At 53.1% G+C, this 68683-nt stretch overlaps 3 protein-coding genes and 1 pseudogene across 3 annotated transcripts; 2 read left to right on the top strand and 2 right to left on the bottom strand.

Annotated features, from left to right (window-relative positions):
- LOC134143744 (DNA polymerase epsilon catalytic subunit A-like) overlaps nucleotides 1-7125 on the top strand; it is an 85697-nt pseudogene extending 78572 nt beyond the window's left edge.
- A 1194-nt stretch (nucleotides 7126-8319) lies between these two features.
- Nucleotides 8320-12921, top strand: LOC134143742 (maestro heat-like repeat-containing protein family member 7). Its single transcript, XM_062582033.1, has 12 exons — nucleotides 8320-8670; nucleotides 8785-8939; nucleotides 9094-9241; nucleotides 9333-9511; nucleotides 9592-9729; nucleotides 9831-9945; nucleotides 10369-10509; nucleotides 10596-10772; nucleotides 10859-11014; nucleotides 11129-11230; nucleotides 11714-11816; nucleotides 12758-12921. Exons 1-12 carry the CDS (start codon nucleotides 8320-8322, stop codon nucleotides 12919-12921), a joined length of 1929 nt encoding a protein of 642 aa, XP_062438017.1.
- A 20987-nt stretch (nucleotides 12922-33908) lies between these two features.
- LOC134143741 (maestro heat-like repeat-containing protein family member 7) lies at nucleotides 33909-37768 on the bottom strand. The gene is made up of 12 exons (XM_062582032.1): nucleotides 37418-37768; nucleotides 37149-37303; nucleotides 36847-36994; nucleotides 36577-36755; nucleotides 36359-36496; nucleotides 36143-36257; nucleotides 35579-35719; nucleotides 35316-35492; nucleotides 35074-35229; nucleotides 34858-34959; nucleotides 34271-34373; nucleotides 33909-34033 (listed from the first exon to the last, which is right to left on the bottom strand). Exons 1-12 carry the CDS (start codon nucleotides 37766-37768, stop codon nucleotides 33909-33911), a joined length of 1890 nt encoding a protein of 629 aa, XP_062438016.1.
- A 9382-nt stretch (nucleotides 37769-47150) lies between these two features.
- LOC134143740 (DNA polymerase epsilon catalytic subunit A-like) lies at nucleotides 47151-63506 on the bottom strand. Its single transcript, XM_062582031.1, has 8 exons — nucleotides 63444-63506; nucleotides 63123-63303; nucleotides 62587-62722; nucleotides 62252-62444; nucleotides 61886-62085; nucleotides 61444-61570; nucleotides 61031-61120; nucleotides 47151-47519 (listed from the first exon to the last, which is right to left on the bottom strand). Exons 1-8 carry the CDS (start codon nucleotides 63504-63506, stop codon nucleotides 47151-47153), a joined length of 1359 nt encoding a protein of 452 aa, XP_062438015.1.
- Between the last annotated feature and the right edge of the window lie 5177 nt (nucleotides 63507-68683).

Below are 68683 nucleotides of genomic sequence, written 5' to 3'. Positions count from 1 at the left end.
AGTGGAGACTGAAGCAAAGAAGGCATTCAGTAATTCTGCCTTCTCTGCAGCCTTCGTCACCAGGGCCTTTGCCCCATTCAGCAGCAGGCCCACATTTTCCCCAGCCTTCCTCTTGCTGCTGAGGTATAGGAGGAAGCCCTTCTTGTTGTCCTTAACATCCCTCGCTGGACTTAATTCCAGCTGGGCCTTAGGCTTCCTCGTCGCATCTCTACATACTCTGACAGCATTCCTATAATCCTCCCAAGTAGCCTCTCTCCTCTTCCACATTCTGTGTACTTTCTTCTTCTGTCTGAATTTGGCCAAGAGCTCTTTGCTTATCCATGCCGGTGTCCTGCCCCATCTGCTGGACTTCTTTCTCCTTGGGATGCCCCACTCGAGCTTGGAGGAAGTGATGCTTGAATACTAGCCAGCTCTCTTGGACCCCGCTTCCTTCTAGGGCCTTAACCCATGAGACTCCACCAATTAGGTCTCTGAAGAGCCTGAAGTCCACTTTCCTGAAGTCCAGGGTTGCAGTCCTGCTTGTTGCCCTAGTTCTTTTCTGCAGGATCCCAACTCCACCTCCTCATGGTCACTGAAACCAAGGCTACCCCCAACCTTCATATCTACAACCAGTCCTTCTTTGTTGCTTAAGACAAGGTCCAGCAAGAAAACCTTCCTCGTAGGCTCCTCCACCACCTGTGTCAAGAAGTTACCATCGATGTACTGCAGGAGCCTCCTGGACTGTTTGTGCCTAGCTGTGCTGTCCTTCCCGCACATGTCAGGGTGGTTGAAGTCTCCCATGGGAACCAGGGCCTGTGATTGGGAGGCTACTTCCAGCTGTCTGTGGAAGGCCTCATTGACTTCCTCTTCTTGGTCAGGTGGCTTGTGTTAGACACCCACAATGGGGTCCCCATGTTAGCCTGCCCTTTGATCTTCACCCATAAGCTCTCCACTCCTAGGCAGAACTCGAGGCATTCCAATTGCTCTCTTACATAAAGAGGAACTCACCACCTCGCCTTCCTGGCCTATCTTTCCTAAAACGCACGTAGCCATCCACGACTCCATTCCAGTCATGTGAGCTATCCCACCATGACTCTGTATTACCAGCTCCATTACATTTCGAGCTTTACAAACCTTTCTAGTTTTCCTATACCTCTGGCATGTTCAGTGTTGTCCAGCATCTGTCGTAGGTGTAGAACCGCTAAGCTCCAAGAAATTCTTCTCCTTAACAAATGATGAGTTCTCGAGTTCAGCGCAACCAGCCGGCACAGCCCAACACTCTTCAAAGCCTCAGGCTGGGAGCAGAGAGGCTGGGGAGCATCTGTGCTGAAAAAGACAAGAGGATTTTGGACCCAGCACATCCCCTCAGGTGCAGGACAGAGGCTCCCAGAGGTGACTAGCCTCAAAAATGGGCAGAACCTCTCCTCAGTTGTGCCCAGCCTTGGTCCTGGCTCTGCTCTACCTCTGCACCCCATGGTGGGGGGCACCACTCAACCACTGTCCCAGCCCATGCCATGGGAGATGCTGTCCTGGGCTGTTCCCTGCACAGGGATGGGGAGCTGCTACAGGTTTCACATGGGTTTGTGCTTCCCAAGGAACACCCTTTTGCTTAAAAAATGCAGTTAGCCAAATTGTAATTAGAGAATACCTTCACCTGCTTTCTTGTTTGGATGCCAGAGGATTAATAGCTGCATTAAAAAACAACAACAACAAAAAAAATCCACCCCAAATTTTGTCTCTCTTGCCTCTACTACCTAACTGGGCATTGAAAACTTCTCCATGATTGATAATCATCAAGGAACAAATCTAGTACCTAAGCTCCGAGGAAATTAAAAGGGAAAAAAAAAAAAAAAAAAAAAAAAAAAAAAAAAAGCCCCGAAAGGGGATATTCTACTTCAAAATGAAGTAACCTTTTTAAAGGTCGGTCAGGAGCTGTGAGCACAGAAGCGGTGCCTGCAGTTACCTTGTGATACGCTCCAACAAGCAATCCTTTCTGCTCCTACAACTAAAAAAAATGGGTTCGTGCCCGCGGAGCCCTTGGCTGAGCAGCTCTGCTCATGTGGACACACCAGCACTGCACAGCACTTGTATAAATCCACAGATCCGCATTTACCCCTCTGGCCTTTGCACTTCCTTGCCCACAGCCCTCTGCAGCCCATTACCCACAACAGGCACGCATGAGTGCTGCCTGGTCCACATTTACTGCACAACCAGGCAGGTTGTGGCACCACGCAGAGGGCCATTGACAGGCTGGAGAAAGGGGCAGAGAGGAACCTCATGAAGTTTGGCAATGGGAAATGCCAAGTCCTGCACATGAGAAGAAAAATCCCCAGGCATCAGGACACATTGGGGACTGACCAGCTGAGGAGCAGCTTTCCAGAGAAGGACCCAGGGATTCGGGTGGGCAAGTTGGCCATGAGCAAGCAACACATCTGTGTGACAAAGGCGGTCGACAGTGTGGCTGTTGTGAGGAAAAGGAAGTGCAAGGGGTCTTGTATCTGGATGCACATCAACAGAAATGCCAGGAATAAGGAAAGTGCAGAACAGACTCATGGACACCCATTCTGCCCACTCCTGGTATAGCACTAGTCTTTACTTCTTCACATCAGGAAACTGTTTCCCCAAAGAAACTAAACAATCCCCCAATACCTACAGTACTTGCACCAGACCAAGCAAGCACCCCCAGCACTTGGTGCTCAGACCTCAGCTGAGCAGCTGCTTTTCCCAGGCTCTCTGACTCAGGAGAGAGAGTGAAATCCTCCCACAAGGGCAGCCCAAGCAACAAGCACATGGGCAAATTCAGCTGCACAAGGTAGATGAGGCGGTAGCTGCACCCAGGCCCCTCTGCTGTAGTCCTTCAACCTCCCGTCAGCGGCATCACAGATGCCTCCATCCTGATATCCTGACTAGCGATTTCTTCTTCTTAATGCACATGGCATGAAAAGAACAGATCTGGAATTAAAACCCCTCTTTCTTTCTTTCCCTTCCACATCCACAAACACTGAAAACAAATATGTATCAAAGGAATTTAATTGCAGCTTGCCTATCCCGTTCTCAGGAAGTGGTGACTTCACAGTCTTCATCAAAGCCACCTGCTGGCATATCTGACAGCACAGCAATAGCGACCTCACAAGCAAAAGCAGCAGCTACGTGCCTACCCCTGGCCTCTCACATACTTAAACAAAAGTGTCCTCACACTCTGCATTGAAGCCATGCTTGTGCTGCTGGCCTCAATGGACAGAGGCACAAAAATCTCGGAAGCACAAACAGCACTGTCTGCACTGCGGCTCTGCCAGGTACTCATGCAGAACCAGAACTCAGAACCAGAAACAGCAGCAATGGGTCTGCTGATGGCCTGTCAGATTCTTCAGCAACAATGATGCTCTAGTTAGATTCCCGGGGGCCAAATGTCCTGTTTGGCAAGCCAGCACAAACTCTCTCTCACACACAAACACTCTTCAGCAGCAAGCAGTTTATTAGTAGATACTTACAAACAGACCGACTTGATGGTAGTCTCGAGAAGGACCACTCCAATGCTTGTCCCGATCATCTGCATGATGAGAGGGAGAGTCGGCAGGCACAATCTTTTCAGGCATCCCCGAGGAGGCAACGTGGCCCTCTGTTGTGTAGCAGCCTCCCTCTCCTCTGGAAAAATTCCGATATTTATGATTATTGGCGGTAGGTGGGTATCCTGGAACATGGGGCCAACGAGTGCAGGGAGTCTAGCCCAACTCCGCCCTGGCTGCGTAACCGGGCTAGGATACTGCACACAAGTGCAGACTTATTTCGGGGGCCACTTTGACTGTGGGGTTCGCTATTTCACTACTCTTAAACTTGAGACCTTCATGTTGACTGCTTCTCATGGTTATTCTGTGGCTGGGAGCCACCGAATCTATGTGTAACCAAACGCTGTTCTTTCTCACAGATTTCCAAAACCTTGTTAGTTACTTATTTGTATCCTGCTTAACACAGTGGTACTGTTCTAGGCACTACAAAGTTACAATACTAGACCATTCTCACCAAGTATCAGGTAGTATAGACACAAAAGTTACAACACGGACCATTCCCACCAACTATCACCTAGTACAGATACAAAGGACAACAGAATCTGCATCGAAGGAATGTGCTTCCATGTTGCTGGACTACCAGGCCCTAAGCACAAGGGCAAGGGGAACCATGTGCTTGATGCTGTCTAATCAGGTACTGAAGCAAAGTTCACCTCACAAATACAAAAAGGAGCACTGTGTCCACTAGTGGCCTGGCAGACACTGAGGCCAAATTTCTTTACCAACACAAACATCAGCAATATGCATCAAGCGGGACTGCCAGCTCCTGAGGCTGAAGTGATGTCACAGGCATCCATGGAGACATAGATCTGCCTGGCCTGTTAGGGACTCAGGCACAATTGCCCTAAACAAGTACAAGCAGCAGCAAGGGGCCTGCTCCCCATTCATGAAGCACTGAGACACAAGGGACCTCACCATCTGCACCAATGCTAGCGGCATACTGTTGGCCTACCAGGTTCAGAGGCACAACTCACCTCGCAAGCGCAAAGGGCATCAAGGTGCCTGCTGCTGGTCTTTCTGGGACTGAGTCACAAGTGACCTGAAAAGTGCAAACCTTCACGGAGGAGAAGCTCACCTGCGCCACTCTCGTGGCCCTTCATTATGCTGTTACCACTACAAACATAACAGTCCCCTGCAAACGGCTTTCATCTCCTGGCAAGGCTACATGGGACATCTCCACTCTGTCACCCTGGGCACAATCCATAACAGGGAACAATTGGTTGTGCCTTTCCTTTATTACCATCAAGACTGAGCTGTGCGCCTTTGCCCTGGAGCACTTACGCATTGCTCACTGCCTTCCCTTGCCTCCACCTCCCAAATACACAGAGAATCTATTGCGCTAACACCAAAGGTGGCCAAGGAACTCCGGGTTCACAAGGCGTGTGCAAATGATCAGCACAAGATCAGGCACAAAGCTGGCTCCTTGCATGATGCGGCTCTTTTCACTGGGCAGCATCCTGCTGTCTTTAGGCAGAGGAGATTGCTGCTTTCCACCTCCCTCCCCTCAAGAACCTCCACCTAGGGTGGGGGGAAGGAGTTTAGTTTACCAATACAAAGTTAGAGATACATCAGGGAGCCCTGAAGGCCTCCTGAGCCCGAAGTAACTTTATTGTGCATATCCTTTATCAAACCTATCCTGTTTAACGCCTTACGAGCATAGTTTGGCTTGCAAAGCTGAAGTTGTTTTATGCAAATAACTCTGTGAGCCTCTTCAGTATTATGGCCCTCATCTTTTCAGATACTCGTCTCTTACCTAAGGGAGTCATTTCTGACCTGGCAGTTCAGATGTCCATCTCTGCTGAGCATATTTTGCAATGTGTCACTAGGTTTTTGGAGGCCTGCAGTTTCTGCAGTTCTTGCCAGGGTCCCCAGACAGAATGCTTACTAAACTCCCACTTTCAGCTGATCAGATACAAGTAACCTTCCCATCAACAGCCAAGCCATTTGGCTACTGCTGGTCTGTCAGCTGCTAAGGCAGGAGTGACCTCACACACACATGCCTCAGCCATGATCTTGCTGCTAGCCTGTCCGAGGCTGAGGCAGACACAACTTCCCAAGTAAGAACATAAACCCTGTCTGTCACAGAAACTGCGAGGCCATAAGCAACCACATGTGGGTCTGGTAGGTGATTGTTAGGACATCTCTAGCTGAGCAGCTGACAGCTGCTCTGATGAGCCTTTGGCTCATGCCTGAGGTAATTGTTTGCAAGATCACTTCTGCCTAAGGACCTGGTAGGCCACCATGAGGCACAGGGCCAGGATGCTGATAGTGAGGTATTTAGAACTGAGTATCGGGCATACCAGAAACAGTTGCATGGCTCGGATGGTGACTGAGAGATCACTTCTACCTCAGCCTCTAAGAGGCCAGCTGCAAGCACGTGGCTGAGGGGATAGTTATGGTGTAATTTCTGCCTGAGCACCTGACTGGATGGAAGCCAAGACCATGCTAAGGTCGTTTCCATAAGGGAAGGGGAAAGATCATCAGCAGGCCCATTGGCTTGGTAGGCGATTAGGAGGTCACTTGCATCTGGTCAGCTGATGCAGCTCCTGGTCACCAGGAGACTGGTGGCTGGAGACATTTTTATGAGATTTATTGATTCTCAGAAGCCCATAGGGCAGTGAGAGGCACACAGCCATGAAGGTGCCGGTGAGGTCACTTCTGTGTCTGCAGGTGCCGGACCATGAGCAGGCACATAGGTGGGAAAGTGACTGTGACGTCACTTCTGTGGGTGAAGCTGATAGGCCAGCACTTCCCTCCTGTCTGGGATGAGTGGTTGTGAGGTCACGTCTGCCTGAGTACCTGATAGGCTGCCGTCAGGCACAGGGCCGGGATGTTGGGTTCTGTGGTCATTCGTTTCCGCGGTGTGCACGCCTTACTCCGTACAGAGTGAGGAGTGGCATGGACAGCCCTGGGCAGGGAGTGTTCGGGGGCCACTGAGCTCTGCGCAAGACACACAAATATCTTTTTAATGGTGCAGGCATGAGTGTAAAAGAACGGCTACTGGATCTTTTGAGGGCAATTTTTTTTTTCTTTAAAGGAAAGTGATTCCAGAATTGGGGTGGACTGCAGTCACAGGAATACAGACAGCTGGTGCCATTGTAGGTGCCCTGTTCTCCTCTGCCCAGCCTCCATCTGCAGCTCCAAGGGGCTCCCACAGGTCCTCCATGAGAGCTGCCAGGCCCAAGCAGCTACCTCCGACACACTGGGGCCTCCCCAAGTGCCCCTGGGTGCCTGTGCTTAGACACCTGAGCTGTGCCTGGAAAGGTGAAGAATTGTTTTCAACATTTAAAGAAAAGATAGGAGCACCTTCTCCTCAGCTGAAATGGCTGAATAGTTTTAATAAAATGTCAACATTTTCCCATGAAAGCACACTGGAAATTTTCAGGAAAGATATTAATCTCAGGAGAAGAAGTACTGCTCTGCCCCTTGTCTTGCATTACCTTGGGCTCTCTTTGGCTATTATGCTGTCGATGTAATCTCACTGATCTTTCACATATTTGCAGCTGTCCTCATCAAAGTGGTCATGTGTAAAGTTCCCTTCATATCAGACTATCTGGACTATCTGGAAAACTTCCTGTAACTTTCCAGTTTTCCTCCTCCCCTTGCTCATTATCCATCAGATACCTCTCAGCTCTCCAGTTGTTGCTCTGAGCCTCAGGGAGCCTCAAACTTGCCTTGTCTTTTGAGGAGTCTGATTGTCTCCTTAGTCTACTCCGTAGCAGTGCTTCTGTCTGTCCATTTCTACCTACCAGTCAAAAACAGTCCAAGGAAGGTAATTTCTTGTGGAAAGTGGCCCTCACTGGAGGCAGCTTGGACTTAACATACAGTAGAGGAGTGCATTTGACTGTGTATTAAACTGTATCTTATTTTATTTTTGTTTGCAATTAAGAAAAACCCTCCTATGTCTGCAGCCAATTCTCTAAGGAGAACAGGCAGGAATTGGTGCGTAGGAGCCGCAACATTCAGCTACAGATTCGAATGGAAACAGGCTAGGTTTTAACAGGAGTGATGTAAGTCTCCAGTGGCTGATGAGAGAACTGGCAGGGTTGGGAGGTGAGGAGGAAGGTTGTCTGTAACAGGTCGCATATTGAAAATACTGCTTTTTCCTCATGTTCAGGTTTTATTGTGGTAGAGACAGTCTGCCCATTGCCTCTTGTCCTGTCGCATGGCAGTGCTGATCCGAGTCCGGCCCCATCCCCTTGACACTTCCCCCCACACCAAGGTATTTGTAGACATTAATAAGATCCCCTCTCAGCCTTCTCTTGTCCTGGCTAACCCCCCCCAAAACTGCCTGCCCCCTGCCCACAGCCCCTACCAGCCGGATTTGCCCCATGGCTGCAGCTGCCTCAGCTGCCTCAGGAGCCCCAGCCCCTGGCTGCCCCTGGGCATGGAGACTGCCCACCAGCTTCCCTATTTCAGACCTACACGGGGAATCCCTGGCTCAGAGGTGGCCCTTCACAGGTCGCCCTTGTGTAATTAGCTAATGAGCAGCTCCCCACACCTCCTAGCCAGCCCCACAGAGGCCTCACTGCAGTGAGCTGCAGCAGAGACCGACCAGGGTGATGTCAGGGCCCTTTGTGATCTCCACTGTCCCCCCCACTGTGACTCCAATGGTCCCTCGTGGTGTCACGTAATGCCCCACAGCATCGTCTCAGTGTGAGGGGAGGGGGACGGCTAGGATCTCCCAGGGAGCTCCCTCAGCCATCCCACGGTCCTGTGAAGGCCCCCCTTTCACCACTGCTCCTTCCTGTCCTGCCTGAGCCCCAGAGCCGGCATGGCAGGGAGACACCCCAGCCGCCCTGCGGCAGTGTGGGGTGAGGATGAGGACCATCCCCCCAGCCACCCCATGGAGGCCTGGGTCAAGGAGGAGGCCAGACCCCCCAGACGCCCAAAAGAGGCTTGGGTTGACGATATGGAGAGACACCCTGGCATCTCCATGAGAACTGGGGTCAAGGAGGAGGATGGACCCCCAAGCTGCCCCATGGAGGCCTGTGAGGAGGCTGAGCAGGCAGATGTGATCCTTATGGCCATCGAGGGCTTGAAGGACAGCAGTGCCTACAACACCTCAGCGGCAACACACGTGCTCGAGGATATGATGGGATACTGCGCTGCCAGGCCAGAACACGTAAGCCTCCAGCCCACTGGTGATGACCCCCAAGCACGGGGCTCTAGAGCACAATTTGTCAGGCAAAGGGGTTTCCTGTGGCAGCAGGCTGGTGCCAACCCGTGTTTCTTCCAGTTGCAGCTGACTGTGGCACATATCTATGAGCACCTGCCAGGCATCAGTGAGGCCGCAGCCTGGGACATGCTCAAGACCTTCCTTCTCCGCCTGACATGCCACTACCCCAGTGAGGTGGTCACTGGCCTGCTGAGCTGCTCCCCGACCTGTGACAGGTACACTTCCCCTGTTGCCAGCCTGAGTGCAGCAGCCGCAGGGCCGCAGCTCTGCTCCCTCCAGGCCTCACAGATCCGCCGGGTAGGCCAGCGCTGGCAAGGGTCAGCAGGATGCCACAATGCTGACCTGACCCTTTCTGGCTTGGACTCACAGTGTTGCCGTGGCCATGTGGGAGGTGATGGTCTCCCAGTCTTTGACAGCGGAGAAGGTGCTGCAGGAGCTGCTCTGTGTGCTGCAGGAGCGGCCCTTCTGCAAACCGGGCACCACCATCAAGGACCTCAGCTGCATCCTCCCTCTGACCGTGAGTTGCCCCACAGGCTTGCTGGCTGAGGGAAGCCTCCCCGTGCATGCAGCTGTGGCACTAGTGAGGGCTGCCATTGGTGTCTTTGCAGGCAACCCGGGCACTGAACATCATCCTCCTGCAGCACATGTGCAAGCAGCAGGTGAAGGCACTCTTCCCCCGCCTCTACCTGGCGCTCTTCTTCCAGCTGTCCTTTACCATCGTCTGTGCGCAAGAGGACATCCCTGCCTTCAGCCGTGAGGGCAAACTCATGCCTCACAGGCCTGCCAGGTACCCTGTCTACCCGGTCTGTCCCCCAGTGCCCATGCTGGAGAAGGGGATGACAGATCAGTGCTCTTCTCCCTGCGCAGGGTGGTGGTGCAAGCCATGCAGGCATTGTTGTGCTGCAGCGGCTATAGGGAGCAGGTCACTGCCATGCAGCAGCGAGGTGGCTGGGACATGATCAGCCAGCCTGAGACTCACCTCACGGGGGTTACCTTGCTGGCCAGGTAAGCCCCTTCCGGTCCTTACTCCCCGTCCCACCACGGGGTCCCACTGCACTTTGCCCATCGGTCTTGGCCACCACGGTGACTCTCCTGCCCATTGCCAGGCAGATGCAGGGCAACCCCCTGGAGGAGCGTGCTGAGGTCTTCCTGAACCTGAGCGTGGCCCTGAGGGGCAAGGACAGGTGCCAGGAGACCCCTTCTATGGCCTTCTTCATCGAGGTAGGCTGTGAGGTGCTGGCATGAGTGGGAAGGGGTGGCTGGTGACAGCAGAACGAGGACTCTGCTGGTGCCTCTGTTAGTCCCCAGCTGTCCCCTGTGTCTCACGCACCCTCTGTGCTGGCGCTCAGCGCTCCATGTGCTCTGAAGAAAGGCCAGAGGGCTGCAGATGGAGCCAGGCTGAGGGGATGGGGACATGGGGATGGCGCTGAGGGCACAGGGATGGGGTGGAGGGGTTGCGCACAAGGGGCCAATGATGAGGGGATCCAGCTGGAGCTGGGGCTGCCCCTGGGGCTGGGGCTGGGGCTGGGGCTAGGGCTGGGGCCAAGTGGGAGGTGGCAGTGGGAATGCCGTGCTACTTGCCAGGGTCCTGGTCCTAGCTGTGGCCACTGGTCCCTGTGCCACCCTGGCCCTGTGCCGTTGCAGCTGCTGCAGTGCCCTGATCTGTGCGCGGCAGATGACGAGGTGGCACTGAGCCTCTGCCAGGAGCAGCTGGGCAACGAGCGCCGAGTCATGCGCTGGCTGGCGCTCCGCGGCCTCCTCTTCCTCTCTGAGAGACCCGCCACAGTGAGTGAGCGCTTGCCGCCCGTGCCTCTGTACAGAGCATTTCCACCATCAGTGGTCTGAGGAAAATGCTGCATGTCTCGCTGCAGGCAAGGAAGATGCAGAAGCTGATCCCGGACGTGGTGAAGCAGCTGCAGGATGCTGACGGGGAGACAGATGCCAAAGCGCTGGTGGTGCTGAGTAACGTGCTGCACCACATCACCCCATCGCAAAGCAGCCACTTCGCTGTGCACCTGGCCCATGACCTTCTGTCCCTCTTCTCCAGTGTGAGGATGGCGGCAGGGAGCTGGTAGGGAGCCCTTTCCGGTTACTCCCCATCGCCACTGCTGACGTTGCATGTTTGCCCCAACAGGAGGTCAGAGCGGTGCGGGAGCTGGCCATGCAGCTCTTTGGGGAGCTGCTGAGCCGGGCAGCAGGCAGCGAGAGGCAGCAGATGAAGCAGGTGGCACGCCAGGGACTGCTGCCCCTCTTCCTGCATCTGAGTGACCCACACCCCGGGGTGGCACAGGTACAGGGCACTGTGGCAGGCCGTACGGCCACCCGGGGGACACTCTGGGCGGCGGCTGTGGGGTGTCCCTGGCCTGGCCGTGGTGCCATCACCCGTCTCCCCACTCCTCTGAAGGTGGCCCAGGCAGCCCTCGTGGACGCTGCAAAGCTCCTGCACTGGAAGCAGCTCCGGAAGCTGGCCGAGAGAGCACAGATCTGGGGTATTGGCGAGTACCTGGTAAGGAAGCCCCAGCAGCGCCAGGCCTGTCCTGGAGGTGCTGGCCCCTGTCCCGCTGTTGCCAGCACCTCTCCTGGGAGCCAGCCCATGTCCCAGCAGTGCCAGCATCTGTCCTGCAGGTGCCAGCCCTTGTCCTGGAGGTTGCTTCTCCTGGGACAATTTGCAATCTGACTGCTTGCAAAGCCAGTGCCAATCCCTGTCCCAGCTATGCCAGCATCTTCCCTGGAGGTGCCGGCCCCTACTGAAGCAGGGCTAGCTCTTTTCCCAGAGGTGCCCACCACTGCCCCAAAGGTGCCAGCATCTCTCCCGGCAGTCCTAGCCCCTGTCCTGGCGGTGCCAGCCCCTGTCTTGGTTGTGCCCTCACCTGTCCTGGGAGGGGGGGTGGACCCAGTGTTGGCAACGCCTGTCCTAGAGAGGGGATAGGTGTCCCACAGAGGGGAGCAGGCTCAGCGGTGCCAGCACCTTTACTGGGGGTCCCTGCAGGTGCGGAATGCCGGGCCGGTAGCCAGCGAGTATGTGAGCTGCAGCTGCCGGTACCTGGAGGATCCCCGGACTCCCCTGCGTGAGCAGGCGGCATACTTCCTCGGTGAGAACCCCCTCCCCCCCAGGCACCCGCGACCCTCTCCCCAGCCCCAAGATCCTTCTCCTCAGCCCTCTTCCAAGAGACTGTGTTCCCCTCCTCAATGCCCGTGACCCTCTCCCCAGCACTGGGTTCCTCTCCCCAGGCCTCACCCTTGAATGCCGAGGTCCCTCTCCCCAGCACGTGGGACCCACTTCCCAGTCCCTAGGTCCTTCTCCATAACACCTGGGTGCTTCTCCCCAGCCCTCCTGGCCCTCTCCCAAGAGCCCATGTCCCTCTCCTCAGCGTCTGCGACCCTCTCCCCACCACCAGGTCCCTCTCCCAAGCCCCTGGATCCCCCTCCCCAGCCCCCACAACCCCCTCCTTAATGCCTGGATCCCTCTCCCCAGCACCTGAGACCCTCTGACCAGTCCTTTTGTCTTTCTCCATAATGCCTGGGCCCATCTGCCCAGACCCCAAGTCCCTCTCCACAGCCCCTAGGTCCCTCTCCCCAGCACTAGATCTCTGCCCCAAAGTCCACGTCCCTCTACCCAGCCCCAGATCCCTCCCTCCTGGCCTGGCTCTCACCTTGTGATGGGTTGTGTGTGCTTAGGGCTTGCTGGGCGGCTCCTGGACTGGCACGGGGAGAACCTGGAGGAGATGTGCAGCCGTACGTAGGACACGCAGGGCTGGCAGGGGTTGGTGAGAGGAGCCTGGGCCTGGAGATGCAGGGAATTTCTGGGGCATTTGAGGGCCAATGCTTTTGGCCAGGCAGAGAGCACCCGTGCCCTGCACAAGGCTCGAGGGCTCTTGCCTACCTTCCTGAAGGGAATTTGGGGAACATTTGGAGTATCACTGAGCACAGGCAGGTTTCCTGGTGCCTGGCTTCCCCTTGGCCCTCCCTCAAGGAAGGGCCTGGGGGCTCTGCTGGTACAGGGCATGATCACCACTCTTTCCTCCCATCACAGTACTTCAGCGCTTGGAGAATGACAGCAGCCCCACAGTCCGCTTCCTGGCAACATACACAACCTTTGCCCTCCAAGAGCCCAGGAAAGCATCCCCGTCAGGCTTCACCATCCGAGCCCTGCTCGCTCGCCTGCGGAGAGTCTGGCAGTGGTGGCACCAAGGCTGAAGAACCAGTGTGGGATAAGCTTCCCATAATTCAGCATCCCCGAATCGCCGGTCCGCCTCCAGTGCAGAGCACATTCAGCTAAGCAGGTAGCTCCAGGCCACGTCTCATCGGACTTGCACAAGCAAGAAGATGCCACAGCTTGCCTGGGAAGCCCTGTTTCTGCATTTGCCCATGCCCATATTAAAACAAGGCTTTTTCTTGTGTACATTTGGAAAGCTGGGGCAGGTAGGCTGTTGGGGGCTGCAGGTGAGTGTGGGAGGAGGAGTGCGGATGCCATGGAGAGGAGGTGGATGCAGCTGGAGAGCAGGAGGTGATGGAGGGCATGGGAGCGAGTGTGCCTTGTCGGGCCCTGTGGCAAATTGAAGGGTAAAGGAAGCAAGCTGGTGCACTCACAGCCACCTCTGGGGCATCTGAAGGTGTACGTGACCTGCCCTGCAGCCCCATTAGGACACATCCATGTACCTTTCAGTGCACCTCAGGGCCTTCTGTGGGCCCTTGAGTGCACCCCAGGGCTCTCTGTGCACCTTTTGGCATGCCCTATGCCCCTCCATGCAGCTTTTGGAAAACCCCAGTAGCCTCCATGTGCCTTTCTGTACAACCCTGGCCCTTCTGTGCACACTTCTGTGCAGCTCAGGCCCCTCTGAGTAGCCCTTTGGTGCTCCTCCGTATCCTGAGGACGGATGTACGAACCCTCACAGAGCCTCCACAAGCCCTGCTCCCCCTGTACAGCTGCCCCTGAGCCACAGGCTCTGCAATCCTGCACGAGTCCCACGTCACCTCCAGCATCTCCCCAGACACCCATGTGCTGCACACGGCTCTGGATGTCTCCCGTAGCACGACATCAGCCTGATTTTGCCACTCCTCTGGGCTGTGGGTGTCCCCCACAGCTCTTCTGGGATGAGGGTCTTGACGAGGTCAATGCTTCCACAATGCCTCTTCTGGTGTCCCCCACAAGTTGCTCTGTGCCTCCTCCTCTTCCGTTCCCCCAGGGCTCTTCCTTGCATGCCCAGAACCATGTGCAGCATCAGCATCCAGATGTATGCAGCACCCCTTGGGTATGGACCTCCTCCTCCTCCTCAGCAGGGCCTGCTGAGGGCTTGAACATGCCATCTAGCCCCTAAATGCCTCCAAACTTTGCTCCAGCACCCTCACCAACTCCAGAGCCTCCCTGAAGCCTATCCCAGGGCCTTAAACACCCCCAAAGCTGCCCCAAACCCTGCCCCAACAGCAGCAAGCTAGCCCTTCACTATGCTTTATTCTCAATAGACAGATATCACTGGAATGAAATAGGGCAAAGAGCAGGGACCAGCCCCGCAGCTCCATCCCCTGCTTGTCTCTGACAACGGCATGACTGGATGCCAACACACCTCCGGTTGACCTCACACTGCTCTAGGATCCTCCTTGCTGCTCAAGCAGGGACGGGAGGTGAGAAGAGGGAAGAGAGGCCTGGGAGCGCTGCAGGATGAGCAAGCAGACTGGACTGATCAGGAAGGGCCTTTACAGGTGGAGGAGCTGGAGGAAAACCCTCCTTGTGCATGACCTGGGTCAGACGTAGCCTCAGGAGACTTTTCACAGACAGAGATGTGCCACCAGAAGGTGCCCCGTTCGCCTGACATCAAGGCCAGAGATGTTGCCAGGGAGGCAGCCAGCGACACGGAGAGCACGCCTCTCGACCCAGCAATGCCCGGAGGAGCCGAGCCAGTGGCATCTCCTTTGGCCAATGGCTTTCAGGATGCAGGGGACAGCATGTCCCTTGCCTCATCAGCAAGCACAGGAACAAAGCCAGAGGCCTCCCCTGCAGCCCGAGGTCCTCAGGATACAGGGGGAAATGTGACTCCCTCTCCAACAGTTCCTGCAGAAGCTCTGCCAGAGGCCTCTCCCTTGACCAGAGGCTCTTGGGATAAGAGCTACAGCCTGCCTTGAAGCATCATTGCTCATGGAAGTAAAACCATCAGCTTGTCCCTTGGCTGGAGGCCATCATGATCAGGTCAGCAAGGAGCACATCACCAGCACCCACCATCAAAGGGAGCTGCTGTGCGAGCTGTGCCTGCGGTGTGCAGCGTGAGTGCAGAGAGCTGCCCCATTGTGTGGGACCCTCCTGCCCATGGTGCCTCTCAGCCGTTTACCCTCTCCCATATCTCCCGTGGGGGAGATGCCTGGTCCTCTCTGTTTCCAAGTGCCAAAGGCTCAGGGCTTACGTCTCCTCTGCCAGCTGTACCGCCTTCAGCCCTGGGGCATGGAGGCCGAGCAAGGAGGGAAGGGGTGGCCCCCTCCCACACCCAGTGGGCAACCCATGTACCCTTTCTGCCATGTACCCGGCTGCCTCCATTCCTCCCTGCCTCTTGTGGCCCCCAGCCCAGCCCTGCTGCTACAGCCCCACAGCAAGCCTTGTCCCATTGCTCTGCCAGCTGCAGGTCCCATCCCTTGGGGCTCGCAGCCATTGGCAGCATCCCCCCACCCCAAACCCTTTCCCCTCATACATCCCGGGGCACCAAGATCCTGAGCATCACCAGCTGATGGCACACGGCTGTACATTCTTGCTCTCCCCAGGCAGGTTGCCTCTGAGCCCAAAGATGAGGAGAAGTCATCCTCTTCCTTCAGGCACACACCAGAGGCTGAACCAGGAACGTATGCAAAGTGAGAGCTCTTCTGGGACTGACGGCCTTGTCCCGGCACAGCAAGCAGCACTGAAACGCGCAGCAGTAAGCGCTCTGGAGTTGGCTCTGCCGAGGCCACAACCCCTTGGGAAAGCCCTTGGTGGCAGGGCACAGGCAGCTGCTTGCCCTGTGCAGCCTCCTGCCCACTACTCTCCTTCCCCCACAGGCATCACCTCCCTCAGGGACACCTCAGTCCCCAGGCAATGGCCCTCGGTGCTCAGGACTCTGAGCTTTGGGCTCTGCACAGAGCTTTCTGCTGCTGTTGTGTCACAGGGCAGCGAGAAGAACAGCGTGGATGCAAGTGCCACACAGGTCCCCTGAGACTGGGGCTGGTGCACAGCAAAGAGGCAGAGCGATGGAGGCTGTGTCCTGGGTGCGAAAGAAATGCATCGTGTCCCACAGTACCCATGTGCCCACACAAACTCTAGACAGCAACAGCCATTTTCTGCTTCAGATAAAACCCTCGGAAGCTTTTTCTCCTCATGCTACTTGGTGTCAGGCAGATCTCCAGACAGGCTAGTGCAGGCAGTGGCAACGAAGCCAGTGGGGCCTGGCAAGAAAGCCACTCAACCAGTCACAGAGCAGCTGGGGTGGGAAGGGGCTTCTGGAGGTCTCTGCTCCAGCCTCCTGCTGCAAGCGGAGGCCATCAGAGGGAGTTTCCCAGGGCCTGGCAGGGTCGAGCTCTGACTGTCTCTGTCAGACCAGGCTGACAGAGGCTTCAAAGGCTTTTCGCACTCTCTGTAGGGAATTTTCCCTGCTGCTACTTGTGTCATTGGCCTCACCTCACACATCCTGTGCTCCAGCTCTCAAACAGCTCAGGGGCTTCCCCTGGGCTCACACCGGTGTGCCCCATCAGTCTGAAGCTTGGGACTCTAAACTGGAATTATTCTAACCTTATTCGAGTCTCCAAATCCCACAGGACACTCAAATGCCCAATTACCCCATATATACCAGTAGTTCATATGCTGAGATTTCCGATCCTCCAAAAAATGAGGAAGAAATGTTCTTAACAGTGGAGTACCCAGGTTCTGCTAACATTTTGAAAGAACCAAACAAGAAAGGCATTTCTGCCCATTGCCAAGTGGCTACAGCCGGATGTACCTGGGCTCGCTCCAGGGCGAGAGCTCCACAAAACTTCTTTTTTATTCTATCTCAGATAGCGTGGCCAGGATTATGATTTTTTAGTGATAGAACATGTGTTTGCAAGTTTAACTTGTTCATTAAAGCATTAGAACAAATGCTCAAGCACACCAAAGGAGGGAAAAAAAAACCCTACGAAAATGACTCTTTCCATTGGCTTCAGTGGCTCTGGGGTGAAGCCTGAGTTTGGTTTGAAAGAGGAAAGAGTAAGGCTGGATGACCTGCGAGTGACTATAATCTGCTTGATGGCTTCTGTGCTTTTCAGGGATATTTCTTCTGATTGCTCCTCAGCCTACAATGCACTCTATTTTTCCCTTTGCTGGGCACTCCAACCAAGACTTCAATCTGCGACCTTAAAAGTCCTGGCTGGCTGAAGACTACAAGATGCCGCTAATGTTTGGCTCTCCCTTTTTTAGCCAGAGAGTCTCCTTGCTCTCTCAGAGCACCAAAACTGAGATGCCTTTCCACTGGGAATCGATACCTGCTCAGCCCAAGGTTTCAGTCCTATGGGACTCAGCCCCAGGCTGAAAAGCTGCACACGGGGCTCTGTAACTCCCCTGAGCACAAGGGACTGGAGTCACATCACGGCAACCATAGAAATGGCCCCAGAAGCCAATCCTGCGACATCTGACCTGAATGAGACCTCCTGTATTTCCCTGTCCATCTTAAATGTTCTTTCTAGCTCCTTAGCCCTGGGGAGAAGTCTCAGCTCCTGGACCAGTGCGGAAGGCACCAGTACCTGCCGGTCCTATTGCTACACTCAGATTTTCATTCTGTTGAACTAAACCAGGTCCCCAAGTGACCGGCCAAGGTGTCCACACTTCTCTCCAGTGCAGAAAAATGGACTGCAGTCCTGCACCTTTTCAGTTCCAGTCTCTGGACACATGGAGTGGCAGAGCTATGGGAACAGTGGCCACATACCCCCGGAAGCCAGCTGGATGGGCACAGATGGGACCTGGCCCTTCCTGGCACGTGGAAAGCCCAGAGGACAGCACCAGCTATCATTTATGTTCCATACATCCAAGGATGGTGGAAGGAGGCTGTTGGAGACTCCCTGGAAGCTCCGTTTACAACTTTCTTACAGACAGCTCCTTTCCATCGTTTCAGAGGAGGCTTTTGGCCAGAACACAGAAAAAACGTGAAAGACAGAACTAGCCTGCAGTGCCATCTTGAGCGTGAGTGATTTCTTCATTTTCTTCATCAGTTCTTTAAGTTTCTGTCTTGTTCTTTCCTCCTGGGGAGTTCCTATGCAGCTCATGATAAGAAACAGGAAGGAGCAGTCATAAAAACACCAAGAATCTGACACACACACGCTTGGTGCATACACAGTAACTTCATGAAGGCTCTCCATATGCACAGAAGATTAGCATACAGTTGTCGTATTAGGCAGAAAGCAAGTAAGGATCACTGGAATGCTGCTACATAGTTGTCCTTGTTTTCAAAAGAGATACATTCTCATTTTGGCCTGGATGCATGGATATAATGTACACAAGCAGAAGGCCTGTCCTTTGAAACTTAGTTCACGGCCTACCTTGTCTCTCTCTGTTAACATGTTGATCCATGGCCCAGGACACGTCCAAAAAAAGGACGCAAGACATCCAGAGAGAACACTGACGTGTACGAATCTATCTTTGCTCTTTATCCTAAAGCTCACCAAATCACATAATGGTTGAGCATGGAAGGGACCTCTGGAGATCATCTAGTCCCACCTCCTTGCTCAAGCAGCGTCACCTAGAGCACGTGTTGCCCAGGAACCTGTCCGCATGGCTTTGAATATCTCCAAGGGGACTCCACAACATCTCTGGGAAACCTATTCCAGTGCTCACTCACCCACATCGGAAAGAAGTTTCTCCTCATGTTCAGATGGAATTTCTGTGCTGCCGTTTGTGCCCATTGCCTCTTATCATACCCCTGGGCACCACTAAAGAGAGCCTGGCCCCATCCGCTCTACCACCTCCCTTCAGCTACTTGCACACATTGATAAGATCCCCCACCAGCCTTCTCTTCTCTTCTCCAGGATGAAGAGTCCCAGCTTGCTCAGCCTTGCCTCACATCAGACATGCTCCAGTCCCTTCAGCATCTCAGAAGGACCTCTGCTGCACTTGCTGAGGCACGCAGTTGCAACAACATGGTGCATGGTGTGCGTTTGACCAGGTGCCAACAGCCATGTTGCAACCAAGCGTACTTAAGGCAGGCAAACAGCCCATGGGCCTGTTGGGAGAAAACATCTGGACTTGCAATAGCATCTCCTTCTTGGCTGAGGCTGGCTTCATCAAATAACAAAAAAAAGGTGGGGGGTTTCCTTTTTTTCAGGGTGCTTGGTTAGGTCAATTGTACCTGAGTCCCTAACAGGCCAGGAGCAGATCTATGGCTTTGTGGCTTCCTGTGATGTCACTTCAGCCTCAGTACCTGACAGTCCAGCTCTATGCATATTGCTGATGTTTGTGTTTGTGAAGGTATTGGGCCTTAGTATCTGCTAGGCCACCAGCAGCCCCATTGTTCTTTCTGTACTGGAGAGGTGACTCTTGTGTCAAACAATAGCATTAAGTGTATTCCTACTTTTGTGCTTGTGCGGTCACTTGTGCCTCAGTGCCTGATAGTCCAGCAGCAAGCTCATGGCTTCAATGCAGGTTCTGAGGTCATTGTTGCTGAAGAAACTGAGCGATTGCTGCTGTTTCTGGTTTGGAGCTCACTTCTTCGCAAGCACCTGATAGACCAGTAGTATGGAGATTGGTGCTGTTTGTGCTTCTGCTGTTCGTGTGCCTCAGCAGCAAGCACATGGAGACTTCAGTGCAGAGTGTGCGGCCACTTTTGTTTCAGCATGGGAGGGCCCAGTGGTAGGCAGGTGGCTTCTGTTTTTGCTTGTGAGGACACTTGCCTTACTATGGGATAGGCCAGCAGGTGGCTCTGATGAAGACAGTGAAGTCACTACTTCCTGAGAACAGGATAGGCAAGCGTCAAGCAAGTTTGTTTGATACATATTGTAAATCCACCTGTTCCTCTGTAAATGTTGGGCAACAAGGAGACACATGACTGCTGTTTGTGCTTATGGTCATGTCGTTGCTGTTTCTGGTTGGAGGTCCCTGGTGCCTCAGTGCCCGATAACGCAGTGCTGGAGACATGGCTGTTGTTTGTGCTCGTGAGGTCACTTGTGCCTGAGTCCCTGATAGGCCAGTGTCATGGCCGTGGCTATTGTTAGTGGATGTGAGGTCACTTGTGCCTCAGTGCCTCATAGGCCAGCTGTGGTCACGTGGCTGCTGTTTGTGAGGTCTCCGGTGCACCAGAGCCGTATAGGACAGTGCTGGTCATGTGACTGATGTTAACGGGAGTTTTGTGACTTGTGCAGCAGTGACTTACAGGAAAGTGCTAGGCCCGTGGGTGATGTTTGTGGTTCTGAGGTCAGTTCTGCCTCAGTCTGTGAAAGGGCAATGCCAGGCATACAGGTGTTGTTTGCATTTGTGAGGTCCCTTCTGCCTGAGGCCCTCGTAGGCCAGTGGTAGGCCCTTGGCTGGGGTTCCTGGTTGTGAGGTGGCTTCTACCTCAGCACCTGATAAGCCGCTGGCTTGTGTCTGTTGTGCCTGGCATGTGTCTGTTGTTTGTGGTTGTGAGGTCACTTGTGCAGCAGTATTTTATAGCAATGTGCTAGGCCCATAGCTGCTGTTTGTGGTTGTGAGGTCACTTCTGGTTCAGTCCTTCACAGGACAATGCTAAGCCATGTTTTGCCAGCCTGAATTTGACTTTCTGAAATAGCAGACCCTGCTGAATGAGAATGTATTTTTAGAGGCATAGATTTATGTTTAGCACCTAGCCCCCAATGATTTCTGCTTGACTTGAGTAGTCTATTGACAGCAAGTATGTGAAAGGTGCAGGTAGGGATCTCAGCTGTGTTGTAGGAAGCTTTTGTGCACCTGACACAGAAGGGAGGTGGTCATGCAGTGATGGTACCAGCTGGGTTTGGGAGTAAAAGTGTTGAAAAGAAGTGCTGTTGTTGAAGAAGTTTTGGAGAACCCATGCAGTGTTGCCTAGTCTTTTGGAAAGCAAGCAGAAGAAAACTTGGAAATGGCTTTCAGTCTGTGTTCCTGAAGTAGAACTACTTGCAAGCCTCCATCTTTGAATCTGCTGATCAAATACTTCACCTGAGTATTGCCTTCCTCACTGCCAGGTGAGGAAATGTGCAGCTGAGACCTCTTGCAAGACCTAGCTGCTGAGCCCTGCTTTAGCAGGACATTACCTAAGTGGGTGTGTGAGTTGCTTTTCTTTTTCTGAAGCTTTCAGAAGGTAGTGCTTTACATGTTTCCTTCTGATCTGAGCTGGCTTAGTAACCTTTAGTGTGTTGCTCTCCTTGAGGAAGGGAGCAAGCTTTACATCTAGGCTAGGGTAGTCTGTTGCTGTTAGTAACACCAGGAAGCTTGGGTGCTCAAAGGGGGTGTTACTGGGAGGCATGTGAGAAAGAGGCTGAAGTTGCTGTGGAGGTAGAAGTGTGAGCAGTCTGTTGCCTGGGTGAGGTGTGGAGTGTTGCTGATATGCTGCGGTAGCGGCAGGAGCTGCTGCTGGAGGGACCTTCCTGTGTTTGTGTGGGAGCTGATCCGTGAGGTGCTTGGAGGGGGAAACTTTGGGACTGGAAGTCTAATGTTGGGAGTGTAGGCCCTGGGTGGGGCCCTGGGTCCCTGGGAGACTTCCCTGTGCTGCCAAACCCTGTTCTGCCTGTTTTCTCCTCAGCATTGAGGCGTGTGTGGAGGACCCTGGCCAGACTCGGGGAGAGAAGTAAAAATCGGGAGTTATACACTGTTCAGGTTGTTGATGCACCTTATTGCTTGTAGGTGTCGTGTTACCTTGGAAAACTCTGGCTCTTCTCTGAAACCATTGTTACTGCAATTGTGTGTGGTTTTTTTTCATCCATTCTTTTCCTTTTGTGACTGTCTGTGTGGCCAGGGGCCTGCAGAAGTGTCATGGGGCTAGCCCTAGACATGATACTGTCTGCGCTGAGTGAGTACAACAGGATACTCTATTTCTAGTGCCAGCAGGAGGGATCCAAAATCAGTAGAGTGACTTGGACAACATTGTTTTCTGGTTGTGTGCCTCTACACATGAGCAGCAGCAGCAAGAGCATTTCACCTGAAAGTGTTCGAATGTCTTGGTCAAAGAAGTCTAAACCAGCCAGAGCATTTGTGCTAATTTAGCTTCTGCTGCTAAATAAATGGCACGGAATAAAACAAGCTCCATCTGGAAAGGTGGGAGGAGGGGACAAATGGGAGAAAAGTAGCCCACCTGGCTGTTTATTGGCTGAAGTGGCTTTATCAGGATTTTATGAAAGGGAAAATGCATGTTAAAAGTGCAAGAGAGGCCTGAGTGTGCTAGTGAGGTTTTTTAGGTGTAGACGGGACTCTGTTGTCATAGAGGTGACCTCTGCAGTGTCTGGCTGTTGTGCTAGATGATGAACTCTTTGTGCACCCTCAGGAGCCCTTTACTTCAATCAATGTAGAGTTTAGAATAGACTGTTGAATAATCTCTTTGTAACAGTTTGGTGTGTGTGTGTATGTCTTTTTGCTTTTTTGTTTGTTTGTGTGTTGTTTTATGATGGCAGAGGTTCTTTGTGAAACTAAGGCTATTTCTAGGAGCTCTGTGGGTGTAAAAAAAAAAATCAAAAAAGCCAGGGAGGGGTTAATCCTTTCCCTGTAGACTAGCCTAAAGTATTAATTCTCTAGTTATTTAAATTGCTAGTTTGCTGGCTGCTACTGGCTCTGCTTCAAAGGCTGTTTTAAGGGGCCTGGTGTACTTGTACCTTCCAGCTGGGAAGTTTGGTCCCTGCTGTCCCTACTGGTCGTTTTGGTTACAGGGAAAGAATTTACTTAATTCCTAAGAGTTTCAGACTTCTCAGATGTAAACAAGCAGTTGCTGAAAAACCCCAAGGATAGCAGACCTCTTTTTTTCTTTTTTTTTTTTTTTTTCTTTTTTTTTGTCCCTGAGGATGTGGTATATGTGTTTGCTCTCACTGTAGCCTAATGGTGCTGCTCCAGCCTACCTCAGGCTGCAGCGTGAGGCATGTGTTAGGCCCAAAGGCTGATGTGGAGTGAACAGTCATACCTCTGGTGACGGTGAAAGTACTCGTTTTGGGGGAAGTAGGGGCATGTACAGGGTCATCCCCAATGTCTATGTATTTGCTTGGTATTAAGAGTCTGCGTGGTTTTAATGATAGTCCTTTCCAAATGGAGAGAGTCGCCCTGCTGACTGGCCTCTAAAATGCAAGTGAGCATCTTGAGGATGTCCATTTGTAACTCAGCGTGCTGGTCTTTAGTTTGAGCAATCTAACTGTGCTTGGATGCCAGTGTGGTTGGAAGTGTTCCTGTTTTCCCTTGCAGGATAACACGCAGCTTTGCAGTCATCCTCCCCAGTAGATCCCCAGGCACTTTACAGAGGAGGTGCAGGTGGTTTCCCCCTTTTCCAGCTAGTGAAACTGGCCCAGAGAAAGAGAAGGGCTCCTGGCAATGCGTTGAGGGTAGAGAGTGGGAAAGGACCAGAGCTTTTCTTTCCCTCCCACACTTGCTGCTCCAAAAGAGTAGTGCTGGAAGCTGCTGTGATGTTTTCCCTTGTTCATGCGTGCAAGGGAGGTTTTAGCCAGACTGAGCACAGCAAAAAGCCCTTCTGTAACCCACAGGTGGAATCATCAGAACAGAATGTGAACGACACTGAAACAGCTCATTTCTGTCTTTCTCCGCTTCTCCCAGGCGTTACAGACCAACAGAAAATACTCATGACTAGGGCAAACGAGTGAAGCAAGTCGGTGCAGAGGTAAGCTTGTGTTGCTTATCACTTCTTTTTTAGGGGATGGTGATTGAGTATATTCTGCCATAACTGTTTGCACTCTTCCTTGTGTGTTGATGAGTAAAGAATGCTGTGCTGCCAGTAGTTTTTTCCTGGGGGAGGGGGAGCACTCTTCAACAAAGGGCACTTTCCCAGGGGTTGCCTGCTGCTCCTTATTTTGTTTCTGTGCCATTCTGAGCAGTCTGCACTGCACTGTTTCCATCTTCCATGTCGGATAACCCTCCAAAGCCCACAGTGCATGGGCTTAGTTGACTGACAGTACAAGACTGTGGCATGTATTTTGTCTTTGCATACGTTTGTTGTGAGGTACGGGGTACATCTCGTTGACTTTCATCTCTGAGGATGACATCCGAAATAGCAAGTTACCCGTGGAAGTGAGAAGTCAGGATCTCAATCTCAGCTTAATAGCAATATGGGGAGTCTTTGCAGAGCTTCTTCATGCTTGTTGAAACCCATCCAACTTTGTGTCTCTCTGGCCTCTCTCTAACTGTGGAAGCAGTAGTACCTGGAGGCCCAGTTTGAAAGCGGTCATCCCTATAAAGGGCCTTGGAAGCTTGGAAAGGGAAGAATTGGTTGTGTGTCCAAAATATCCCTCTTGCACTTCTGTGTGTGAGGAAGACTTTTTGCACTGTGTGCTACTCAAACAGTCTTTCCTTGCTTACTAGCACTTGGCTTGGAAAAGGCTAGGAATTCAAGGGTTTACTGAAGCTTGCAGAGTCACCCTTCACCCTGAAAAAAAGGAAAACCCTCTTTTTTTTTTTTTTTTTTTTTTGGTGAATCCAGCCTCAGCAAAGAAGGAGATGCTATTGCAAGTCCAGATGTTTTCTCTCAACAGACCCATGGGCTGTTTGCCTGCCTTAAGTACGCTTGGTTGCAACATGGCTGTTGGCACCTGGTCAAACGCACACCATGCACCATGTTGTTGCAACTGCGTGCCTGCAGTGTTGTCATCTGTTTCCACTTGTGTTGTCAGCTTGAGGCTTTAGCTCACCAGCCTCAAGTTCTTCCAGGTTCCTATCTTCAGTGCCTTGGTGTGAGGAATAGCTGCTGTGGTTGGCTGAAAAATCCTCAGTGTTGTGAGGGCTGCAGCATCATGTGGCACAAGAGGCGCTTGCTGAGCTTGTGTTCATTCCTGAGCTGCTCTCTTGTGCTTGCCAGTCCTGTTTTCTGTCAGCTTCCTCTCTTTCCCCTGTTCACTGCTGAAATGAGAACAGCCTGAAACAACCATGCCCCTCCAAGTTAGGAGTGTGAAACAAAGAACCAGGCTGCTGTTGCTACCTGAGTGGCAAGCTGAGGAAGCCTGTGATGTTTTGCTCTGAAACACTCTGACAGTTTCCAGGCTCTGACTGGACAGCCTTTTTAATGGGCCTTGTTTCAGCTGACTGGTGCGTCCAGGTTCTTGTGCTCGATGCTTTCCCTTGTGAGCCCTTTTTGCTCTCACTGTGTCTTCTTAGTCCATGGTGAGAGAGGGGTCACTGCTGCACTGGAGGAAGGCAAGCCAGAGGAGACCATGAGCAGTGCTTTTAACCTCACTGCTACCCCCAAGGACATCCATACACGAAGGAACCTTTGCTAATTGAAGGATGAGGTAACATTTGCTGCAGTGCATTCTCATGCAGTGTATATGGAAAAGTCCCCCTTGACTGTGTATGAGCTTTCTTTTCCAAGGTCTTTGCTAACCCCCCCCCCCCCCAGCTCTTGGAAATATCTTTGTTTGGGCTCTGATTTTGCACCTTGAAGGGCACGGCATTTCTGAAAGCAGCTGTACTTTTTGTCTGCTGCTTCTTCCCAGAGTTAGTCATACTTAAGTCCAAATTGACTGGAGCGGGTGACAGGTATTCCTAGGAAACGCTGTAGAAGTAGCCATGCACAGCAGTCTGGGCACAAAAGCTGCGGCTGTCTTTCTCTCAGGCAGCTGCCTGCCCCAGTTTTGCCAGGAGAGAAGTGTTTCAAAACTTTTTTCACCCTTGCTTGTCTTTGCTCTCCCATGTGCTGCTTTGTATTGGTTCTGCAGAAGGCGGAGGGACCTGGGGAAGGCTGTTAGCTGTAACTGATTTACTGCTGTCATGCAGTGCAAGTGAAGTACTGTTAAAATCTACCATAATTTCTTTCTAATATCTGACTGTGGTCTTTAGAATTTCTCTTTTTTTCCCTGCAGCAGTGGATTTTTCACTGCATTCAGCAGGAGTGAAAAATGAACCCGAGTGCAGTGTGTGATTGCAAATTCTCCAACACCTGTTCTTAAATATTGATCAAGAGGACACAGCGCAAACCAGAACATGATGTAAAGATGATGAAAGATCTTGAGGTGTTCAGTGATGCAGAGAAAGTAAGTATTTATCTTCCTCTTTTTGTGTGAGTAATATATTTCACACAGCCAAATAATAGTGCTAATTTCACGAAAATAGCTTGTCCCAACGAGTGTGGCAATCTGAGAGAACTCTTTATTTTTCCTGTCTCATTCTAATACCCTACATACTGATAAGTATGACTGCACTAGATAGGTCCTCCCTGATTAGAGGATACATCTTCCTCAGAAAATGTGACGCAGCAGTGAGAAGTTGGTATAGGCACTTTGTGCTGCATTCTCTGAATTGCCTTCTTGTGTTTTTTGTGAATGGACATGGTTAAGAATCAGCTGCTTTGGGACTTGTTTCTCCACTCTGAATCTTATTGAAATAATGGCTAGGGTTGAAATAGGCAAGAAGATTGCCTGGTGCCTTCCATCACCTGGGTACAACCAGCTTTTAATCTCTTGTGATTTGCTCCTCAGATACTAAATCTTGTTGTTCCTTTTGCACAAAAGAATGATGTGCGCTCAGGCAGTGGGGTTAGGCTACAGGCTAAAAGGGCACTGCTTAGCTTCCTGTGCCTGTCCGTGTGACTCAGGTGTGGGTTCCTATTTGCCTGTATTTCCTTGACCTTTCATGCCCTTGCAAAGAGTCTCCTGGGTCCTGTAGTCCAATCACCTGTAATAGGCAGAAGCGTCCAAGAACTGATTTTATAAATTGACTGAAGTTTCCTTGTGAGAGATTTCCTTGACTGAGAGCCACATGCAGAATTTCCTTTTCAAATCCAAATAGCATTTCCTGATGGTATCTTTGTGGGTGTTTGGCTTTCTGTCCCTAGAGCAGCTTTGATTGTACGTAGCAATCCTACATCCTCTGTCTTCGTTTGGCTATGTCACATTGAATTCTCCTAGTGCGCTTTTGAATGACTGCCACTTCATTTCAGGAGCATCTTCATAGGCTGCCTTTGTAGCTTTTTGTTGGAATCTCAGTTCCTTTCTTTCTTTCTTTTCTTTCTTTATCTCTCTCTCTCTCTTCTTTTTTTTTTTTTTTTTTTTTTTTCAAATGAGAATTCAGAATTACCCGCAGTATTTCATGTGATATGCCTCAAGTGCCAGGAGGAATACTTCCCTATCTGCTGGGAATGGGAAACTGTTCCTTTCTTCACAATTCTAGCTGTGGATCACTACTGTGTAGTTAGCTGGTGCACTCAGTTGTGTATGTGGATAAGAATTCGCAGCAACGTCCACACTTCCTGAAGCCTGGTTTAGAGGAGAAATCCTTGTGGTTAATCCTGCGTGCCAGAATGGAGTTGCTGTTCTGTCCTGCCGGGTGCTGCCTGCAGGTACCACAGCCCTGTTGTTTGCGGCCACATCTGGAGTAGCATGGGCAGTTGTGGGCTGCCCAGTACAAGAGAGACAGGGAGGTATTGGAGCAAGTGCAGCAGAGGTCCTTCTGAGATGCTGAAGGGACTGGAGCATGTCTGATGTGAGGCAAGGCTGAGCAAGCTGGGACTCTTCATCCTGGAGAAGAGAAGAGAAGGCTGGTGGGGGATCTTATCAATGTGTGCAAGTAGCTGAAGGGAGGTGGTAGAGCGGATGGGGCCAGGCTCTCTTTAGTGGTGCCCAGGGGTATGATAAGAGGCAATGGGCACAAACGGCAGCACAGAAATTCCATCTGAACATGAGGAGAAACTTCTTTCCGATGTGGGTGAGTGAGCACTGGAATAGGTTTCCCAGAGATGTTGTGGAGTCCCCTTGGAGATATTCAAAGCCATGCGGACAGGTTCCTGGGCAACACGTGCTCTAGGTGACGCTGCTTGAGCAAGGAGGTGGGACTAGATGATCTCCAGAGGTCCCTTCCATGCTCAACCATTATGTGATTTGGTGAGCTTTAGGATAAAGAGCAAAGATAGATTCGTACACGTCAGTGTTCTCTCTGGATGTCTTGCGTCCTTTTTTTGGACGTGTCCTGGGCCATGGATCAACATGTTAACAGAGAGAGACAAGGTAGGCCGTGAACTAAGTTTCAAAGGACAGGCCTTCTGCTTGTGTACATTATATCCATGCATCCAGGCCAAAATGAGAATGTATCTCTTTTGAAAACAAGGACAACTATGTAGCAGCATTCCAGTGATCCTTACTTGCTTTCTGCCTAATACGACAACTGTATGCTAATCTTCTGTGCATATGGAGAGCCTTCATGAAGTTACTGTGTATGCACCAAGCGTGTGTGTGTCAGATTCTTGGTGTTTTTATGACTGCTCCTTCCTGTTTCTTATCATGAGCTGCATAGGAACTCCCCAGGAGGAAAGAACAAGACAGAAACTTAAAGAACTGATGAAGAAAATGAAGAAATCACTCACGCTCAAGATGGCACTGCAGGCTAGTTCTGTCTTTCACGTTTTTTCTGTGTTCTGGCCAAAAGCCTCCTCTGAAACGATGGAAAGGAGCTGTCTGTAAGAAAGTTGTAAACGGAGCTTCCAGGGAGTCTCCAACAGCCTCCTTCCACCATCCTTGGATGTATGGAACATAAATGATAGCTGGTGCTGTCCTCTGGGCTTTCCACGTGCCAGGAAGGGCCAGGTCCCATCTGTGCCCATCCAGCTGGCTTCCGGGGGTATGTGGCCACTGTTCCCATAGCTCTGCCACTCCATGTGTCCAGAGACTGGAACTGAAAAGGTGCAGGACTGCAGTCCATTTTTCTGCACTGGAGAGAAGTGTGGACACCTTGGCCGGTCACTTGGGGACCTGGTTTAGTTCAACAGAATGAAAATCTGAGTGTAGCAATAGGACCGGCAGGTACTGGTGCCTTCCGCACTGGTCCAGGAGCTGAGACTTCTCCCCAGGGCTAAGGAGCTAGAAAGAACATTTAAGATGGACAGGGAAATACAGGAGGTCTCATTCAGGTCAGATGTCGCAGGATCGGCTTCTGGGGCCATTTCTATGGTTGCCGTGATGTGACTCCAGTCCCTTGTGCTCAGGGGAGTTACAGAGCCCCGTGTGCAGCTTTTCAGCCTGGGGCTGAGTCCCATAGGACTGAAACCTTGGGCTGAGCAGGTATCGATTCCCAGTGGAAAGGCATCTCAGTTTTGGTGCTCTGAGAGAGCAAGGAGACTCTCTGGCTAAAAAAGGGAGAGCCAAACATTAGCGGCATCTTGTAGTCTTCAGCCAGCCAGGACTTTTAAGGTCGCAGATTGAAGTCTTGGTTGGAGTGCCCAGCAAAGGGAAAAATAGAGTGCATTGTAGGCTGAGGAGCAATCAGAAGAAATATCCCTGAAAAGCACAGAAGCCATCAAGCAGATTATAGTCACTCGCAGGTCATCCAGCCTTACTCTTTCCTCTTTCAAACCAAACTCAGGCTTCACCCCAGAGCCACTGAAGCCAATGGAAAGAGTCATTTTCGTAGGGTTTTTTTTTCCCTCCTTTGGTGTGCTTGAGCATTTGTTCTAATGCTTTAATGAACAAGTTAAACTTGCAAACACATGTTCTATCACTAAAAAATCATAATCCTGGCCACGCTATCTGAGATAGAATAAAAAAGAAGTTTTGTGGAGCTCTCGCCCTGGAGCGAGCCCAGGTACATCCGGCTGTAGCCACTTGGCAATGGGCAGAAATGCCTTTCTTGTTTGGTTCTTTCAAAATGTTAGCAGAACCTGGGTACTCCACTGTTAAGAACATTTCTTCCTCATTTTTTGGAGGATCGGAAATCTCAGCATATGAACTACTGGTATATATGGGGTAATTGGGCATTTGAGTGTCCTGTGGGATTTGGAGACTCGAATAAGGTTAGAATAATTCCAGTTTAGAGTCCCAAGCTTCAGACTGATGGGGCACACCGGTGTGAGCCCAGGGGAAGCCCCTGAGCTGTTTGAGAGCTGGAGCACAGGATGTGTGAGGTGAGGCCAATGACACAAGTAGCAGCAGGGAAAATTCCCTACAGAGAGTGCGAAAAGCCTTTGAAGCCTCTGTCAGCCTGGTCTGACAGAGACAGTCAGAGCTCGACCCTGCCAGGCCCTGGGAAACTCCCTCTGATGGCCTCCGCTTGCAGCAGGAGGCTGGAGCAGAGACCTCCAGAAGCCCCTTCCCACCCCAGCTGCTCTGTGACTGGTTGAGTGGCTTTCTTGCCAGGCCCCACTGGCTTCGTTGCCACTGCCTGCACTAGCCTGTCTGGAGATCTGCCTGACACCAAGTAGCATGAGGAGAAAAAGCTTCCGAGGGTTTTATCTGAAGCAGAAAATGGCTGTTGCTGTCTAGAGTTTGTGTGGGCACATGGGTACTGTGGGACACGATGCATTTCTTTTGCACCCAGGACACAGCCTCCATCGCTCTGCCTCTTTGCTGTGCACCAGCCCCAGTCTCAGGGGACCTGTGTGGCACTTGCATCCACGCTGTTCTTCTCGCTGCCCTGTGACACAACAGCAGCAGAAAGCTCTGTGCAGAGCCCAAAGCTCAGAGTCCTGAGCACCGAGGGCCATTGCCTGGGGACTGAGGTGTCCCTGAGGGAGGTGATGCCTGTGGGGGAAGGAGAGTAGTGGGCAGGAGGCTGCACAGGGCAAGCAGCTGCCTGTGCCCTGCCACCAAGGGCTTTCCCAAGGGGTTGTGGCCTCGGCAGAGCCAACTCCAGAGCGCTTACTGCTGCGCGTTTCAGTGCTGCTTGCTGTGCCGGGACAAGGCCGTCAGTCCCAGAAGAGCTCTCACTTTGCATACGTTCCTGGTTCAGCCTCTGGTGTGTGCCTGAAGGAAGAGGATGACTTCTCCTCATCTTTGGGCTCAGAGGCAACCTGCCTGGGGAGAGCAAGAATGTACAGCCGTGTGCCATCAGCTGGTGATGCTCAGGATCTTGGTGCCCCGGGATGTATGAGGGGAAAGGGTTTGGGGTGGGGGGATGCTGCCAATGGCTGCGAGCCCCAAGGGATGGGACCTGCAGCTGGCAGAGCAATGGGACAAGGCTTGCTGTGGGGCTGTAGCAGCAGGGCTGGGCTGGGGGCCACAAGAGGCAGGGAGGAATGGAGGCAGCCGGGTACATGGCAGAAAGGGTACATGGGTTGCCCACTGGGTGTGGGAGGGGGCCACCCCTTCCCTCCTTGCTCGGCCTCCATGCCCCAGGGCTGAAGGCGGTACAGCTGGCAGAGGAGACGTAAGCCCTGAGCCTTTGGCACTTGGAAACAGAGAGGACCAGGCATCTCCCCCACGGGAGATATGGGAGAGGGTAAACGGCTGAGAGGCACCATGGGCAGGAGGGTCCCACACAATGGGGCAGCTCTCTGCACTCACGCTGCACACCGCAGGCACAGCTCGCACAGCAGCTCCCTTTGATGGTGGGTGCTGGTGATGTGCTCCTTGCTGACCTGATCATGATGGCCTCCAGCCAAGGGACAAGCTGATGGTTTTACTTCCATGAGCAATGATGCTTCAAGGCAGGCTGTAGCTCTTATCCCAAGAGCCTCTGGTCAAGGGAGAGGCCTCTGGCAGAGCTTCTGCAGGAACTGTTGGAGAGGGAGTCACATTTCCCCCTGTATCCTGAGGACCTCGGGCTGCAGGGGAGGCCTCTGGCTTTGTTCCTGTGCTTGCTGATGAGGCAAGGGACATGCTGTCCCCTGCATCCTGAAAGCCATTGGCCAAAGGAGATGCCACTGGCTCGGCTCCTCCGGGCATTGCTGGGTCGAGAGGCGTGCTCTCCGTGTCGCTGGCTGCCTCCCTGGCAACATCTCTGGCCTTGATGTCAGGCGAACGGGGCACCTTCTGGTGGCACATCTCTGTCTGTGAAAAGTCTCCTGAGGCTACGTCTGACCCAGGTCATGCACAAGGAGGGTTTTCCTCCAGCTCCTCCACCTGTAAAGGCCCTTCCTGATCAGTCCAGTCTGCTTGCTCATCCTGCAGCGCTCCCAGGCCTCTCTTCCCTCTTCTCACCTCCCGTCCCTGCTTGAGCAGCAAGGAGGATCCTAGAGCAGTGTGAGGTCAACCGGAGGTGTGTTGGCATCCAGTCATGCCGTTGTCAGAGACAAGCAGGGGATGGAGCTGCGGGGCTGGTCCCTGCTCTTTGCCCTATTTCATTCCAGTGATATCTGTCTATTGAGAATAAAGCATAGTGAAGGGCTAGCTTGCTGCTGTTGGGGCAGGGTTTGGGGCAGCTTTGGGGGTGTTTAAGGCCCTGGGATAGGCTTCAGGGAGGCTCTGGAGTTGGTGAGGGTGCTGGAGCAAAGTTTGGAGGCATTTAGGGGCTAGATGGCATGTTCAAGCCCTCAGCAGGCCCTGCTGAGGAGGAGGAGGAGGTCCATACCCAAGGGGTGCTGCATACATCTGGATGCTGATGCTGCACATGGTTCTGGGCATGCAAGGAAGAGCCCTGGGGGAACGGAAGAGGAGGAGGCACAGAGCAACTTGTGGGGGACACCAGAAGAGGCATTGTGGAAGCATTGACCTCGTCAAGACCCTCATCCCAGAAGAGCTGTGGGGGACACCCACAGCCCAGAGGAGTGGCAAAATCAGGCTGATGTCGTGCTACGGGAGACATCCAGAGCCGTGTGCAGCACATGGGTGTCTGGGGAGATGCTGGAGGTGACGTGGGACTCGTGCAGGATTGCAGAGCCTGTGGCTCAGGGGCAGCTGTACAGGGGGAGCAGGGCTTGTGGAGGCTCTGTGAGGGTTCGTACATCCGTCCTCAGGATACGGAGGAGCACCAAAGGGCTACTCAGAGGGGCCTGAGCTGCACAGAAGTGTGCACAGAAGGGCCAGGGTTGTACAGAAAGGCACATGGAGGCTACTGGGGTTTTCCAAAAGCTGCATGGAGGGGCATAGGGCATGCCAAAAGGTGCACAGAGAGCCCTGGGGTGCACTCAAGGGCCCACAGAAGGCCCTGAGGTGCACTGAAAGGTACATGGATGTGTCCTAATGGGGCTGCAGGGCAGGTCACGTACACCTTCAGATGCCCCAGAGGTGGCTGTGAGTGCACCAGCTTGCTTCCTTTACCCTTCAATTTGCCACAGGGCCCGACAAGGCACACTCGCTCCCATGCCCTCCATCACCTCCTGCTCTCCAGCTGCATCCACCTCCTCTCCATGGCATCCGCACTCCTCCTCCCACACTCACCTGCAGCCCCCAACAGCCTACCTGCCCCAGCTTTCCAAATGTACACAAGAAAAAGCCTTGTTTTAATATGGGCATGGGCAAATGCAGAAACAGGGCTTCCCAGGCAAGCTGTGGCATCTTCTTGCTTGTGCAAGTCCGATGAGACGTGGCCTGGAGCTACCTGCTTAGCTGAATGTGCTCTGCACTGGAGGCGGACCGGCGATTCAGGGATGCTGAATTATGGGAAGCTTATCCCACACTGGTTCTTCAGCCTTGGTGCCACCACTGCCAGACTCTCCGCAGGCGAGCGAGCAGGGCTCGGATGGTGAAGCCTGACGGGGATGCTTTCCTGGGCTCTTGGAGGGCAAAGGTTGTGTATGTTGCTAGGAAGCGGACTGTGGGGCTGCTGTCATTCTCCAAGCGCTGAAGTACTGTGATGGGAGGAAAGAGTGGTGATCATGCCCTGTACCAGCAGAGCCCCCAGGCCCTTCCTTGAGGGAGGGCCAAGGGGAAGCCAGGCACCAGGAAACCTGCCTGTGCTCAGTGATACTCCAAATGTTCCCCAAATTCCCTTCAGGAAGGTAGGCAAGAGCCCTCGAGCCTTGTGCAGGGCACGGGTGCTCTCTGCCTGGCCAAAAGCATTGGCCCTCAAATGCCCCAGAAATTCCCTGCATCTCCAGGCCCAGGCTCCTCTCACCAACCCCTGCCAGCCCTGCGTGTCCTACGTACGGCTGCACATCTCCTCCAGGTTCTCCCCGTGCCAGTCCAGGAGCCGCCCAGCAAGCCCTAAGCACACACAACCCATCACAAGGTGAGAGCCAGGCCAGGAGGGAGGGATCTGGGGCTGGGTAGAGGGACGTGGACTTTGGGGCAGAGATCTAGTGCTGGGGAGAGGGACCTAGGGGCTGTGGAGAGGGACTTGGGGTCTGGGCAGATGGGCCCAGGCATTATGGAGAAAGACAAAAGGACTGGTCAGAGGGTCTCAGGTGCTGGGGAGAGGGATCCAGGCATTAAGGAGGGGGTTGTGGGGGCTGGGGAGGGGGATCCAGGGGCTTGGGAGAGGGACCTGGTGGTGGGGAGAGGGTCGCAGACGCTGAGGAGAGGGACATGGGCTCTTGGGAGAGGGCCAGGAGGGCTGGGGAGAAGCACCCAGGTGTTATGGAGAAGGACCTAGGGACTGGGAAGTGGGTCCCACGTGCTGGGGAGAGGGACCTCGGCATTCAAGGGTGAGGCCTGGGGAGAGGAACCCAGTGCTGGGGAGAGGGTCACGGGCATTGAGGAGGGGAACACAGTCTCTTGGAAGAGGGCTGAGGAGAAGGATCTTGGGGCTGGGGAGAGGGTCGCGGGTGCCTGGGGGGGAGGGGGTTCTCACCGAGGAAGTATGCCGCCTGCTCACGCAGGGGAGTCCGGGGATCCTCCAGGTACCGGCAGCTGCAGCTCACATACTCGCTGGCTACCGGCCCGGCATTCCGCACCTGCAGGGACCCCCAGTAAAGGTGCTGGCACCGCTGAGCCTGCTCCCCTCTGTGGGACACCTATCCCCTCTCTAGGACAGGCGTTGCCAACACTGGGTCCACCCCCCCCTCCCAGGACAGGTGAGGGCACAACCAAGACAGGGGCTGGCACCGCCAGGACAGGGGCTAGGACTGCCGGGAGAGATGCTGGCACCTTTGGGGCAGTGGTGGGCACCTCTGGGAAAAGAGCTAGCCCTGCTTCAGTAGGGGCCGGCACCTCCAGGGAAGATGCTGGCATAGCTGGGACAGGGATTGGCACTGGCTTTGCAAGCAGTCAGATTGCAAATTGTCCCAGGAGAAGCAACCTCCAGGACAAGGGCTGGCACCTGCAGGACAGATGCTGGCACTGCTGGGACATGGGCTGGCTCCCAGGAGAGGTGCTGGCAACAGCGGGACAGGGGCCAGCACCTCCAGGACAGGCCTGGCGCTGCTGGGGCTTCCTTACCAGGTACTCGCCAATACCCCAGATCTGTGCTCTCTCGGCCAGCTTCCGGAGCTGCTTCCAGTGCAGGAGCTTTGCAGCGTCCACGAGGGCTGCCTGGGCCACCTTCAGAGGAGTGGGGAGACGGGTGATGGCACCACGGCCAGGCCAGGGACACCCCACAGCCGCCGCCCAGAGTGTCCCCCGGGTGGCCGTACGGCCTGCCACAGTGCCCTGTACCTGTGCCACCCCGGGGTGTGGGTCACTCAGATGCAGGAAGAGGGGCAGCAGTCCCTGGCGTGCCACCTGCTTCATCTGCTGCCTCTCGCTGCCTGCTGCCCGGCTCAGCAGCTCCCCAAAGAGCTGCATGGCCAGCTCCCGCACCGCTCTGACCTCCTGTTGGGGCAAACATGCAACGTCAGCAGTGGCGATGGGGAGTAACCGGAAAGGGCTCCCTACCAGCTCCCTGCCGCCATCCTCACACTGGAGAAGAGGGACAGAAGGTCATGGGCCAGGTGCACAGCGAAGTGGCTGCTTTGCGATGGGGTGATGTGGTGCAGCACGTTACTCAGCACCACCAGCGCTTTGGCATCTGTCTCCCCGTCAGCATCCTGCAGCTGCTTCACCACGTCCGGGATCAGCTTCTGCATCTTCCTTGCCTGCAGCGAGACATGCAGCATTTTCCTCAGACCACTGATGGTGGAAATGCTCTGTACAGAGGCACGGGCGGCAAGCGCTCACTCACTGTGGCGGGTCTCTCAGAGAGGAAGAGGAGGCCGCGGAGCGCCAGCCAGCGCATGACTCGGCGCTCGTTGCCCAGCTGCTCCTGGCAGAGGCTCAGTGCCACCTCGTCATCTGCCGCGCACAGATCAGGGCACTGCAGCAGCTGCAACGGCACAGGGCCAGGGTGGCACAGGGACCAGTGGCCACAGCTAGGACCAGGACCCTGGCACGTAGCACGGCATTCCCACTGCCACCTCCCACTTGGCCCCAGCCCTAGCCCCAGCCCCAGCCCCAGCCCCAGGGGCAGCCCCAGCTCCAGCTGGATCCCCTCATCATTGGCCCCTTGTGCGCAACCTCTCCACCCCATCCCTGTGCCCTCAGCGCCATCCCCATGTCCCCATCCCCTCAGCCTGGCTCCATCTGCAGCCCTCTGGCCTTTCTTCAGAGCACATGGAGCGCTGAGTGCCAGCACAGAGGGTGCGTGAGACACAGGGGACAGCTGGGGACTAACAGAGGCACCAGCAGAGTCCTCGTTCTGCTGTCACCAGCCACCCCTTCCCACTCATGCCAGCACCTCACAGCCTACCTCGATGAAGAAGGCCATAGAAGGGGTCTCCTGGCACCTGTCCTTGCCCCTCAGGGCCACGCTCAGGTTCAGGAAGACCTCAGCACGCTCCTCCAGGGGGTTGCCCTGCATCTGCCTGGCAATGGGCAGGAGAGTCACCGTGGTGGCCAAGACCGATGGGCAAAGTGCAGTGGGACCCCGTGGTGGGACGGGGAGTAAGGACCGGAAGGGGCTTACCTGGCCAGCAAGGTAACCCCCGTGAGGTGAGTCTCAGGCTGGCTGATCATGTCCCAGCCACCTCGCTGCTGCATGGCAGTGACCTGCTCCCTATAGCCGCTGCAGCACAACAATGCCTGCATGGCTTGCACCACCACCCTGCGCAGGGAGAAGAGCACTGATCTGTCATCCCCTTCTCCAGCATGGGCACTGGGGGACAGACCGGGTGGACAGGGTACCTGGCAGGCCTGTGAGGCATGAGTTTGCCCTCACGGCTGAAGGCAGGGATGTCCTCTTGCGCACAGACGATGGTAAAGGACAGCTGGAAGAAGAGCGCCAGGTAGAGGCGGGGGAAGAGTGCCTTCACCTGCTGCTTGCACGTGTGCTGCAGGAGGATGATGTTCAGTGCCCGGGTTGCCTGCAAAGACACCAATGGCAGCCCTCACTAGTGCCACAGCTGCATGCACGGGGAGGCTTCCCTCAGCCAGCAAGCCTGTGGGGCAACTCACGGTCAGAGGGAGGATGCAGCTGAGGTCCTTGATGGTGGTGCCCGGTTTGCAGAAGGGCCGCTCCTGCAGCACACAGAGCAGCTCCTGCAGCACCTTCTCCGCTGTCAAAGACTGGGAGACCATCACCTCCCACATGGCCACGGCAACACTGTGAGTCCAAGCCAGAAAGGGTCAGGTCAGCATTGTGGCATCCTGCTGACCCTTGCCAGCGCTGGCCTACCCGGCGGATCTGTGAGGCCTGGAGGGAGCAGAGCTGCGGCCCTGCGGCTGCTGCACTCAGGCTGGCAACAGGGGAAGTGTACCTGTCACAGGTCGGGGAGCAGCTCAGCAGGCCAGTGACCACCTCACTGGGGTAGTGGCATGTCAGGCGGAGAAGGAAGGTCTTGAGCATGTCCCAGGCTGCGGCCTCACTGATGCCTGGCAGGTGCTCATAGATATGTGCCACAGTCAGCTGCAACTGGAAGAAACACAGGTTGGCACCAGCCTGCTGCCACAGGAAACCCCTTTGCCTGACAAATTGTGCTCTAGAGCCCCGTGCTTGGGGGTCATCACCAGTGGGCTGGAGGCTTACGTGTTCTGGCTTGGCAGCGCAGTATCCCATCATATCCTCGAGCACGTGTGTTGCCGCTGAGGTGTTGTAGGCACTGCTGTCCTTCATGCCCTCGATGGCCATAAGGACCACATCTGCCTGCTCAGCCTCCTCACAGGCCTCCATGGAGCAGCTTGGGGGTCCATCCTCCTCCTTGACCCCAGTTCTCATGGAGATGCCAGGGCGTCTCTCCATATCGTCAACCCAAGCCTCTTTTGGGCGTCTGGGGGGTCTGGCCTCCTCCTTGACCCAGGCCTCCATGGGGTGGCTGGGGGGATGGTCCTCATCCTCACCCCACACTGCCGCAGGGCGGCTGGGGTGTCTCCCTGCCATGCCGGCTCTGGGGCTCAGGCAGGACAGGAAGGAGCAGTGGTGAAAGGGGGGCCTTCACAGGACCGTGGGATGGCTGAGGGAGCTCCCTGGGAGATCCTAGCCGTCCCCCTCCCCTCACACTGAGACGATGCTGTGGGGCATTACGTGACACCACGAGGGACCATTGGAGTCACAGTGGGGGGGACAGTGGAGATCACAAAGGGCCCTGACATCACCCTGGTCGGTCTCTGCTGCAGCTCACTGCAGTGAGGCCTCTGTGGGGCTGGCTAGGAGGTGTGGGGAGCTGCTCATTAGCTAATTACACAAGGGCGACCTGTGAAGGGCCACCTCTGAGCCAGGGATTCCCCGTGTAGGTCTGAAATAGGGAAGCTGGTGGGCAGTCTCCATGCCCAGGGGCAGCCAGGGGCTGGGGCTCCTGAGGCAGCTGAGGTCTCTCACCTGTCCTCCTTAGAGAATTAACTGCAGACATAGGAGGGTTTTTCTAAATTGCAAACAAAAATAAAATAAGATACAGTTTAATACACAGTCAAATGCACTCCTCTACTGTTTGTTAAGTCTAAGCTGCCTCCAGTGAGGGCCACTTTCCACAAGAAATTACCTTCCTTGGACTGTTTTTGACTGGTAGGTAGAAATGGACAGACAGAAGCACTGCTACGGAGTAGACTAAGGAGACAATCAGACTCCTCAAAAGACAAGGCAAGTTTGAGGCTCCCTGAGGCTCAGAGCAGCAACTGGAGAGCTGAGAGGTATCTGATGGATAATGAGCAAGGGGAGGAGGAAAACTGGAAAGTTACAGGAAGTTTTCCAGATAGTCCAGATAGTCTGATATGAAGGGAACTTTACACATGACCACTTTGATGAGGACAGCTGCAAATATGTGAAAGATCAGTGAGATTACATCGACAGTATTATAGCCCGAGCAGTGGTAATGCAAGACAAGGTGCAGAGCAGTACTTCTTCTCCTGAGATTAATATCTTTCCTGAAAATTTCCAGTGTGCTTTCATGGGAAAATGTTGACATTTTATTAAAACTATTCAGCCATTTCAGCTGAGGAGAAGGTGCTCCTATCTTTTCTTTAAATGTTGAAAACAATTCTTCACCTTTCCAGGCACAGCTCAGGTGTCTAAGCACAGGCACCCAGGGGCACTTGGAGAGGCCCCCAGTGTGTCGGAGGTAGCTGCTTGGGCCTGGCAGCTCTCATGATGGACCTGTGGGAGCCCCTCGGAGCTGCAGATGGAGGCTGGGCAGAGGAGAACAGGGCACCTACAATGGCACCAGCTGTCTGTATTCCTGTGACTGCAGTCCACCCCAATTCTGGAAATCACTTTCCTTTAAAGAAAAAAAAAATGCCCTCAAAAGATCCAGTAGCCATTCTTTTACACTCATGCCTGCACCATTAAAAAATATTTGTGTGTCTTGCGCAGAGCCCTGCCCAGGGCTGTCCATGCCACTCCTCACTCTCTGTACGGAGTAAGGCGTGCACACCTTGGAAACGAATGACCACAGAACCCAACATCCCGGCCCTGTGCCTGACGGCAGCCTATCAGGTGCTCAGGCAGACGTGACCTCACAACCACTCATCCCAGACAGGAGGGAAGTGCTGGCCTATCAGCTTCACCCACAGAAGTGATGTCACAGTCACTTTCCCACCTACGTGCCTGCTCATGGTCCGGCACCTGCAGACACAGAAGTGACCTCAATGGCACCTTCATGGCTGTGTGCCTCTCACTGCCCTATGGGCTTCTGAGAATCAATAAATCTCATAAAAATGTCTCCAGCCACCAGTCTCCTGGTGACCAGGAGCTGCATCAGCTGACCAGATGCAAGTGACCTCCTAATCGCCTACCAAGCCAATGGGCCTGCTGATGATCTTTCCCCTTCCCTTATGGAAACGACCTTAGCATGGTCTTGGCTTCCATCCAGTCAGGTGCTCAGGCAGAAATTACACCATAACCATCCCCTCAGCCACGTGCTTGCAGCTGGCCTCTTAGAGGCTGAGGTAGAAGTGATCTCTCAGTCACCATCCGAGCCATGCAACTGTTCCTGGTATGCCCGATACTCAGTTCTAAATACCTCACTAACAGCATCCTGGCCCTGTGCCTCATGGTGGCCTACCAGGTCCTTAGGCAGAAGTGATCTTGCAAACAATTACCTCAGGCATGAGCCAAAGGCTCATCAGAGCAGCTGTCAGCTGCTCAGCTAGAGATGTCCTAACAATCACCTACCAAACCCACATGTGGTTGCTTCTGGCCTTGCAGTTTCTATGACAGACAGGGTTTATGTTCTTACTTGGGAAGTTGTGTCTGCCTCAGCCTTGGACAGGCTAGCAGCAAGGTCATGGCTAAGTCATGTGTGTGTGAGGTCACTCCTGCCTTAGCAGCTGACAGACCAGCAGTAGCCACATGGCTTGGCTGTTGATGGGAAGATTACTTGTATCTGATGAGCTGAAAGTGGGAGTTTAGTAAGCATTCTGTCTGGGGACCCTGGCAAGAATTGCAGAAACTGCAGGCCTCCAAAAACCTAGTGACACATTGCAAAATATGCTCAGCTGAGATGGACATCTGAACTGCCAGGTCAGAAATGACTCCCTTAGGTAAGAGACGAGTATCTGAAAAGATGAGGGCCATAATACTGAAGAGAATCACAGAGTTATTTGCATAAAACAATTTCAGCTTTGCAAGCCAAACTATGCTCATAAGGCGTTAAACAGGACAGCTTTGAAAAAGGATGTGCGCTAAGAGCTGCATGGGAAGCCCCAGGACCCACACAGAATGGTCACCAAGGGGAGGCTGCGGGAGGCACAGGTCAGACACGTGGGTCGGACACCCAGGTAGGACTCGATTCATTGTTCATATAGTGTTCCTATATTGTTCAAAGAACTAGGGAGCTATTTCTCCCAAGGCGCAGGACTCTGCACTTGCCCTTATTGAAACTCAGGAGGTTTCTCTGTGCTCAACTCTCCAGCCTGGCCAGGTCTCTCTGAATGGCAGCACAGCCCTCAGCTGTATCCACCACTCCTCCCAGCTTGGTATCATCGGTAAACTTGCTGAGAAGGCACTCTTGTCCCTTCATCCAGGTCGTTGATGAGCAAGTTGAAAAGAATAGGACCCGGTCCTGAGCCCTGGGGAACAGCACTAGCCACAGGGCTCCAGCTAGACTCTGTGCCACTGATGACAACCCTCTGAGCTCTACCTTTCAGCCAGTTCTCAATCCACCTTGGATTATTCATATGGAATAGAATTCCTTGGCCACCTTTGGTGTTAGTGCGATAGATTCTCTGTGTATCTGGGTGGAAGAGGCAAGGAAGGCAGTGAACAGAGCGGTGCTTGGGGAATCTGGTGATCTCTGCTGTGCTGCACAATCCACATCCCACAAATGTTGTTACAGCCAGCCCTCTCAGCAAATGCTATTGTGCCACCTCCTTTTCCTAGAAGGCTGTGGTGCCCTCTAGGACAAGTGAAAGACCCTTAAAACAAATGCCAGCATCTGCTGAGTGCCTTTGTGTGAATGCCCCAAAGCTTTGGTAGCTTGAACTGAGGAAGTCTCAGAGCTCTTTGTGCTCCTGGCTCTGCGAGGGCTGAAGATATGGCCAGGGCCAGGTTTCCCATAGAACCCAGCCTCCAGTGCTGTGTGAACCCAGCTGTGGAGCTCAGACTTGTGCTACAGAGCCTGCGCAGCCAGGAGAGCTGGCATTTCAGCAGGCCTCCAGGCTGGGGCTGCCTGCTTGCTTGGGCCTCATTTCAAAGCCCCTGCACCCTTTTTCCCTTCACAGGGGCTCCCAGTCCTAGAAAATAAGGAAAGGAACCAAGGTTACTTTGGGCTCAGGAGGCCTTCAGGGCTCCCTGATGTTTCTACATTGTATCTCTAACTTTGTATTAGTAAACAAAACCCCTGTTCCCCCCCGCCCTAGGTGGAGGTTCTTGAGGGGAGGGAGGTGGAAAGTGTCATAAGTTACTCTCTTGAAGGTTAATTCATACAGAGAGTTTGTTAAATCATATGAACAATTTATTTAATTAAGTAAGCAGCCACAAGCAAAACAGCGCTGGGCGGCCGGGGAGTCTCAGCTCTGCCAACGGCGCGCGCCTCCCTCACACACAGTCCCCCCCTTATAGTCTGCGTTGTAATCTCCCGGTGCGTCCCACGCATGTGTGAGTTGCTGGGGGGGTCGTCTGAAGCTCTCTGGTGGTCGTGGAGAGGAAGGCCGTGGTCTTCTTCTGTCTCTTTATTTTGGTTTGTCTCCTTGTGAGTGATCACAGGGGTTTGCTTATCTGTTGTGTTGACTCCCTTTTGGGATGCTGTTCTGTGAGAAAATTACAGGCGCTTGCTTATCTTTTCTTTATCCTTTTACCTTCAAAACCTCTGAGCAGCTTGTTGCTTACTTCAGCTCTTCATAGTCCTGCAAGATAGCTAGGGCCCCGACACTGGTTCCACAAGGGGTCATATAAGCTTTTGTGCTTACCATAATTTATTTGTCTGACACCATGTCTCAACCCTGATTGTTGTAAAACCTCCTTCTAAACAATGAACAAATAGTTACAATTTATTACAGAAAGCAGCAACCTCCCCTGCCTAAAGACAGCAGGATGCTGCCCAGTGAAATGAGCTGCATCATGTAAGGAGCCAGCTTGGTGCCTGATCTTGTGCTGATCATTTGCACACGCCTTGTGAGCCCAGAGTTCCTTGGCCACCTTTGGTGTTAACACAATAGATTCTCTGTGTATTTGGGTGGAGGAGGCAAGGGAAGGCAGTGAGCAATGTGTAGGTGCTCCAGGGCAAAGGCTCACAGCTCAGACTTGATGGTACTAAAGGAAAGGCACAACCAATTGTTCCCTTTTACGGATTGTGCCCAGGGTGACAGAGTGGAGATGTCCCATGTCCTGGAGAGCCTTGCCAGGAGATGAAAGCCGTTTGCAGGGGACTGTTATGTTTGGAGTGGTAGCAGCATAATGAAGGGCCACGAGAGTGGCGCAGGTGAGCTTCTCCTCCGTGAAGGTTTGCACTTTTCAGGTCACTTGTGACTCAGTCCCAGAAAGACTAGCAGCAGGCACCTTGATGCCCTTTGCGCTTGCGAGGTGAGTTGTGCCTCTGAACCTGGTAGGCCAACAGCATGCACCTAGCTTTGGTGCAGATGGTGAGGTCCCTTGTGTCTCAGTGCTTCCTGAATGGGGAGCAGGCCCCTTGCTGCTGTTTGTACTTGTTTAGGGCAATTGTGCCTGAGTCATAGAATTATAGAATCATAGAATCAGTAAGGTTGGAAAGGACCTCTGGAGATCATCTAGTCCAACCTCCCTGCTCAGCAGGGTCACCTACAGCATGTTAGACAGGGTTGTATCCAGGCAGGCCTTGAATATCTCCAGAGAAGGAGACTCTACGACCTCTCCGGGCAACCTGTTCCAGTGCTCCGCCACTTTCACAGTGAAGAAATTCTCCCTCACGTTCTGGTGGAACTTCCTGTGCCTCAATTTCTGCCCATTGCCTCTTGTCCTGTCACACGAGACAACTGAAAAGAGTTTGTCCCTGTCGCCTTGACACCCTCCCTTCGGGTACTTATACACATGGATAAGATCCCCCCCTCAGTCTTCTCTTCCCCAGGCTGAAGAGGCCCAGCTCTCGCAGACGTTCCTCATAGGGCAGATGCTCCAGCCCTCTAATCATCTTCGTAGCCCTACGCTGGACTCTCTTCAGTAGCTCCATGTCTCTCTTGTGCCGGGGAGCCCAGAACTGGACACAGTACTCGAGATGAGGCCTCCCCAGGGCTGAGGAGAGGGGCAGGATCACCTCCCTCGACCTGCTGGCAACACTCTTCCTAATGCACCCCAGGAGACCACTGCCCTTCTTGCCCACAAGGGCACAAGGCTGGCTCGTGGTCAACTTGTTGTCCACCAGCACTCCCACGTCCTTCTCTGCAGAGCTGCTCTGCAGAAGGTCAGCCCCTAGCTAGTACTGGTGCCTAGGGTTATTTCTGCCTAGGTGCAGCACTCTGCACTTGCCCTTGTTGAAGCTCAGGAGGTTCAGGTGCTCAGGCAGAAATTACACCATAACCATCCCCTGAGCCACATGCTTGCAGCTGGTCTCTTAGAGGCTGAGGTGGAAGTGGAGTTTAGGGCAATTGTGCCTGAGTCCCTAACAGGCCAGGCAGATCTATGTCTCCATGGATGCCTGTGACATCACTTCAGCCTCAGGAGCTGGCAGTCCCGCTTGATGCATATTGCTGATGTTTGTGTTGGAAATGAAATTTGGCCTCAGTGTCTGCTAGGCCATTAGTGGACACAGTGCTCCTTTTTGTACTTGTGAGGTGACTTTTGCTTCAGTACCTGATTAGACAACATCAAGCACATGGTTCCTTTTGCCCTTGTGCTTAGGGCCTGGTAGTCCAGCAACATGGAAGCACATGCCTTGGATGCAGATTCTGTTGTCCCTTGTATCTGTACTAGGTGATAGTTGGTGGGAATGGTCCGTGTTGTAACTTTTGTATCTATACTACCTGATACTTGGTGAGAATGGTCTAGTATTGTAACTTTGTAGTGCCTAGAACAGTACCACTGTGTTAAGCAGAGTACAAGTAAGTAACTAACAAGGTCTTGGAAATCTGTGAGAAAGAACAGCGTTTGGTTACATATAGATTCAGTGGCTCCCAGCCACAGAATAAGCATGAGAAGCAGTCAACATGAAGGTCTCCAGTTGAAGAGTAATGAAATAGTGACCCCCAAAGTCAAAGTGGCCCCCAAAATAAGTCTGCATGTGTGCGCAGTATCATAGCCCAGTTACGCAAGCAGGGCAGAGTTGGGCTAGACTCCCTGCACTCATTGGCCCCATGTGCCGGGACTCCCACCTACCGCCAATAATCATAAATACCGGAATTTTTCCAAAGGAGAGAGAGGCTGCTACACAGCAGAGGGCCACGTTGCCTCCTCGGGGATGCCTGAAAAGATTGTGCCTGCCGACTCTCCCTCTCATCATGCAGATGATCGGGACAAGCATTGGAGTGGTCCTTCTCGAGACTACCATCGAGTCTGTCTGTTTGTAAGTATCTACTAATAAACTGCTTGCTGCTGAATAGTGTTTGTGTGTGAGAGAGAGTTTGTGCTGGCTTGCCAAACAGGACATTTGGCCCCCGGGAATCTAACTAGAGCATCATTGTTGCTGAAGAATCTGACAGGCCATCAGCAGACCCATTGCTGCTGTTTCTGGTTCTGAGTTCTGGTTCTGCATGAGTACCTGGCAGAGCCGCAGTGCAGACATTAGTGCTGTTTGTGCTTCTGAGATTTTTGTGCCTCTGTCCATGATAATCCAGCAGCACGAGCATGGCTTCGATGCAGAGTGTGAGGACACTTTTGTTTAAGTATGTGAGAGGCCAGGGGTAGGCACGTAGCTGCTGCTTTTGCTTGTGAGGTCGCTATTGCTGTGCTGTCCGATATGCCAGCAGGTGGCTTTGATGAAGACTGTGAAGTCACCACTTCCTGAGAACGGGATAGGCAAACTGCAATTAAATTCCTTTGATACGTATTTGAAACGCTTCTGCATCTGTAAATGACAGACAACAAGGAGACACATTATTACTCTCTGTGGCTGTGAGGTCAGTTCAGCCTCTCTGCCTGACAGGGCCCTGGCAGGCCCATGGCTGCTCTTTGTGCTTGTGAGGCCCCTTCTGCCTCAGGCCCTCGTAGGCCAGTGATAGGCGCATGGCTGCTGTCCGTGGTTGTGAGGTGGCTTGTGCAGCAGGGACCCTGTTAGGGGTCACTGGCAGGCCCCTGGCTGCTGTTTGTAGCTGTGAGGTCACTTCTGCCGCAGTGTGTCTGTTAGGCCAGCGTTGCTCACATGGCTGCTCTTTGTGTTTCTGGGGTCACTTCTTCCTCAGTGCCGGACGGGTCGCTGCTGGGCCCTGGCTGCTGCTTGTGGTTGTGAGGTCACTTGGACCTCCGTGCCACAGAGGCTCGTGCTAGGTCCACGGCTGCTTGTGAGATCGCCTCTTCCTGAGTGCCTCATGGGTTTCTTATAGGTGCATGGCTATGGTTTGTGGCAGTGGGGTCACTTCTGCCTGAGGCCCTGACAGGCCAGTGCTATGGCCGTGTCTGCTCTATCAGGCTGTTTGGTTACTTCTGCCTGAGGCCCAGATAGGTCACTGCTAGTAACACGGCTGGTGTTTGTGCTTGTGAGGTCCCTTATGCTGCAGAATCCGACAGGTCAGTGCCAGTCAGTGAGGTCATTTTTGCAGTAGTGTCTGTTGGGCCAGTGCCAGGCCCATGGCTGCTGTTTGTGGTTGTAAGATCATTTCTTGTGGTTGTGTGGATTGTCTCTTTCTAACAGTCCTTGAGGAGAGGTTTGTTCTGTATCTGCAGCTGCAAACCTGTCCCTGTTTGCCCTCCTCATTTCCCTGGGTCATGTCTATTGTTGCTGTGAGTGTCAGAGATGTTGGTGCTGTGGGGTCACAAAGATGACTGAAGGGTTGGAGCATCTCCCGTAGGAGGAGACACTGAGAAAGCTGGGACTGTTTCTGCTGTAAAGCAGACTGCTGGTGGGGATCCTTTCCAGGTATCTAAATATCTGACGGGAGGGTGTAAGGAAGATGGAGACCATGACTCTGAGTGGTTCTCTGTAGCACCCAGCAAGAGGAAGAGAGGCAATGGGCACAAAATGGCAAATCATGACTTTCCACCTGAGGGCAGAAAAACACTTTTTCACTCTGAGGGTAGGTAAGTGCTGGAAGAGATTCCTTGAGAAGTTGTGAAGTCTTGGCTTGATGAGATACTCCAAACCTGCCTGACCCAGTCCTGGACAACCTGCTCTAAGCCCCCCTGCTTGGTCAGGGGGGTTAGACCAGGGGATCTCCAGAGGTCCCTGCCAATATCATCTATTTTGTCATTCTGTGAAAACAACAAAACTCACACTCAAAACAACCGTTCACAGAAAACAATGAAGAAGCCAGAGGGTTGCTAGCAGCAACTAGATTTTCTCGGTTGTTTTTGGTGTTTGTGGATGTGGAAGGGAAAGAAAGAGGGGTTTTAATTCCAGATCTGTTCTTTTCATGCCATGTGCATTAAGAAGAAGAAATCGCTAGTCAGGATATCAGGATGGAGGCATCTGTGATGCCGCTGACGGGAGGTTGAAGGACTACAGCAGAGGGGCCTGGGTGCAGCAACCACCTCATCTACCTTGTGCAGCTGAATTTGCCCATGTGCTTGTTGCTTGGGCTGCCCTTGTGGGAGGATTTCACTCTCTCTCCTGAGTCAGAGTCCTGGGAAAAGCAGCTGCTCAGCTGAGGTCTGAGCACCAAGTGCTGGGGGTGCTTGCTTGGTCTGGTGCAAGTACTGTAGGTATTGGGGGACTGTTTAGTTTCTTTGGGGAAAACAGTTTCCTGATGTGAAGAAGTAAAGACCAGTGCTAGACCAGGAGTGGGCAGAAGGGGTGTCCATGAGTCTGTTCTGCACTTTCCTTATTCCTGGCATTTCTGTTGATGTGCATCCAGATACAAGACCCCTTGTACTTCCTTTTCCTCACAACAGCCACACTGTCGACCGCCTTTGTCACACAGACATGTTGCTTGCTCATGGCCAACTTGCCCACCCGAATCCCTGGGTCCTTCTCTGGAAAGCTGCTCCTCAGCTGGTCAGTCCCCAACGTGTCCTGATGCCTGGGGATTTTTCTTCTCATGTGCAGGACTTGGCATTTCCCATTGCCAAACTTCATGAGGTTCCTCTCTGCCCCTTTCTCCAGCCTGTCAATGGCCCTCTGCGTGGTGCCACAACCTGCCTGGTTGTGCAGTAAATGTGGACCAGGCAGCACTCATGCGTGCCTGTTGTGGGTAATGGGCTGCAGAGGGCTGTGGGCAACGAAGTGCCAAGGCCGGAGGGGTAAATGCAGATCTGTGGATTTATACAAGTGCTGTGCAGTGCTGGTGTGTCCACATGAGCAGAGCTGCTCAGCCAAGGGCTCTGCGGGCACGAACCCATTTTTTGTAGTTGTAGGGGCAGAAAGGATTGCTTGTTGGAGTGTATCACAAGGTAACTGCAGGCACCGCTTCTGTGCTCACAGCTCCTGACCGACCTTTAAAAAGGTTACTTCATTTTGAAGTAGAATATCCCCTTTCGGGGCTTTTTTTTTTTTTTTTTTTTTTTTTTTTTCCTTTTAATTTCCTCGGAGCTTAGGTACTAGATTTGTTCCTTGATGATTATCAATCATGGAGAAGTTTTCAATGCCCAGTTAGGTAGTAGAGGCAAGAGAGACAAAATTTGGGGTGGATTTTTTTGTTGTTGTTGTTTTTTAATGCAGCTATTAATCCTCTGGCATCCAAACAAGAAAGCAGATGAATGTATTCTCTAATTACAATTTGGCTAACTGCATTTTTTAAGCAAAAGGGTGTTCCTTGGGAAGCACAAACCCATGTGAAACCTGTAGCAGCTCCCCATCCCTGTGCAGGGAACAGCCCAGGACAGCATCTCCCATGGCATGGGCTGGGACAGTGGTTGAGTGGTGCCCCCCACCATGGGGTGCAGAGGTAGAGCAGAGCCAGGACCAAGGCTGGGCACCACTGAGGAGGGGTTCTGCCCATTTTTGAGGCTGGTCACCTCTGGGAGCCTCTGTCCTGCACCTGAGGGGATGCGCTGGGTCCCCCAGCCCAGATGCAATCCCATCTAATATGCTGTAGGTGACCTTGCTTGTGCAGGCTGGTTCAACTAGATGATCTCCAGTGGTCCCTTCCAACCTCAACAATTCTGTGATTCTTCCTTTGCCTTTGGTGTGCCAAAATCCTGTTGTCATTTTCAGCACAGATGCTCCCCAGCCTCTCTGCTCCCAGCCTGAGGCTTTGAAGAGTGTTGGGCTGTGCCGGCTGGTTGCGCTGAACTCGAGAACTCATCATTTGTTAAGGAGAAGATTTTCTTGGAGCTTAGCGGTTCTACACCTATGACAGATGCTAGACAACACTAAACACGCCAGAGGTATAGGAAAACTAGAAAGGTTTGTAAAGCTCGAAATGTAATGGAGCTGGTAATACAGAGTCATGGTGGGATAGCTCACATGACTGGAATGCGGTCGTGGATGGCTACGTGTGTTTTAGGAAAGACAGGCCAGGAAGGCGAGGTGGTGAGTTCCTCTTTATGTGAGAGAGCAATTGGAATGCCTCGAGTTCTGCCTAGGAGTGGAGGAGGAGGCAGTGGAGAGCTTACGGGTGAAGATCAAAGGGCAGGCTAACATGGGGACCCCATTGTGGGTGTCTAAGACAAGTCACCTGACCAAAAAGAGGAAGTCAATGAGGCCTTCCACAGACAGCTGGAAGTAGCCTCCCAATCACAGGCCCTGGTTCCCATGGGAGACTTCAACCACCCTGACATGTGCGGGAAGGACAGCACAGCTAGGCACAAACAGTCCAGGAGGCTCCTGCAGTACATCGATGGTAACTTCTTGACACAGGTGGTGGAGGAGCCTACGAGGAAGGTTTTCTTGCTGGACCTTGTCTTAAGCAACAAAGAAGGACTGGTTGTAGATATGAAGGTTGGGGGTAGCCTTGGTTTCAGTGACCATGAGGAGGTGGAGTTGAGGATCCTGCAGGAAAGAACTAGGGTAACAAGCAGGACTGCAACCGTGGACTTCAGGCTCTTCAGAGACCTAATTGGTGGAATCTCATGGGTTAAGGCCCTAGAAGGAAGCGGGGTCCAAGAGAGCTGGCTAGTATTCAAGCATCACTTCCTCCAAGCTCAAGTGGGGCATCCCAAGGAGAAAGAAGTCCAGCAGATGGGGCAGGACACCGACATGGATAAGCAAAGAGCTCTTGGCCAAATTCGGACAGAGGAAGAAAGTACACAGAATGTGGAAGCAGGAAGAGGCTACTTGGGAGGATTATAGGAATGCTGTCAGAGTATGTAGAGATGCGACGAGGAAGCCTAAGGCCCAGCTGGAATTAAGTCCAGCGAGGGATGTTAAGGACAACAAGAAGGGCTTCCTCCTATACCTCAGCAGCAAGAGGAAGGCTGGGGAAAATGTGGGCCTGCTGCTGAATGGGGCAAAGGCCCTGGTGACGAAGGCTGCAGAGAAGGCAGAATTACTGAATGCCTTCTTTGCTTCAGTCTCCACTGCTAACAGCAGCCCTCAAGAATCCCAGAGGCTGTAGACAAGGGAGAAAGCCTGCAGAAAGGAAGACTTTCCCTTGCTTCAGGAGGATCGGATTAGAGATCTTCTGGGCAAGCTTAATGTTCACAAACCCGTGGGTCCTAATGGGATACACCGACGAGTACTGAGCTGCAGGTGCTCTTGCCAGACCACTCTCCATCATCTTTGAAAGGTCCTGGAGAACAGGAGAGGTGCCTGAGGACTGGAAGAAAGCCAATGTCACTCCAGTCTTCAAAAGGGGCAAGAAAGAGGTCCCAGGTAACTACAGGCCAGTCAGCCTCACCTCCATCCCTCGAAAGGTGATAGAACAGCTCATTCTGGATGCCATCTCCAAGCATATGGAGGAAAACAGGGTGATCAGGAGTTGTCAGCATGGATTCACAAAGGAGAAAACATGCTTAAGGGGAAATCTGATAGCCTTCTATGATGGTATGACTGGCTGTGTAGATGAAAGAAGAGCATTGAACATGGTGTTCCTTGACTTCAGCAAGGCTTTCAACACTGTCTCCCGTAACATCCTCCCAGGCAAGCTCAGGAAGTGTGTGTTGGATGAGTGGAATGTGAGGTTGATTGAGGATTGAGAACTGGCTGAACGGCAGAGCTCAGACGGTTGTCGTCCATTGTGCGGAGTCTAGTTGGAGGCCTGTGGCTAGTGGAGTTCCCCAGGGCTCAGGACTTGGTCCCATCCTGCTCAGCTTATTCATCAATGACCTGGTTGAAGGGACAGAGTGCCTCCTCAGCAGGTTTGCTGATGATACCAAGCTGGGAGGAGTGGCTGATACAGCTGAGTGCTGTGTTGCCATTCAGAGAGACCTGACCAGGCTGGGGAGTGGGGCAGAGAAGAACGTCCTGAGGTTTGACAAGGGCAAGTGCAGAGATGCTGCACCGAGGGAGGAATAACGCTAGGCACCAGTACAAGGAGGGGGCTGACCTGCTAGAAAGCAGCTCTGCAGAGAAGGACCTGGGAGTACTGGTGGACAACAAGTTGATTATGAGCCCGCAACGTGCCCCTGTGGCCAAGGTGGCCACAGGTATCCTGGGGTGCATTAGGAAGAGGTTAGAACCTCATGATGGTCTTGGCAGCAGCAGCAATGTTGTCTGTGATGTTCCTTTTCCCGCACTGGCTCTTTTTGCACGCATTCAGATGTGCCCATGTGTAGTAAGAGCACCTGTGGAAGATCTGGTGAGGACTCAGGCAACTGGCAGAGCACGTGAGAGCAGCCCCAAAGGGTGCTCTCTACCCACTGACCAATCCAGTCAGGGCCGGACATGCATATTGCCCTTTGTCGATGATGTCTAGCTACTTTGCAGCCAGTTGCTACTCCAGCTGCATACGGTTGAGATGAAGAAATAGCTCTAGTCTGACCAAGTGTGTAACTCTTCTCAGTGTGTAGAAGGATCTGAAGGGAGAGTGTCAAGGGGATGGGGCCGGACTCTTGTCAGTAGTGCCATGCGGCAGGACATGAGGCAACGGGCACAACCCGAAACACAGGCAGTTCTGCCTGAATATGAGGAGGGAGTTCTCTACTGTGAGAGTGACAGAGCACTGGAACATGTTGCCCACAGAGGTTGTGGAATCTCCTTCTCTGGAGCTATTCAAAGCGCGCCCAGATGCACTCCTGTCTAACCTGCTGTAGGTGACCCTGCTCGAGCAGGGGGGTTGGACTAGAAGATCTCCAGAGGTCCCTTCCAACCTTACCCATTCTGTGAAAGGGCACTTTAGGGGACGCGGAGTGACTCCTGGCTGGCCGTCCAACCTGGGTGTCCAGCAGCTTCCCAGCTGTGACCGCTCTGCGTGGTTTCCGGGGCTCCCCGTGCACTTTGGAGTAGAAGTCATTCATTAAAGTGAGATCCCCCTGAATGGCTGCACAACTCTCTGGTGTATCAACCACTTACGAAAGCCCCATAAACCGCACCTGCTGCCCTACTGCCCTTACCCACTGAGCCCATCCATTCACTGTAGAGTTACCTTTCTTATGCCATGCTGAGTATTCCCAGTCCCCTTCTGGGGAAAATATGTGTGGAAAGAGCTCTGGGGAGGATTTTCTCCATCACCTTCTCAGGGATCAAGCTGAGGCTGACAGGCAGACAGGCTGCCAGGTCTGCATCTGCCTTCTTGCCATGCTTGTGGGTAGGAGTGATGTCTGCTTTCTTCCAGAGCTCAGGAACCTCCCCCAGTTTTATATACGCTTTTCAGGGAGTACTTCATACCAATTTTCCTTCCGGTTACAATTTCATTATTCGCTCTGCGCTTGCACTTTCACCTTCCTGTTAATTAGCATACGAAGTGGAGAAGAGGCAGTGACATCATTATTATGGCATTTCCACCTCATTATTCATTTAGGGGTGTCTAGGACAACATGTTAACAAGCCTTTATGAACTGACAGCCACTTGTGGGTTATTCCTCTGTTTTTGAATTGCCTACCTCTCACATTCTTTGACGTGCTGTGGTTTCAGCAAGGTCATTCCGCTGCAGCTGGTTATCCCTTGCAATGCTGTTTTTCTCTCCGCCTTGGCCTTGAGTCGTGTTAACTATTTGCAGGGGTTTCCTCTCAGCATCGCTCCAGCATCGCCATGACAACAGCCGGATCCCTCAGCATGCAGACTGATGCCTGTCCAACTGGTCTACAAGTCGCTGAGGCCTAGTATGAGCTGGGGTACTGCCTCCCTCCTCCCTGGGACCTTTCTGCAGACCACAGCTAACTGCTAAAACTCATCGCGGATTGAAAGAGTCAGCGGATGCACCTGGTATGGGTGAGTGAGTTCGATGGACTGCTCCCAAGATGGCTGGGGATCGGAAGTGCTTGCTGGGTGAGGCAAGGGGGCTTGTTCAGCCTGGAGAAGAGCTTTCAAGAGTACCTCAGGGCCTGGGAAACCTACTCTGCCACCATAGCTGACCCTGCTGGGAGCCAGAGGTTGGGCTAGAGGCCGCCGGAGGTCCTGCCTTGCCTCAGCGAGCCTGTGATTCCTTCCGCTCCGACTCTTCTCTTGCTGGTGTTAGGGAAAGCACTGAGGTTCCGTGGGACCATGGAAGTACATCAGACACAAGCACGATCTGCCCTGGGTCCTGCTTTGCTTCACCTCTTAGTCTCTTTCTCGCTCTTTTCCCCCGTCTAAGTTCTTCCCTCTTGCCATCCACATAGCCTTGCCTCCAAACAGCCCGTCTCTGTTTGCCCTTTCCCCACAGGGAAAGGTTTTGCTTGTCTTGAACCCTCCTCTGGTGTTTTTGAGATGCCTTTGAGATGGTAATTCCTTCCTTGGCCAGCAATGCCATTACACTAGCACTGCCTGCTAGTAGTGGTGCTGTGCTGCAGGTAGTTCTGCCCGCTGTTATCTTGTCAGAGGCACCACAAAGTGTGGGTGAGCCATCTGCGCACACACATGAACAGCTGACACCAAGGAGCTTCCATCTGGTGGAATCCTGAGAAGCCCGGGGATTTGGCCAGTGGCACCTTCATGAGGTTTTACAAGCAGAAGGGGCAAGTCATGGGAAGAGGACTGCTGTGCATCAGGGCAGGCTGGGACCTGACAGGCTGAGGAGTGGCAAGAAGGGCCTGGGTGTTACAAGGGTGCTGTGGGAGCCTGTGGTGTGCACCCGGGGTGCATAAGGCCAGATACGCACGGGTCTGTATTGGGAGGAGGGTGGCTGTGCAGACAAGGGGAGTTGCTATGCCCCTTGACTCAGCACTAACATGTCTGATTTGGGGGCTCCCAGGAGCTTTCCTTGGCAGTGGGAAACAGCATGAGAAGAGGAGAGCCACAAAGTGCAGCTTAGGTAGTTTGTGAGGATGAAGAAACGTCGCCTGAAGGGTGGTGCTTTGGTGTAAGAGGTCCCCCTGAGGGAGTGAGTGTGTCATCATCCCGTGGCTTTGTGTTTCGAGGAGCAGCCAGTAAGAGGGAAGAGACATCAGTGAAGGCAGGGAGATGCCAGGGTGAGAGCAAGGTGGGGAAGCAGGCTAGCGGTCTACAGGGACACACGCACAAGAGGCATGGGGCAGCATAGGGCAGCCTGTGCTGGAGACAGCAGAGGGCTCTGGCAAGGCTGAAAGCCTCCATCGGAACTGAGGGCTTGGTCCCCTCGGCTAGGGCTGTTGTGTGTGCCACCAGGGCCGACCAGGAGACCGCGGCCTTGCCGCTCTCTTGCCCCACTGGGCAGCCTGCAAGGTGTTGTGTCCTTGCCCTGCACTCGCCATTGCACGCCCCCACCCTCACACTGCCCCCAGGAAGAGCCTTGAGCAATGTGCAATGGAAAGGATCTCCCTTCCCAGGGGCTGGGTGTCCGTGCCTGGCCATTTTGCTTGATGAAACACAGGAAGAGGTTATGTGGTGTCAGAGCCACCTGCGCATTTCCTCTGTCTGCCTGTGATTGGGGATCACAATGTTCTGCTCTCATCAGCCCCCCTTGTTGCTAATGGCCTTCAGGGGGACCCATTCACGCTCTGCAAACCTTTGGGCTGGGCTTCTGACTTTGACTTCTTGACCATTTGGTTCAATCTGCTCTCAGAAGCTGAGTCCATGCACTCAGCACCAGAACCCCATGGGGCTCATTAAAATGCAGAAAGCCCTGATGAACCACCGCTCTCCCTATAATTTTCTTCAAGGCTTGTACGGCTAAATGCAGAGGTTTGGGGAGTGTCCCAGCTGAAAGACAGTCTTCCCTAACACGCCCGTCTTTCTGCTTCTAGTGTACTTTCTTCTCCACCTTCTGCTTCTGCAGCTTCTGCTGCTGCTGCTTCTGCTTCTTTTTCAGCTTGCAGAATAAGGGAGAGCAACATTCTCCAACTGGTATGGATCCAGGGTGTCTCCTCATGAAGTCAGGACATGCCAAAAAGCACTGTCCTGGAGATGAGACACTGTATGTGTTGTCCAAAATCTGGGTTCTGTTACCCGGTGTGCAAGCAACCAATAGACACACAGGGTCGAGATGTTTGTTTATTTCATTTCTGCGCAGAGATGGGTGCTAGATGATAAATCCACAACGCTGGCACACTTTCTCCCCCTCTCATTCTTGATTTATACACGCTTTTCAGGGAGTACTTTATACAAATCTTTCTATTGGTTACAGTTTCATTACATCAGGTAATCGCTCTGCGCTTGTGCTTTCACATTCCTGTTAATTAGCATTGGAAGCGAAGAAGAGGTTGTAACATCATTATCTTGTCATTTCCATCTCATTATTCATTTAGGGGTGTCTAGTTTAATATGTTAATAAGCCTTAATGAACCTAAGGTGACTTCTGGGTTACTCTGACGTTTTTGTCTTACCTCCCCCTCGCATTCTTCAAAGTGCTGTGGTTTCATCAAGGTTATTTAGCCAGAGCTCGTTATCCTTTGCAGTACTGTTTTTCTTTCTGCCTTGTCCTTGAGTCCTGTTAACTATTTGCAAGGTTTTTTCACAGGATTTCTCCAACATTAGTGCTGACTTGCCAAAGCGGATACCCGGCCACCGGGAACCTAAGTGGCAGAGCGGCAGGGGCGCGGGCGGCTTCTAGCCCTGCTCGTGCCGCAGGTACTGAGACTGCATTGCCGGGTCACAGTGCTGCGACATGGGGGCCCTGGGGCCGCGCTGCAGCCTCCCTGCTTGCTGTCTGCCGGCCCAGCATTGGCACAAGGCCCCGGGGCTGCCAGCCCTGCTGCAGCCCCTGTGCCCAGCACCACAGGGCAGCTGCGTCTCCTGCTGCGGGGCCATGCCCAGGCCATGCCCCAGGACGCCTGCGGGCCCCTTGCTCTGTGTCAACGCGCCCCACGCTGCCCCAGGCTTGCCCCAGGTCACTGCAGAAAGGGCAAGAGTCCGCTCCCATGCTGCCATTGGGAAGTGGCATCCCTGTGCCATGGCACCCCCTCCCCAGGCCAGGGCCTATTGCTGAAGGGGCCAAACCTCTCAAGAGCGCCCTCAGAGGTGTCCCGCCCAGAGCATCCCCTGGTGTCCAACAGGACCTTGAAGACGGGCCAGCCTTTTGGTGCCTGTTCCATCCTAGCAGAGGCCTATCCTCCCCAGGGCCAGGACACATCCTTGGGGCCTGCACCCGACACTTGCTTCCTCTGCTAGACACCAAGCCAGCATTTCAGAGCTCTTCTCGGTGCCACCAGCACTGGGCACGCAGCACCCTGTCTTCTGCCCTGTGAGGATGAACACACACCGCTGAACTTCCTGGCAAATGGGATCCTGCCCAGTGTGCAGTGCTGCACAGATCACTTGTCCCTGCACATGCCCAGCTCTCTGTGGCCCAACATGTCCATGTCGCCAGGGGTGCAGTCATGGTCGCAGTTGAACACAGCACTGCAAACTGTTAGCCCCTGCAGGGTCATGGGGGACATGATGAGAACAGGACATGCACCTGATAGTCCTACACTGTGGCTACAGAGGGGACGGGGCACCCCATGTGCTTCCCCATCTCTGCATAGCTGCCAGCCCTTGCAAGCTGCCTGGGGTAAGTAGCTGTTAAGCATGCCTGCGGTGGCCCTACTCTAGCATGGCTTTCCTTGGTGTGTCCTCCGGAGTAGACAGTCAACCCTCTTCTCCATTTCCTTGCATGGGAACTGAGCCAGGGGCAGCTGTGCTCACTAGGATTCCCCAGGTCTCTGCATCCGCCAGCAAGCTCCGCTCAGTCTCCATACATCTCCCCTCCTGTGATCCCTCACTCAGCAGCCCCCAAAAGTGCCCAAGTCAAGGGATGCAGGCAGATCCCTGCCACAAACTGGTAGCAGCAGAGGAGAGCGACAGGCACCAACATCACGTCCATGTGCGTGCAGCTCTGCGCTGACTCTGTCCTGGGGTCCCTGCTGGCAGCTCCAGATATCTCCATGCATCTCTGTAACACACCATCCTCTCCATTCCTCTTTCCGGGCCCACCTCACCTCAGGGCAGGTCTCTATCGTCCGGGCAGGGCTGACCTCCACCCACGCAAGGATGCGGAAGGTGCTCCCGCCCTAAGAAGCAACCAGCAGAGATCATGCTGTTTGTAGGAAGGCAGAGCTATGCTTTGACACGGGGTCACACAAGCATATGCACATGGAGATGAGACCACATGCATTCTCATGTAGAGTTACATGCAGGTGTGCACACATGCATTTGCACATGCACGTGCACAGGGGCACACACACACACACTGGGACAGTGCACACAGGTTCACACCTGTGCTCATACCACCACGTACGCATGCCTATTCACACAGCGACATGCAAGCCGTGAGTTTGCACTGCTGTGGAAAGCACCTCCTGGCAGCACTTTGCTCAATCTGGAGTTGGTTCTGCAGGCAGCACACAGGGCAGAGCTGCTGTCCCATGTACCCAACAGGCTCGAGTCAACCTTTGCTCTTTGGAAACAGCCAAATACTGTCAAGAATGGCAGTGGCAGGGAAACACTCCAGCATTGTGTCCTCACACCAGGGTCACCACTATCCCCAAATCACCTGCCTCCTGAAAGCTCTGATCTGCATCAGTGCAACAGCAAGAAGCATTCTGCCTTCAAAGTCATTTCTCCATGGCTTCTTGCTGCTTTTAATCACAGATTGCTGAAAGCCTGAGGTGGGCAGGAGGTTTGCAGGCCTCTAGTCCACCCCTCTGCTCTAGGCAGGGCTAACTCCACACAAAGCAGGCTGCTCAGGACCTTGTCCAGCTATATGTTGAATCTCTCCAAGGACACAGGGCTCCCGCCTCTCTGGTGCCTCTCCCAGGGCTGCACCACTCTCAGGCACAAGAATAGTTTCCTTTCTACCAGTCCTAATTCCCTCAGGGGCACCTCAGGCCAGCTGCCTCTCATGCCTTCACTGAGCACCTCTAAGAAGTGTCTGCCTCCATAGCCTCCTCCGGGTGCTGGATCACTGTCTTAGATGCCCCTTCATTATCCCTTCCCGAGACAGGACAAATTCAGCTCCTTCAGCCTTTTCTCCTACGTTGTGTTCTCCAGCCCTGACCATCTTCATGGGCTCTGCTGCACTTGCTCCAGCTTACTGGCAGCTCTCATGGTCCCTGCACAGGGCACTGCATTCCAGATGTGGCCTCACTGTTGCCACCTAGGGGGGATTCATCTGTCTCAACATCTCTGTGAGAAGACTTCTGGGAATAGTGGAAGGCTCCGAGACTCTCTGTCCGAGAGAGGCCATCAGCCAGGTCTGACACACTGGCCAGGTGATGCCGGGTGGCGGCTGCAAGCCATGTCCACACTGGCAATGCTCGAGGCCAGCCCAAGCTCTTCCACAAACCAGCTTGCTAATTTCTAAAGCACTTTGCCAAAACCACTGCAAACTCATCCTCTCTCTCATGCCACCCATTGAAAAAGCTAAGATCCTGCCCCAGTGCACCAGGCCATCTCCACTCTGGCCACGCAACAGGCCTGGGGCAGCTGCCACATCTGAAAGTGCCCCACCAAAGTCATGCAGTTGCCTCAAAAGACGAAAGGCTGAGAGAGTGCCTCTCCTCCGGGACGGAGCCTAGCATCAAAGGCACATTCCTCTTCCCGCTTCTCACTTGTAGAGTCTGGCAAGGTTCAATCTGTTTCCCGCAAGCTTTAGGGCAATACAAAGCTGATCTGCCCTCTGCTACAAATAGCTGCAGCTGGCAATAATAGCCCTGGCAAATAGTGAGGTGAATGTCAGAGCTTCCCTTGACCTGATCTGAGAGTGCCCTCTCCCACCCTGAACATCCAAAACCACAGAGGCCTGACACTGCTTGTCAGGGCAGGCAGACCATAGCGCGCCTGCCTGGCTAAGGCCATAGGGCCCTGCCTGGTGCTACGTGCCAAGCTCCGCTGAGCCTGCCGCACTGCACTGCAAAGGTGACCTAACATGCAGTTCCAGTGTGGTTGGGACGGAGCTATGGTTGCCTCATCAGGAGCCAAGGACAGTGCTGGGCCTGGAGGAGGGAACACAGGAGTCCCCATGCAGGCAGCGCAGACCACCACACAGGACAGCTTCCTTTGCTGGGTCCATCTGGATGAAGGAGCAGTTGGGAAGCCCTTGCAGAAAGTCTGCTGCTCATCTACTGCTCCAAGAGGCCATCCAAAGCAAGCAAGACAAGAGAAGGGAGAAAGGAGGGTCGGAGCCTCACCTCGGCCAGGGCTGGGGGGGGGGGAGCAGACGCGGGGGAGGGGGTGGTGGGCTCTGTACACCCCAACATCCCACACCTTGCTTGGTGACTGTGTCACGCCCTTGACTTTGGTGAGGACAGAGCTCTCCAGCTGTCTCCCATTCCTGGTAGCCCTTCTGAAGGATGAACACAGATGTATAGGGAAAGGACAGGAAAAGGAGCTCTCAGTGATCTCCTCGCCTCTGGGATCCAGAGTGCTGCATCCGTACTAGGTGATACTTGGTGGGAATGGTTCCTGTTGCAACTTTTGTATCCGTACTACGTGATACTTGGTGGGAATGGTCCGTGCTGTAACTTTTGTGTGTCTAGAAAACTACCGCTGTGTTAAGCAGGATACAAATAAGTAACTAAGAAGGTCTTGGAAATCTGTGAGAAAGAACAGCGGTTATTACATAGAGATTTGGTGGCTCCCAGCCACAGAATAACCATGAGAAGCAGTCAACAAGAAGGTCTCAAGTTGAAAAGTAATGAAATAGTGACCTCCAGAGTCAGTGGCCCCCGAAATAAGTCTGCACACGTACGCAGTGTCATAGCCCGGTTATGCAACTGGGGCGGAGTTGGGCTAAACTCCCTGCACTTGCTGGGCCCACGTGCCGGGACTTCCGCCTACCATGAATAACCATAAGTACCAGAATTTTTCCAAAGGAGAGGGTGGCTGCTTCACAACAGAGGGCTACGTTGCCTCCTCGGGGACACCCGAAAGGATTGTGCCTGCCAGCAATCTCTCTTTCATCATGCAGAAGATCGGGACAAGCATTGGAGTGGTTCTTCTCAAGATTTCCCTCGGGTCGGTCTCTTTGTAAGTATTTACTAATAAACTGCTTGCTGCTGAAGAGTGCATGTGTGAGTGTGTGTGTGTGTGTGTGTGTGTGTGTGTGTGTTAGTGCTGGCTTGCCAAAGCAGACACTTGGCCCCCCGGAACCAGAGTGGAACAAGTGCTCCCTAAACCATCTGTGGGCACCAGCACATGGGGCTAGGAGTCACTGGGTCCTGCTGCCATGTGAAGTATTTGAGGGCAGCAGGCAGGATGGGAAGGGCTCTGCTGGGCTACTTTGTTCACAAGGCACCTGTCATCCATCTCCTGCAGCTCTGGAAGTCCCTGGGATCTGGCACTGCAATGCTCCAGCTGCGCCTCCTCTTTCCTATCCCTCTGCTCCACTTCCAATCACACTTCTAGGAGATCATGGTATGGGGCAATATGTGGGCAAGGAGGTAATCTCAGAGCCACCAAAGGCAGGCAGAGTGGACAGACAACTAAGAGAGAGCTGCCACACTCGCCTTGCCCTGTACAGCAACACATGCCCACGGTCTCTGCTGTATCTCGCCCGGCCTGCAGGCATGGCCCCTCCGTTACCTGGTCCCAAGCAGCTTCTGGAGAGCATAGGCTCCAGCACAGCTGCTTTGTGGCACAGAAGAGGGTGGAGGTGGTGGGCGGGGAGTCGTGCCAGGGCAAGCACCAACACCCTGCTCTCTCTGGCTGCCAGCAGAACCTGCTAATCTGGGCTTTGCACAGCTCAGGAAAGGTGAAAGTATCCCAAAGGCAGGGATGGGATGAGGACAGCGTCAGGTCCTCAGTGCCACAGGGGAGCCGCGGCAGCCACCTCAAACAGCCCTTGCCATGCTGATCTGCACAGGCAAGCAGAGCGCCCCAGCAGGGCAGTCTCAGGAGAGCCAGCCTCCCTGGCCTGAGGTTTGCACCTCACGGCTACCTTGCCCACGCAGGGCAGGCCTTCGCGGTTGGCAAAAAGCACAGGCAGAGCTCTGCCACCCACTTCCTTCAGCAGCCAAGCATTACCCATCTCCTGCAGACGTAGAAATCCCTGGGATCCAGCACTGCCACGCTGCAGCCGTGCTATCCACAGGTGTGCATGCCAGGAGAAGCTCTGCAAGCTGCTCAGGCAGGACTGGCTGGCTTGGGCACAAATCAATGAATAAACAGCCAGAAAGCACAGAGAGATGAACTTGTGCCAGATGGGCCGAAAGGCACAAGTTATCACTGGGTTTTTCACTGGCTATTACAGGGGAGCTGCTCGCAGGAGGCCAGATGTGGTGGCAGGACGCACACATACCGGGGAGGAAATGGTGAGGGCAAAATCTCCAGCACAGCTGCAGTACACAGGCATAAGTGTCTCCTTCACACCATGACACTTCTTGCACACCTAGAGGCAAAGGGGTTTTAGCTGGGATAGCAGACAAGGCTGAGCAGCTCAGTCCTTTGACAGGGCTCTCTGGGGACACACCACTGACACCAGGTCAATGGGTCAAGCCTCAGCCAGCCAGCAAAAGGCTGCAGCTATGTGCAGAGAAGAAGTGGAGAGCACTCGAGCCAAACTCTCCTCATCATATCCCCACTGCATCACATCAGTCACAGAGGTAAGGTTGGGCTGCTCTGGTTCCAAGGAGCAGAGAGCAGCCTCAGCCCTCCTGCTGCAGCCTGCCACATCAAGGGCAGGCTCCTGCAGCACGGCAGCCCAGCACTCACCAGGTCCTGCAGCAGCAAGGCCATTAGCTTCTTCTGCAGCGCTTCCACCAGTGCCATTTCAATGGAATCCGAGTCATACTGGGCCTGGCATTTGGAGCATACCCAACTGGGCAGCACTGACCCATCCGAGGGGCAGAGAGAAAGGAGATGAACACAAGTGTGACTCTTCCCAAGAGAAAGCATGGTGCAGCCTCAGCCCTCGCAGCCTAACAAGAGCATTCTGAGAGCCCCGAGTGCCAGGAAGCCATAACCAATTTCGGGAGGGGATAAAGCATCAGCCAAAGCACCAGCACACCTCAAACTGTCACAGGCAGCTAGGAAAGGGGATGAACAGAAAATAACCCTGAAGGCAGGTTTATCACTGTCACGGAACCTTCAAAGCAAAAGGATTGAGAGAGAGAGAGAAAGACGGACAACATGTGAGTTCACGACAGGCTGTACCTGCGAGAGAGCAGGGTCCTTGCACAGGTCCAAGTCCCTGCAAAAATTGCAGTTCCTGCGGATGACTTCAGGGAGCACATAGGAGCGGCAAGGGACCCGAAACTGGGCTTCTTCTGAGAACTCACCTACCTCAATGAGGCGCAGCAGGTCCCAGCGCAGTTTGTTTACTTGGTTAGTTATTCTGGCATCCAGGGACAACACCTACAGGAGAAAGTGTTAGGGAAGGCCACCAGCAGAGAAGACGGTCCTCACGGGGACTCACTCTGATGCGAGTGCTAGCTGGGCAAAACAAACTGATTGTAGAATTGCAACAGATTCTTTTTTAAAAAAGAAAAAAAGAAATAAAAACATGGCCCACCCCACTAACCTTGCAGACGTATTTGATGAACTCTAGAGCTGGGTTGTTGAGTGGCAAGTAGGAGCCAGGTAGCACTGGGAACATGTCTGAGGGCTCAGTGGCATTATGGGAACCAGCTATCTTCTTCTGGATCTTCTGAGTGATGGTGAAGAAGCTCTGCGTGAGCTCGTTGGCCACGTAATCCAGTGAGAAAGTGATCATACTTGGAGAGGAGGAGCAGAGAGAGCTCTTGAGCCATATGGAAGCATACGGGGACAGCAAGGTGGGCAGCTCTCTTCCTGCTGCAGGACTGGCCCAGCAGTGCTGCTCACAGCTCTCCCATGCATAACTGTGGCTAACCGTACTCACCAGGCATGGCTCCCGTCTCTCCCAATGCCTCCTGGGACACCTGGCTCGTGGCCCTCCTCTTGATGGGAGCGCTCCCAGGGGCATTGCACCGCAGCTCCTCCTTCATGCTGTGGTACACAGCCACAATGTAGGCTGCAGAGACACACAAGAAAAGCTCCAGATGCAGTCCACGATGGGAGAGTGGCACAAGCACTACTGTGCTTGTCGACTCTCCTGGGGCACCAATGACTAATCAGGAACTAGTGACCTTCTTCCCCTCTCTGAGAGAATTCACACTGGTGCTGAAACCACCCAAACAATGATATTTACAGACACGGAGGTGCTTCCTTCTGTACCACATCCAGCACAGTGCAGTCTTTGACTGTAAGGGGTTCTTTGGATCAACATCAGAACCTCCTCAGTAGCACAGAGAGCTTCAAGAAGCTGTGGGGAATGCTGTGCATATGGCTTGGGCAGCAGCAGGGTGGGGATAGCTCTACTCACCAGAGGTAACATTCAAAGGAGGACCAGGTGAGCAGTAGACTGCACTCACCAGACACAATCATGAGGAAGCAGTTCTGACAGGAGGCAGCCTGGGGGAGAAACTGCACAATGTTCCAACTATTCTCTAGCAAGTCTTCCACATTTGCTTCTCCATCCTCCTCCTCTTCTTCCTTGTTCTCCTCTTCTTCCTCACTGTCCTCATACAATACTTGACTCTTGCTAGTGTCCTGCTGGAATGGAGCACAAGCCATCCACAGGCTTTCGGTTGGTGATGTCATAGCAATTCCCTATATCCAAACCAATAGCTTCATGCTCAACTCAACCCACAGCACCCCTGTCTCTGCAGGACTGAGCACTTCCCATCTCTTACCTCCCCAGAGTGGACGCTAGGATGCACTCTTCCCTTAATACCTTCGTAATTTGCTGGATCCATGCAGAGCAGGAATCCCCAGCAGTGGCAGAAGGAAATAGGCAGAGAGTGGAAGATCTCCTTTGAGTGGATGCTGGAGGGAAGAGACTGCAGTCACACAGTGTTGGCATCTTCCCTAGCTAATAACCTTCTCCATGGGAGGCAATGAGGAGCAGGTGATGTTTGCAAGAGAGCAGTTCACTTCTCACGTCCAACCATGCTTCAGCAAATGGACTCAGTACAAAAGGCTGCAGAGCAGTCATTAGCAGAACTAAGGGCTGCAGAGGAATCATACCCAAGATTCAACTGCCTGTTGTGTCAAGATGCCTGTCTTAGCAGCCCACACATCATAGCTGGGATGCTAAGAGCTACCAGAGTATAAGAGACTGGGTAGAGCGCAACTGCTCACATTCTCCTGAAGGTCTCTTTAGATTGAATCATACAGATATTTTTGGAATATTGCCCCATGCAGCACAGTTAAGGGACAGATCCCTACTCTGGGCATGATGGCACAAGAACCAGGTGACCTTGTCCCCTTTCTTCCAAAGCTAACTTTGCAAGAAATGCAGTGCTGAGGACCAAGAAGAGGCAAGAATCAGCATCCTCCTTCCACACCTTGAGCCATGTCTTAGCTCAGCCTCCAGAAGATTTTCTCCAGGCCTGGCTTGCTGAGCGTACCCTTTGGCAGCCAAGTGTGCCCCACCTGTTGATGATGTACTCCATGTAGCCGATGGCATCCTCAATTCACCGTTTCTTGGTGCACAAGATGATCTGGTTGAAGTTGGCATAAACCACTGAAGAACCAAGACGCTTGAACTCAGCCACTAACGGTCAAGCAGAACACAGGATCTGGAGGCAGCAGGCTGGAGGAACTGCTGCTGTTTAGCTGCCATTAAACAGGGAACAGCAAACCACAGCACAACATACAATTCAGGAAGGATGTGCTGCTCCAGCACAGCCAGTAGTCAAATGCCTAGGTCTCGCCATCTAAGGGAGCTCCAACCACAGGATGGCAGGCACTCCAACAAAAGTTGGACCAACTATGCATCTGCAAGTTACTGGGCCTTTCCAGAGGTTGTGCCACAGGTGCTCAAAAAGACGCAGCTATGGGTACCAATAGAGTCCCACCCATGGCTATGTCCGTCTGCTCCACGCACAGGGCATGGCAAGCTCCATTTTCACTTACTGTAGGAAAAGCTTCTTCATCATGTTGTGCAGAGGGCGATGCAAAGCTGGGTTATAAAGCAGTGAGGAAGGAGAGCAGAGCCAGCGGTAAAAACGAATCACCTGGTTGTCTGCATAGATGTTGGGATACTGTGTGATCTCCTTCACCCAGCTCACCACCATGCTCTTCAGAATCCTGCCACGGAGCAGAGATGAGCATCACACCAGGCACATGAGCCCTTCCTCCTTTCACACACTGACATGTTTTCAGATAATGCTAGAGCAAGTGGCAACTCTGCCAAAGCAGAGATGCATTAGCTCTCAGCACATAAGCCACAGGGCAAACATGTGCCTCTATGACCTTGTGGAGATGAAAAGAGAAACAGGAAAGGGCAAACTCTTCAAAAGCATCTCCTCACATATGCTGGCTGAGCCACTAGGGAGAGCTGATCCTCAAGCCTAAAAGGGAGGATGTCAACAGACAAAGCTGGGCTTCGCCTCCTTCCCTCTGCCAAGCCAGCTGCCTGTTGTGCTTCAAGGCACCCCACAAACCACATGCTAGTAAGAATCTGGAGAGGCTAAAGCCAGCCAGTCAGCTGGGAAGGAGGACCCTGCCCTCTTGCAGGTACAGCCTGAGAAGCAGGACCCTGAGGGCATCAGGCAGGATGAAACAGATGCTCCATCTCATGCTGACCCTTACAGACATACCTGAAGGGGTTGGAGCACAGGGCAGTCTCATCATAGCTGGCTGGAATGTTGGCACCTTGGTTCCCTGTCACCATGTCTTCTAGAGATGCCTGCTGGATCACATCAAAACTGATCTTCACACAGGAACCTCCTTCCATGTCATTGATGTGATGGGACTGTAACACTGTGTTTACAGCCAAGCTCTGAATATCCAGCTCCAGACACACTGTGAACAAACACAACCTGTCAACGGGCAAGCAGGGCAGAGAACCAGCAAGCACACAATCCCCTCTCCAGGTATGATGAATGTACCCACTTGCCAGGACTTTCCACAAGTTATAAGAGCTGTTTACAGGTGTTGCTGCATCTACCGAGTGCAACATCAAGATATTCATATCAGGAAATGGTGAAAGCCTGTATGGTACTGCAGCAGCATGGGAAACTGTGCTGCTCTCCAGACTGCCACGCACCTTGTATTACAGGCCTTAAAGGACACTTTTGGCACATGGCCAGACCTCTCCCCTCTACGGCCGTGATGCTATGTACGGATGGCCCCATTCACTGCACAGCTAAACAGCAGAGCACCTTCCAACAAAACTTGGATCTACTTCCCCTCCAGCGGCCACCAGCTTTTTCTGGAAACTGCAGCAGAGGTGCTCAGAACAACTATCAGTCAGCTTGTTTTGCATCACAGAAAGATTCATCCTAGCGACCACCAGAAGTGATCTTCTGAATGCTGCTATGAGAGGCCACAAACTAGAAAATAATCTGTACTTAAATGCCTACATGCATTTTTCTATTGCATACAGGACTCTCTATCCCCAGGAGATGCCAATTGCATATATCCTGTCCAGATCATCGCTCAACTTCTGAAGCTGTCAGCAACTGCAGAACTGCTCAGATACTCTTCTGCCACTGCAGCCATCCTTCTCCTGAAGAAGGAAGCACTTGAAGAGCACTTGGCTCGGCTCCCGCTCAGTGCTGTCCTACCTGTGGAGTAGCAGCCAGGGTTGTTTATCTCCACTGAGGCTCTCTCGTCAAACTCCGTAACTAAACGGTTGTCATCAGCCTCTTTACCCCCCAGCTCTGGGCGGGCCGTGGGTGAGAGCCACGCCAAATGGTTGTGGCGACAGAGGTGGTGGGAGAAAAAGAGGTCAGAACCAAAGGTAGACATGTCATCAGGGAGATTCCCAATGGGGATGTGGTAATATCTGAGGAAAGGAAAGAGGTACAGTCATCAGGGTAAACACATCAATAGAAGAACTGTGCCAGCATCATAGTTGCTTGTCCCAATAAGCGCAAGAGCACAGAAGGTGACAGCATCTGGCCTCATCTTGGCCTCAGGCTCCTGCAGTCTCCCATTCCCACCCAACCAGGAACAAAGTAACCTCCCTAGGGGAATGTGGCCATGGCAGCAGGTGGGCCCAGGATCTCTCACCAGGACTGGGACAGTTCCAGATACTGGGACACCTGCTGGCTTTCCTCTGCCATAGGGACCTGCTTCCCTTTATTTGCGACTGGAACCAATGGTTGAAGGGGCTTAGCAGCCCCCAAATCCTCTTGTCTCCAGTCTGGGAGCTGGGTGTTCCCCCCTGGTGCTGGTTAGCTAGGACCTGAGAGAAATGACAGCAGGAAGATTTGGGGGCTGAGGCCACAGTATCAGCAAGAGATGCCCATCAGCACAGCCAACTCCTTTCTCTCACTCTTATTACCTGTCTCTTGCCTTCAGAAGTGAAGAACTCATTAATTTTCTTTTGTTTGTACACATCATTCTTCTCTAGGAGTTTCTTGTGCAGCCAGTCGGGATGCCGGACCCATGGGACAGGATTCTTTACCTGAGGAATATTGTCAAATCACACATAAGCAGTCCCCAGAGCCAGTGCCCTCTGCCTTTCCTCCCGTCACCACGGACCTGCAGCCCTCCTGTCCTTTCCCACCTCCATACCTGCTGCAGTGCTGCAGCAAGAGTGATGATTTTCTGCATGGTGTTGCCTAGTCTCTCAATATAGTAGTCCCAGTCCAGAATCTGGGCAAGACACACAATAGTAGACAGTGAAGTAGATGGAGTAGAAAGGTGCTGCTCTGGGCTCCGCTGGGTGATGCAGGGACCAGCATTTCTCCTTGCTTGCAGCACTCTCCACAGCACTTCACTTTGTGACAACAAGTAACTGCTGCCCACATAGTGCCTCCCGAGGGAGGAGCTGCAGCCTAGTGCTGGAGAATCAAAGGCTGTGCTGCTCCATAGGGGCGTTCAACTCACCGCCCGCATGCTGAAGTCCTGCAGTGAGGGGCTCTCCAGCCATTTCCAGAGGTAGTGCTTCCGTACACTGGGCTCTGCTTGGAAGATGGCAAGTGGGATGGCCCTGGAGAAGATAGGGAAGCACCAACCAGCAGCAAGGTCACTGGCAGCACAGCACCCCATCTTCCCAGCCTGCACACACCTCTCTGGGCTTCTCCTCTCACCCCTCTCCTATGCCAACAAACAGCAGGCAATTGCACAGCATTACTCACCATTACAGTCTCTTTTATGGTCTAAACCAAGCAATCACTTGGTCATGCCACATCAATTCACCCTGCCATTCCCTTCACATCCTCCCAAAAGTCCTGGCCCCTCAAGACAGGTTTACTTCTCTGTGACTGGAGACCCTTCTGCTTTCTTAGCAATGACAAACCGGCAGCTTAGCCCTGCATCCTTCACCATCTTGGCTCCCAAGAATTCTGCCAGACGCTTGGAAGTGCTGATGCAAGTGGATTTCTGCTCCCCGGAGTCTTCTAGCCTGTGAGACATGGAACGGTTCTCTGAGATCAGCTCAAACAGCTCTCAATCAGGCATGTTGGCAGCCTGAAAAAGGGAACAAGGAAAAAAACCTCGCTATCAGGAACCTAATGATCAAACCTCGTTGCTATCATATACATGGAACATTTAAACTGATTGATATGGCTCTCTTTATGAGGAATTTGTGAATAATCTCTGCTCCAGTTGCAAACATGACCTATGGAATATAGAGATCACGGACATGAGATCTGCATCAGAACTCATGCTGTGAATGCAATGCTTTGAAATGATGTTGTATGGCAAACTCTTAGTGGGCCCAGCTCTGTAGTGCCAGATGCAAAATACAAAGGGGAAGTGCTCCCAATAAACTCCCAAGCAGAGCAGTTGCTCCGGCTTTTCATCTCTCCTGCTCCCCAGTTTGAGGCTCTGTTTTCTGATATTGTCTCTGCTCCTGCTGGTTATTTTAAAGCTAATCTCTTCTGGGCTCCTCAATTCTGCAGGCAAATGGCTCTGCCATCCTCTGTCTCAGTGAGTGGCTCCAGAGAAAGTCCTTGGTGGAAGAGGACCACCAGGC

Source organism: Rhea pennata, chromosome 8, assembly GCF_028389875.1.
Source record: "Rhea pennata isolate bPtePen1 chromosome 8, bPtePen1.pri, whole genome shotgun sequence".
Taxonomy (NCBI): domain Eukaryota; kingdom Metazoa; phylum Chordata; class Aves; order Rheiformes; family Rheidae; genus Rhea; species Rhea pennata.
The sequence above is the reverse complement of the archived record's forward strand: the minus strand, read 5'-3'. Positions and strand labels throughout refer to the sequence as shown.

What these genes read in the sequence shown, in the direction of transcription:
- LOC134143741 (XM_062582032.1), bottom strand. Translation starts at nt 37,768, where the DNA reads ATGGCAGGGAGACACCCCAGCCGCCCTGCGGCAGTGTGGGGTGAGGAT. An exon ending in TGCTCCCCGACCTGTGACAG is followed by an intron (nt 36,995 to 37,148) that starts GTACACTTCCCC and finishes TTGGACTCACAG; the next exon opens with TGTTGCCGTGGCCATGTGGG. An exon ending in ATGCCTCACAGGCCTGCCAG is followed by an intron (nt 36,497 to 36,576) that starts GTACCCTGTCCA and finishes CTCCCTGCGCAG; the next exon opens with GGTGGTGGTGCAAGCCATGC.
- LOC134143742 (XM_062582033.1), top strand. Translation starts at nt 8,320, where the DNA reads ATGGCAGGGAGACACCCCAGCCGCCCTGCGGCAGTGTGGGGTGAGGAT. An exon ending in TCTCTGAGAGACCCGCCACA is followed by an intron (nt 10,510 to 10,595) that starts GTGAGTGAGCGC and finishes GTCTCGCTGCAG; the next exon opens with GCAAGGAAGATGCAGAAGCT. An exon ending in CACACCCCGGGGTGGCACAG is followed by an intron (nt 11,015 to 11,128) that starts GTACAGGGCACT and finishes ACTCCTCTGAAG; the next exon opens with GTGGCCCAGGCAGCCCTCGT.
- LOC134143740 (XM_062582031.1), bottom strand. Translation starts at nt 63,506, where the DNA reads ATGGATCCAGCAAATTACGAAGGTATTAAGGGAAGAGTGCATCCTAGC. An exon ending in ACGGGAGCCATGCCTGGTGA is followed by an intron (nt 62,445 to 62,586) that starts GTACGGTTAGCC and finishes CTCCTCTCCAAG; the next exon opens with TATGATCACTTTCTCACTGG. An exon ending in TCATCAAATACGTCTGCAAG is followed by an intron (nt 62,086 to 62,251) that starts GTTAGTGGGGTG and finishes TTTCTCCTGTAG; the next exon opens with GTGTTGTCCCTGGATGCCAG.